The sequence below is a fragment of the Gossypium raimondii genome, chromosome 11, assembly GCF_025698545.1.
Source record: "Gossypium raimondii isolate GPD5lz chromosome 11, ASM2569854v1, whole genome shotgun sequence".
NCBI lineage: Eukaryota > Viridiplantae > Streptophyta > Magnoliopsida > Malvales > Malvaceae > Gossypium > Gossypium raimondii.
Genome location: NC_068575.1, coordinates 44516140 through 44588228, shown reverse-complemented (window position 1 = coordinate 44588228; position 72089 = coordinate 44516140). Strand labels below are relative to the sequence as shown.

The 72089-nt window shown below is 31.5% G+C and overlaps 6 protein-coding genes and 2 long non-coding RNA genes across 13 annotated transcripts in view; 1 reads left to right on the top strand and 7 right to left on the bottom strand.

Annotated features, from left to right (window-relative positions):
* The window catches only part of LOC105803699 (uncharacterized), a 9728-nt gene extending 602 nt beyond the window's left edge, over positions 1–9126 (bottom strand). The window contains exons 1-3 of one of the 2 annotated variants that reach the window (XR_008191148.1): positions 8978–9126; positions 7882–8905; positions 7618–7734 (exon numbers count right to left, since the gene is read on the bottom strand). This is a non-coding gene — a long non-coding RNA (uncharacterized LOC105803699). The remainder of the gene's footprint in view (positions 1–7617; positions 7735–7881; positions 8906–8977) is intronic. The other variant, XR_008191147.1, reaches the window with a different exon arrangement.
* Positions 9127–13737: 4611 nt separating this feature from the next.
* On the bottom strand, positions 13738–15278 carry LOC105803698 (thaumatin-like protein 1). The gene is made up of 3 exons (XM_012636069.2): positions 14926–15278; positions 14138–14807; positions 13738–14043 (listed from the first exon to the last, which is right to left on the bottom strand). The coding sequence occupies exons 1-3, from the start codon at positions 14996–14998 to the stop codon at positions 13857–13859; spliced, it is 930 nt and encodes a 309-aa protein (XP_012491523.1). The 5' UTR covers positions 14999–15278; the 3' UTR covers positions 13738–13856.
* Positions 15279–17104: 1826 nt separating this feature from the next.
* Positions 17105–18976, bottom strand: LOC105803700 (uncharacterized). Its single transcript, XR_001136570.2, has 2 exons — positions 18686–18976; positions 17105–17409 (listed from the first exon to the last, which is right to left on the bottom strand). It is a non-coding gene; the product is annotated as an uncharacterized LOC105803700 (long non-coding RNA).
* Positions 18977–33376: 14400 nt separating this feature from the next.
* Positions 33377–35178, bottom strand: LOC105803701 (pathogenesis-related thaumatin-like protein 3.5). The gene is made up of 3 exons (XM_012636070.2): positions 35026–35178; positions 34243–34927; positions 33377–33915 (listed from the first exon to the last, which is right to left on the bottom strand). Exons 1-3 carry the CDS (start codon positions 35081–35083, stop codon positions 33786–33788), a joined length of 873 nt encoding a protein of 290 aa, XP_012491524.1. The 5' UTR covers positions 35084–35178; the 3' UTR covers positions 33377–33785.
* Positions 35179–38305: 3127 nt separating this feature from the next.
* LOC105803705 (uncharacterized) lies at positions 38306–41322 on the top strand. 5 transcript variants are annotated; one of them, XM_012636073.2, is made up of 8 exons: positions 38306–38549; positions 38620–38821; positions 39038–39116; positions 39635–39715; positions 40234–40291; positions 40390–40415; positions 40586–40700; positions 41095–41322. In XM_012636073.2, exons 1-8 carry the CDS (start codon positions 38494–38496, stop codon positions 41234–41236), a joined length of 759 nt encoding a protein of 252 aa, XP_012491527.2. In that variant the 5' UTR covers positions 38306–38493; the 3' UTR covers positions 41237–41322. The 5 variants fall into 5 exon arrangements, 3 of the variants coding, with proteins under 3 accessions (XP_012491527.2, XP_012491528.2, XP_012491529.1); XM_012636074.2 differs by lacking the exon at positions 39635–39715; XM_012636075.2 differs by lacking the exon at positions 40586–40700.
* A 4037-nt stretch (positions 41323–45359) lies between these two features.
* LOC105803706 (cold shock domain-containing protein 3) lies at positions 45360–46637 on the bottom strand. The gene has a single exon (XM_012636078.2). The coding sequence runs from the start codon at positions 46425–46427 to the stop codon at positions 45729–45731; it is 699 nt and encodes a 232-aa protein (XP_012491532.1). The 5' UTR covers positions 46428–46637; the 3' UTR covers positions 45360–45728.
* A 3480-nt stretch (positions 46638–50117) lies between these two features.
* On the bottom strand, positions 50118–52646 carry LOC105803703 (ferredoxin--NADP reductase, leaf isozyme, chloroplastic). Its single transcript, XM_012636072.2, has 9 exons — positions 52373–52646; positions 52056–52290; positions 51760–51893; positions 51539–51617; positions 51234–51325; positions 51073–51150; positions 50776–50838; positions 50437–50671; positions 50118–50352 (listed from the first exon to the last, which is right to left on the bottom strand). The coding sequence occupies exons 1-9, from the start codon at positions 52472–52474 to the stop codon at positions 50285–50287; spliced, it is 1086 nt and encodes a 361-aa protein (XP_012491526.1). The 5' UTR covers positions 52475–52646; the 3' UTR covers positions 50118–50284.
* A 7109-nt stretch (positions 52647–59755) lies between these two features.
* On the bottom strand, positions 59756–62245 carry LOC105803702 (uncharacterized). Its single transcript, XM_012636071.2, has one exon. It carries the CDS (start codon positions 61959–61961, stop codon positions 60009–60011), a length of 1953 nt encoding a protein of 650 aa, XP_012491525.1. The 5' UTR covers positions 61962–62245; the 3' UTR covers positions 59756–60008.
* Between the last annotated feature and the right edge of the window lie 9844 nt (positions 62246–72089).

Genomic DNA, 72089 nt, shown 5'->3' with positions numbered 1-72089 from the left:
TACAAAACTGTAATCCGTCAATTCATATTCAGGAATGCTCATATGAGCACATAAATGGGAAGCTCTCCCTCGAGCCATATAACAGGAAGCTCATTTGAGCTGTATAGCGGGAAACTTATCTGGGCTGTATAACGAGAAGATCATAAGAGCCATATTCAGGAAGCTTCAGATAGCCATATATCGAGAAGCTCAAGCGAGCCATATCGGGAAGCTCCAGAGAGCCATTAATCAGGAAGCTCAAAAAGAGTCTTTAATCGGGAAGCTCCGAAAAGCCATATAACGGGATGCTCAAAAGAGCTATGATGTGCCCACAACACATACAGGATCACGACCAATCGGGATGCTCTGAAGAGCTATTAACGGGAAGCTTGCACGAACCATATAACGAGAAGCTCGAGAGGGCCATATATCAAGATGCTCATGAGAGCTAATAACGGGACGCTCTTTCAAGCTGAGGTGTGTCCGCAATATATATAAGACCACAACCAATTCAGAAATCCTATATCTATCGAATTTTATTTATTCAAACGGGACTTAATACTTGTTGGGCATTATCAGATATGTGATCAATTTCATATATATGGCATTTATACAATTCACATATACAACATTCAATTCAAACATTTAAATGTACACAATTTAGTTACATGAACTTACCTTGACAAGTGTTCGTGAAGTGTAATCTACTTATCCAATATTTTTTTCTTTTCCTCGATCAAATTCCGTATTCGATTTTTATCGGTTTGTATTGGTTTGCTTATTACCCTGTTTAATAGGGGTGGTTGGATTGTCGGACCTACTGATTCCCAGTTCAATCGATCAATTTGGTTCCAACAACATTGCAATACATTATATGTTGAGGTAGTTATGAGAGTAAGTACAACTATACTTGATGTTCCTCGAGTTTCATGACTTGCATTATTTGGAATTGTTAATCTTTTGAAAAGAAAAAATTGAGCAATGACTTTATTGATTTTGTAGACTTGCATTGGCTATTTTTCAAGATTGATAATTTGAAGCAACAAATTGTTACGTAGTTGATCAAATTGGATCAAGTAAATCGGATCTCTCAAATTAAAGAGAATAGGTCAACTGATTTGAAGACTTATGTTGGATATCTTCATATTGTCTTAGACTTTATTAATATATTCTAAATGTTGATTTAATTGTAGGGATTATGATTATATTTTGATTTACATGTTAGCAAGTCAAAAAATTTCTTATATATGTTCATTAGAAATTGTTATTAAGAATGCCTTTGTGTAAATAAAACGATTGAGTAGTGAGAAAGAGATCTAGATGTTAGGAGTAAAGGTGAAGTTGTTACACTAATGAGTGCTAGAACTTAATTCATTATTTGGACAAGGTTAAAGATAAGAATTTGTCTCTTTAGAGTAAATATAGGTAAAAACCGAAATACGTAGCTAATTTTTTTTAAATTGTTGTTCTTCACTACTTACGCCTATTAGTTATAATTGCTGTTTACAACTGCTCATATTGTTATTGCTAAAATTCACTGTTTTCTACACAATATATGTGCATTGTATACTAAAATTACATATAAATTACCTACATAAATATATATTTTATCTATCTATAATCTAATAATATATAAAACACAAGTTTGAAAAATCTTTTGAATTTGTGAAAATATCCTTTATATTTTTTATCATAAACTAGATTCATATTTAAAAATAATTATAATATTTAATTTAGAATTATTAGATAAAAAGTTGAAATAAAATAGAATTTTTGATAATTATACATTTAAAAATAATTATTATTTAATAGAAGTTATAATAACTACACATTTAGAATTTAAATTACAATTATTAGCTAATTTTAAAATATAGTTATTATTTAAATACAACTATAAACATAAAATATAAGAAAATGTTAATTTTATTGATGTAAAATAAAATTATTATTTTAAAAGAATTCTAAGCATATGAATTATCACTTAATTAATATTAAATTTAATTAGTTATTATTTTAAATAATGTTACTTTTTCTTAATTACATAAAATAAAACTATATTGTATGTTGAATATGTTAAAAATGCTTTAATTATCATTTGAAAATCTTCTATTATAATATTTGAATTGATAAATTAATCTATTCTTTAATTTTATTCAATAATTCAAATTAGAAATATTATTTTACGTGCCGATTGAGTTTTAGCTCGATTGGCATGAGCATTTTTACAACTGCAGGAGGATGTGGGTTCGGATTGTGCTGAAGCATGTTATCCTTCTATTTATGGGTTGGAGAAAGACTATGGGTAGTTCTAGGTATTGTGTTAAAAAGAACATATATAATCAGAACTTATAATGAGATTATTCAAAAAAATATATGTTATTTTATGCTAATTGTTGGAATTAAAAGAAAATTTAAAAACTAATTAAATATTAAACGCCTAAAACCAAAGTTAGTATATATAAAAGCATAATTTCGAAAAAACAATATGCTTTATTGTTAATTATATTACGAAATTGATATTTAAATAAAAATTTAGTAGTGTTATTAGGTGATAATAGTAAAAGTAATATTAATTAATATGATAGTATATTAATTAAAAATTAATTAATTTCGTCATATTTTTAAAAGTTTTACTTAAAAAAACATAATATATTATTAGTTAATAAAATTATAAATCAATAAAATCACTGAATATAATTAGATAAATTAAAAATAATAAAATAAAAATTTTAATTAAATAAATATAATTTTATATATAAATATGATTTCTTTAAATATGATAATATTTAATAATGTTAAAACCAATAATTTATAATTAATAAAATTAAATGTATTAGATTAACATTATATATAAAAAGATAATATTAATATATTAGTAATCAAATTTATAATGTATAAACTAATTAATTTATATTAATAATAGTTATTACCACATAATTAGACTTTAAATCCATATTAAAATACATTTATTATTTTAGATTAATTCACACTTAATTAGTGTTACAATTATAGGCCAATTAAAAGTAATATTTAGCCCTATAAATACATGTATTAGCAAAACATTTTCATTCAAAATAACATATACAGAGTTACACAAGATAAATCATATTTTAATATCATTTAATAGATTTTGTTTCAATCACCAAAAATGTATAATTTTCATTATTGCTTGAAATGTTGAATTATTATTTGATATTCGATAGTTGATTTCAATAATATTAACATAATTGTGAATATTGTTTACCACTGGGTTGTGAAATGTTATGTCAAAGACAATGAAGTATTAACGTAATGGTTCTTTGTAGGTGAAATTTTGACTCATATTCCAATGACATATTATTTTATCTAGTTACTTAATATTGTACTAAATCATTACTTCTAATGTTATTTTATTCTTTCAATCATTTTTCAAAATTAATAGACTTTTATTAAAAATTAGGCCAATTATCATTTAATTAAAATAAATATTTTAAAAATGTTATAAAATATATTATTTAATAAATTTAAAACAAACATATAAAACCATATGTAACGCATGTGACATTAAAACTAATAATATATAAAAAGCACCTTTAGAGAAGTTTTTGAACTAATGAAAATATTTTTATAATAAAAAGTAATATTAATTAATATGATACCATATTAACATGAAATTAATTTGATAATATTTTTAGAAGTTTTACATAAAAATAACATAAAATATTATTAATTAATAAAATTATAAATCTATAAAATAATTGAATAAATTTAAAAATAATAAAAATCCAATTTTTAATCAAATAAGAATTAACATTTTGCGTTATATATTACTATATACATCATTTTATTTTAACTAATTATTTAATATTTTACTATTGGTTCTTTTTAACTTCTTTTTTATTTTTCGTTAGTTTTAGAACATTATTTTATTTTTAATTATTTTCAAATTTAGTTTTACTTCATTTAATCATTATTTAAAATAACAAATAATAAGAAAGAAAGAAAGAGTGCTGAATAACACGTTTTCTCTGTTTGCTGAATTGCTGCAAAATTGGAAGGAAAATGGATAAGCATTAAAACGATGGATGAAGAACTAACAAATTTGAATATATCAGATGGTGAAGACACTATAGAAGGACAACAAATCGAAGAAGAAGAGGATGGGGAATACGAATTATGTTTGGTTGGGAAGGTATTAACAGAAAGTGTGGTACACTTTCAGTCCATGAGACGAAAGCTAGCAGAAATATGGCATCCAGTGGGCAGAATTTCTATTACAGACGTGGTTTTTCAATAGGCACCTAGTTTTGCTTCATCGATTGGAGAAAGCGGAGCATTCGTTGCAAGTTCCATTATTTTTCGCAGAATTTTTGGTACAAATACATAATTTATCGGGAGGTTTTATGTCTAAAGGAATGGCACGTCAACTTGGTGATTTTATTGGAAAATTAGTATGATGCAGTTTCAGTAACTAGGGGAATTAAACAATTTATGAAGGTGAGAGTTAAGTTGGAAGTTCATAAACCACTTAAAAAGAAAGAAGGGGATAACTATTGGTCAAAACGAAACAACTTATGCTAAGTTCCAATTAGAAAAGCTTTCCTTATTTTGGTATCTATGTGGCAAATTGGGGTATGGAGAAGGTTTCTATCTAGTTAGATTAACATTCATAAGAGTGCCAACAAGAATAAAACAAATGGAAGATTGCAAGTGGTTGAGAGAGGATAGATCGAGATCCAAGTCGGTTGTAGGGGGACAATTGGTTGATGATGGGGAAAGATCAGTTGGAGTTAATCCAAACCCTATTTCACATCAAGGAAAGAGAGGAAAAGATACCATTCAGCAAGAAGGGTTGAATTATAGAGGAGAGGAAGCTAGGTATATGGTGCTTGGCTCAGACACGGAGGAAATTCCTATTGGAATAACTGATACTAAGAAAAGACACAGGTTCTCAGCGAGTTCTATTGTTTCCCATATATCCCATATAGAGGATTCAAAGGATTTTAAAAATCCTCATTATATCGACAACTGCTGAAAAGTAGACCGACCAATCACAGTAAAAATACTAAGCTAAAATGTTCTAAAGCGTCTCAAAAACAAAGTGAAAGATATGCAGCCCCAGATTTGGCTTCTCATGGAAACCCTAGTATGCACAAAAAAAGATTGAGCGAATTCGAAGAAAGTGTGGCTTGCAGAATGGCATTGATGTGGATGCCTTAAGTTCTAAAGGAAGACTATCGTTGGTTTGGAAGTAAGTGTATAACATTCAATTACGAAGTTTTTCATCCTCACACATTGATGTTGAAATTACAAAAGAAGATATAAAAGTTTAGAGATTTACAGGGTTTTATGGATCACTGGAGGATAGTTAAATCTACCCTAGCTAGTAGTTGGAGACTTTAATGAAATTCTTCTCTTTTGAAAAGTAGGAAGGGCGTCAACGAGAAGAGAATCAAATGTTGACAGTCCGTCAAGCATTAGACGATTGTAATCTCACAGATATAGGGTTTTCAGGTCAGTGGTTTACATGGGAGACAGGCAGACTTCCGAATAATAACATACGTGAATGGATTCATAGATGAATGGCGAACCTAGAATGGTGGGCAATGTTTTCAAATTTTCGGGTAAGGCATCTTACATATTCTAAATCAGAACACTGTCCAATTCTTGTAAATGCATTAAATAACAGTTCAAAGCAGAAGGGACAATGACAACCAAAATTCTGATTAAATGAAAATTGGGTAATTGAAGGTCTTGAAAGCAAAATTCAAAAGTGGTAGGAAGAACTACTAAACTTGAAGCAATAGGAAATAAATTGAACAATTGGGCTAAGGCGAATCAGTTGGGAAGGCAATGTCAAACGACTTTCTAGAATACGAGATTAGAAGAGTTAAATGCGAATACTGCAAATGAAGAAAATTTAGTAGAGTTAACATAGACTAAGCTTGCACTAAATTTAAAAGTAGACAATGAGCTATTTTGGGAACAACGTGCACCAGCTAATTGGTAACGTTTTGGAGATAAGAACACGCTGTATTTCCATAGCATTGCGTCAACTAAAAAGAAAAGAAATACAATTTGGGAGCTAAAGAACGATAGTGGAGAATGGGTTCGAGATGAAAAGATTATGGCAAACATCGACACTGACTATTTCAAAGAATTGTTTACGACTTCCTTTACAGGAGATAGCACTCGAACTCTAATGGGAATCCAACCAACATTAATGAAGTTAATAACATGGAGCTAACAATGGAGTTTAAGAATAAGGAGGTTGAAAAGGCAATTAAAAGCATGTCGCCAATTAAAGCTTCTAGAGAAGACGATTTCCCAACTTTATTTTTTAAAAAGTACTGGAGTATCGTAAGTAAGGAGACTACGAAATATTGCATTCAAGTAATTAACAGTAAGCAAGGATTGGAAAATAACAACCATACAAATATCGTGCTTATCCCAAAAAATGATTCACCAACAAGTATGACTCAATTCAGACCAATAAGCCTTTGTAATATGTTACATAAAATACTTTCCAAGGTCATTGTTAATGAGTTTATAACAATATTGGACAAGTGTATTGATGAAGCCCAAGGAGCGTTTGTGCCCGGAGGCCGGAAGACAAATAAAAGATAATATTCTTGTTGCTTTTACATTCGTTCAAGAGGAAACATGGACATCAAGGGTGCTTTTACGTTAAAACTAGATATAAGCAAAGCCTACAATAGGGTGGAGTGGAGCTTTCTACAAAAAGTATTGACTAAAATGGATTTTTGTAATGAATGGATTAAATTAGTAATGACGTGTGGCTACAGTGACATATCGGTTATCTTTAATGGTGAACAAGGTGAAATTTTCAATCCTTCAAGAGGGCTATGGCAGGGGGATCCGTTGAGTCTGTATTTATTTCTAATATGTGTTGAAGGCTTCTCAAGTCTACTTATGGAATCTAAGCGATAGGACTTGATAAAAGGGGCAAGAGTTGGTAGCAGTGGTCTTGGGCTCACACATTTGCTTTTCGATGACGACAATATTCTTTTTGGGAGACGCTTCAATGGATGGAGCAAACAAAATGAAAGCTATAGTAAAAAAATATGAAAGTGTCTCGAGTCAATTGGTCAATTTCAACAAGCCCCTCATCTATTTCAGTGCTAATGTGATGGATGAACAGAAGGAACAAATAAGAGGAAATCTGGGAGTTCGAATATCTAATAACTCGAAAAAGTACCTTGGGTTGCCAACAATGTGGGGCAAAAAAAAAAATGCATTCACTAACCTAAAGGAAAGTTTCGTTAAGCGAATAGAGGGCTGGAGCACGAGGCAATTGTCAATGGAAAGAAAAGAGATTCATAAAATCAATTTTATAGTCAATTTCTATTTATGCAATGCAATGTTTCTTATTACCAGGTTCTTTATGCCACGAGTTAAATAGCATGATTGCAAAATTTTGGTGGTGTAATGAAAACACAAAGAAGGGTATACATTGGTGCCAATGGAGAATGGTATGTCGACCTAAAGGGAAAGAGGGATTAAGATTTAAAGACTTGTCCAAAGTTAATATAGCTTAGGGTGGAGATTATGTCAAAGCCAGATTGTTTGTTCGCAAAAATTATGAAAACAAAATACTATTCAAACACAAATTTTATGAATGCAAGTATAGGCTCTTACCCATCATATACCTGGCGTAGCATATGGGCATCTAGAAGGCAATTGGAACAGGGTTGTGGTTGGCATGTGGAAAATGGTGCAAGCATTAATATATGAATGGCAATTGGTTGTTAAAGCCTGGACAAGGAAGAATTCAAGGACACAAAATTAGTACAAGATACAGAAGGGTCGTTGATTTAATTGAAGTAGATTCGGCTTTATGGAAAGAAGAAATTATTGAAAGCCTTTTTGATGAGGAAACTACACGAAGGATACTATCCATACCTTTATCTAGCTGTGATTTGGTCTGGAGGGGCGACAATTTCGAAATCTACTCGATCAAGAGCGGGTAAAGATGGCTCGAAGCAGCAAATACAACCACCAATGATAATCTAGATGAGTTACAAAAATCCCTCTTTACAAAAATATAGAGCCTAAGTCTAGCAAGTAAAATAAAAATTACATGCTGGAAAATTATTAAAAATTACATGCCCATTTTATCGAATTTACAGCAAAGAAATATTGGAGTACAAAGCACATCTTCCGTGAGTGTCGTTTTACCGAACAAGTCCTGCAAAGTATGGGAGTAACATACTCGACCAATATTGAGAACCAGAATTGGATAAATTGGTTAGCTACGGAGTTACCAACAGGAGATATTTTAGGCCCTATGGTACAATCGTAATATGGTCTATCACAATGGAACGGGACAAAACGTTTTTGTAGTAGTTTCTTTCAGAAACGCCTACATATCAGAAATTGATAGCATGGGTATTATATCGAAAGGCATGCAAGAAAAACAGGAGACTGTTTGGCAACCAGCGGAAGGAGATAGTGTCAAAGTAAATTTTGATGCATGTTTTAACAATTACATAAACAGCTCTGTTTCAGGGATTATTGTTAGAAATAGCGAAAGCATTATAATGGCAGCAAGCACTTACCCAAATTTGCATGTGAGAGATGCGACAATTGCATAAGCACGAACATGTCTATAACGAAGAACTAGGTTTTCGGAGAATAGTGGTTGAAGGGGACTCATTTAGCATTATCAAAAAAGTGGTGGATGCAATAGAAGATGAATCGGTTAGTGCTGCTTTGATAAAAGAAAGTAAAGCAAGGATTAAGAATTTTGATTATATAAAGTTTAGATTCGTACCTCGTATGGCGAATCGAGCAGCACACGAAATGGAACAAAAAGGAAAATGGTTCGACTCTTCGATGTTCTGGATCAAGGAAGCACCAGAAAGAGTGGAAAGAATACCAGCTCTGGACAGAGGGAGAATGGGCAGAGAAGAAGTTTCGAGAATATCTAAGTAAAATTGTGAAAAATGTGAGTCTTGATGAGATTAAAACACAGAGAATAAGGAGGAAACAATCTTACCAGAAATGAGATAGATCCACTCCTGCTACAAACACTGATGAAGAGACGAAAGGTAAAAAAGAAGGCGGCTGACCGTTTGGTTACACACCGGAGATGTTTGGTTTTGTTTAGGGGAAACGGGCCTTAATGGCAATTTATTTTGACAGCTTACAGCAGGTGGGATGTAACCCTTTTTTTTTCTTCCATTTAATGCATCAGTAGATCTTCGTAACATCATTTGATTAGCAAATATATATTTTTTAAAAATAAACATATAAAATTACATGTAACACGTGATGTAAATCTGGTAGGATTAAATTGAAAAGTTATTAATAAAAGAAGTGAGGTGGAGTGATGTAGAGTAGTATGTAACGATTATGGATATAACTAATTGTCCATTCAAATGTGGGGATAAGGCAATCCTTACTCTTGTATCGTAACATTAGGGTTGTATTATAATGGAAATTAACCTCATCAACTTCATGCTATAGAGGAACTGCATCGTTATTTGAAATTGGTTATTATCCATGATTTAATTTAATAATTTTAATATGGTATGACTATCTATAATCTTTTTCATTGAAAACTCATAAAAATATATAATTAATAAATTATGATAGTAAAATGTACATAATATAATATTTAAAAAACATGGTGATTTTGGAAGAAAAAAAATCAATTCGCAATGATGATTATATATTACGTATCATCTGCAACATTTGCAGCCGCAACACTCCGACAGTATTGAATAACTGGAAGGATAAATAACTGTGGCTGCTCCCCCATTTGCAGCACTAATAACAAAGAGAAGTGTCATAAAGATAAAACAAAAAAACAAAAACTGCCATCATTTTGATTCCTTCACGGTTCATCATCACTTTAAACAACGGTAACATTTTCAAAATATTTATAATGTTCTAATAGTTATAACTGAAAAGTTACAAGTAGTCCAAAAATAATGTCACTTGATAATTAAGTAATAGTTATCACTATTTATAATAATCAGTTATGTCTCTTGTCATTAAAAGTTATATTACTTAATTAATAAAAAAAAGGGCAATAATTATTCAAGTTGATACCTATTGAATAATTATGTTTGTGGTTAAAAATATGATTATCTGTTTGGGTAGTTATGTCCCTATGAAGAGACATGAGAGCTCCTATAAATATGAGAGGAATTTCATTTGTTGGATACACCTAGGAACATAGAAAAAAAAGTTTCTTTTTGATCTCCCACCATCTTTTGTATTCTTAGATTGTTCTATAAAGAATTATTACAGAAATTCTTTATAGAAATTAATATCCTTGTTATGCTTCGCTCAGTGCTCAGTGGACTGTTTTCATTAGTGCAAAATGTAAACAGTCATTAGGCTTCATTGTATCCTCGAGATTTATTTTCCAGTAACTCTTTTGCACACTATATGTAGCTGGGAGTGAATAGAACCTTAAAGAAAGTGGCATTCTCATAAGTTTATTTTTATCCCCACTTGCCAACACCAAATACCTCTCATTTAATCAATAATTTTCTAAATTTAAAAAAATTTAATTCATTTCACTTAGATTAGTTTTGAAGGATGATTATATATTGCCCTCATCTTTATCATCGTAAACAATTGCAGTAGAGAAACCCCGTTTTGAGTTTTTGAATTTTTTTCTTGTAAGAACAATTGCCTTTGTTTATTAAAGCCACTCTTATCAAGTGAGTTTGGTTGGATCTGAATTCATTTTGAAGCAATAAATAGGCATTCAAATTCATATAAAATACTGCATGAGCAATTTTGTATCTAACATCAACTCAAGTCAAATCATTATCTTCAAGGGCATTTTTTTCAAATGTTAGGGTTATAGAAAAGGCAACTCGACACCAAACTAAAAAGGAGGCTCTTTTATCATCTTTCTGCCATCTCCTTTATTTCTTTCACCGATTTTAATTTTCTAAGTTTCCTTTCTTATCTTAGTAGTTAGTGGCTATTAGTTTCTTTTTCATTTTTATTGTAGCTTTAGTTTTCTTGAATGTGGATACAAAACTTTCTCTTGTTATTTTGAGTTCTCTTTAAAGTATTCAATAAATTTTATTCTTGTTAGCTTTCAAAAGTGCAAAAATATCATCTTTGGTTGTGGTTTCATCATCTTTCTTTTTGCTGTCATTTTCAACAAAGACTCCTTCAAGAGTCACCAAGAACTTCTAAACCTTGTCTTTTTTATGGTTATTTGACGAATTATCTAAGCATGAAATTTACTGATATTTGTATGTTAATGATGAGTAGGCACTAAATCTTATGATAGTTGGTTGATTGAAATATTGCATGGTTAGTTTTTGGTTAGAGACTAAATTGTAAAAATTGGATTAAATTGAATAGACTTCAAAACCTAAAATTGATGCCTTTAGGTGAACATTTGGATAGGCGAGACCGAGAGGAGAACCTATAGTCTAATTAGGTAAAATGGTGACCGAAAGATAAAATTAGACCAATTAGGAGTTTGAGCAATTTAGATACCTAATGTAAGAATTAATTAGCAACATGAATGTCAACTAACCACTTTATCTCATTGCATTGATATTTGTGTACTTTGTGTACTTTTGACTATTATTCAATCTAGTCCTTCTAGGTGTAATTTAGTGTAATTAACCTTGAATGATGACTTGTCGAAATATAGTATTTAGTGATTAGCTAGCTAGACTTCTTAAATGCATGCTTATCATCATTCACCTTATCACCCAATCTCTCTTGTGTTCGATCATTGGAATGCTCTAAGTGTTCCATTATAACACTTTAAAAATATTACAACTAACCTATCACACTTGCCGTCAAACTGCTTTAATTCTTAATATTTTGTGCTAATTCTCTACTTTGTGTAATTAATACACCTTAGTTTAACTAGCATGATAAATTGATTTACCAGTTTAACTAGAGTACAAACCTCATATATATATAAACATGTTCTAGGAGTGGAAAATGTATTTAGGCTTTTCTTTTTGAGATAAAAACCTAAAGTGGAATGCCATAAATCTATGGCATCTTTCTGCATTTCTAGTAATGTTTACTTGCTGGTGTAAGACCTTGCAATAGCTCCCCACTAACATTAAGCTCCAAGTGTCAACTTTTGGCTCTTACACTTGGCTACTCCTTTTGAGTTTGACCTTGACAAACTTGTGATTCACTCACTGATTCTAATCGTAGAATCATAAAACCATGGTCTAACAATATCCAATTGTTTAGTTTTATCAATTGCAATTAGCATACCATAATTAGTGTAAAGCAAAAACTGTAAGTAACAATGACCAGTGCATCATTTTTAGTAAAACTCGTTATTTGTCATTTTCTACATTATTATCAATTATGTGTCCTTTTTCTTCAACGTCCTCTTCTACAAAATGACTAGGATTAGTCATTGCTATTTGTGGAAATAATTACACATTGGCCCATTGCTCTGATACATTAAAATCGTTAACACCTCTCACTCAGTTGCAATTCAAAAATTCTTTTTACCGAGTTAAAAATTCTACGATTATAATTAACTAGTTTGTATACTCGCTCATCGTGATGCACATGCTAATTGTATGTATTAATTAAAATGTAATTAATTATTTTTATGAATCTATTTAAATTTTATAATGCTTCATTAATAATTTGATTACGAAATTAAACTATGTTGATGTGTCAGCATATAATAGATAATAAATGTCTTAGAATTGGTTTAGAACTAATTGTTACTAAAATTATTTCAAAACTCTATTTTATTATATATATATGTGATATATATGATATGATATGTGTATGTATGCTATCACATATACAATACATGTATATATAATAAACAAAAAAATTACTTTTTTCCCATTTCTTGGCTGATGAATTTGATAAACAATAAATTTTATATTTATATTTAATTCCTAAATCAATTTAAATTGAACTATTATATAATGTGATTAAATTAAATTAAATTAAATTAAATTAAAATGTTATATAATGCGATTAAATTAAATTAAAATGTTATATAATGTAATTAAATTAAGTTAATAGTGGGTCTTATAATTATCCTAAAACTCAATGTTTCCATATACATTCTCACGTACCTTCTTTTGTATAATATACTAATTTTTTATCCCGTGCGATGCATGGGTTGATTTTATGTTTATAAATTAAAATATGTTTAGTAGTTTTGATTTTTTAAAATGAAATTCTACATGAAATTTTATTTCCTTAAATTAAAATAAAATATATTTAATTTGTTTACATGTTTAATTAACAAATCGTAATGTGTTTTAACATATTTTACACCCTTTTAAACATTTATGTAAACATTTATAAAATTTGAAAATTTAAAAATTTATTTTAAAATATGCATGTTAAAACGTTTTAAAACTTTTAATTTTTAAAAATAATTACTCAATCTTATAAAAGCATGATATTAGAAATTAAAATGAAAATTACTTATTTAAAGTAATTTATTATTGAAAATATTATTATTAATGACATATTTAAAACTTAATTTAAAAATGAGATTACTTTAAATATAACTAAAAAATAAAATATTTTTAAAAACTCAAAATTTTCATTTTTACTTCCATAATTTATCAAATTCTTTCAATTACAGTGATTGTCTTAAAGTAACTTTCACGAGAAATGATATTTTTCCTTTTGGTACATACGGCAAGGGGCATAACCATTGCGCCCTTATGATGTTGGCGCCAACAACCGATATGAAGACTCACTTTCACGTGTAAAATTAATACCCTTAAAGAAGAAGAAGAAGAAGAAGAAGAAGAAGAAAAGGGGTAATGGCAAAAAAATAATTATTTATATTTATGAAACAAAATGAATTACACATCAATACGTGTATTTCTAACCAAATAAGCACGATTTGGAAGTGAGTGGTCACAGCAAAATTGGAAAGACTACAAGAACAAAAAGATGATCACAGAAAAACCAAATTGGGCAGGGGAATATAGTTGGGTTCTGGTCGAGTCTGCCGTGGCTAAATTCGCTAGCCATTGACTGGCCAGTGCAGCCGCCTGCACGGAGTCCGTATCCGGTCCTGATTCACCGGTTGATTCGGCAGCAGGATCCTTTGAAGATTTCAAACTGCATCAAAAATTAATGCCACATGAAATATAAGCAACTATCAATCTTTCAAGCACCCAAACAATGTTGAAATCTTTCAAGCTTAGGAATTTACCTTGGGGAATTGGGACAGAATGTGATGGTATAATCAGCCCCAGTGCATGTGAAAGTGCTAGTGGCATCATCAAAAGCATAGCTATACGATTTGGGGCAAGCTGATTTGAACACTTCTGAATAAATGGACGGTTTACAAGCAGTTGGACTGCTGTAGGCACCGCTACAGCAGTACTCTGGATTGCCGAAGGCATCGCACGCGCTCTTGCAGGCGTCGCCACCATCGAATTTCAGCTCCGACGGGCACTTTTTATTCAAATCCGTCATGCAACCGGTAGTGGCACACTCCCCTGACCCTCCATTTCCTTCCACAATCATAGGCAAATTATAACCATCAACCAGGCTCACGTCATAGAAGTCCTGCGACCCTGAACCTAGGGTAAACTCGGCTAAGGTAGCCGGAGGTGTGGCGCCAGCTCCATTGCATTCAATTTCACCAGAGTCGCAGTCTCCTGTAGTACATGATCCATGGCCAGAGTCATCGAAACTGCAGCCTGTTCTTCCCCAGAAACGACCGGCCCAGCCGGTAGGGGCTTGGAAGGAACGAGAGCCGCCATTCCTAAGTTCAAAGCCTGTACTTTCCAGGGTTGGACTTCCTGGATTAGCTAGAATTCCTGGCCATACTGTGTAATCGCATTTGTTGACGAATGTGAAGGTTGCAGCCGTAACCCCTGTAAAAAAAGGAAACAGAGGAACACAATGTCATATTGGTTTTATTTTTAAAAAAAGATCAAAATTTGACGAAAATGCGAACAACCCAATTTCTTAAAAAGCATGCATTCTCTGTACCATGAAGAAAAACGACGAGAACGAAGCTCAAGAACGTGATTATAGAAAAGTGATAACAGGAGAACCGAGACATGGGCGTTTCCTCTGCTTTTTGCTGTTAAATCAATGATTCAATTCGCGCTTTTAATTGTTTATCTAAAATGAAATGATGATATTGAAAAAGAAAAAGAAGGGAATTTAATGTTAAAGGTGGTGCAATTCTGGGTATTCAAGGAAATAAGAAGAGAAACAAAGAGAAAGAGATGCAGTGTTTTTTTTTTTGTATATGTTGAAGCCTTTCACTCCTTTCCTTTATGGAGAAAAAGAGTGGTGGTAAGAAGGGAGAGTTGAGTGGTGGTAGTGGTGAGGGAATCTAATCATCTGCTCTTCAGCCTCTATTTATAAAGGAACATCCTTTGAATAAACAAAGCAAAGATGGTAGTATGTAGATAGGCTCAAATGACCAAGCACAGTGTCATTTGTTTGGTTCTTTGGCCCCTTTTACCTACCAACTAAAAAAATGTTACTAAAATGAGAGGATAACATCTGTTGTTAGTGCCGACAAGTTTTTCCTAATCAAATTTTGAAAATGCCAACATTGAGATTTCAGAATGTGAAATAATCAATTCATTGATTATAATAATTAGTTTTAATGATAAATGTTGATATAAGTGCAAATTGTAATACCTTAAAAAATACTAATTTGATTTAAGGTCCTAATTCAATCATTTGCCGACCACTCCTCTCTAATATTATTATAATAATGCTATTATTATGGGCGCTATTGAAGAATATCGCCAGGAATCTCATACCCTAATACGTCAAAGACATAGTGGAAACGATGCCATGGAATAGTTATAGAGTCATTAACAAAAAGAACCTATTCTACTATAGGTAAGGAAATTAAGATATCAATGTGACGACAACTTCTTTTAGGAGTATAAACCATGAAAAAAAAAGCACCTTTCCGAATAAATTCTTGTGTTGATTTGTTACTAGAAATATGAAGCTGAGGAACCATGGGCTACAAGGCCTTGTAATATCAACTTCAATTACTAGCCAAAATCTATTTAAAGCAGATCCTATCTCTTTTTTTTTCCTTGTAGTTTTACCTTATTTAATCATTATCGTCATCGTCATGGCGTGTGAGTATGATGATCTCACCAATTATTAGAAAGCTCCCAAACCACAACCGACCGACCAATGAGGCTCGGAGTTCGGACTTATCAGGAATATAACCCGGCATTCCAAGAAGTCGACGTTGCATGGGAAAGAGGAGGCGAATCACATGGTAATTGAGTGGCGGATGCTATGCCATGCTATGCACCTGGCTTCATCACTAATGGATCATCAAATAGTGTTATTTATTCTAGCCTCATCTTTGCATTTTTCATGGGTCCCTTTTAACAGTAAACCTGATCAGTATGATCTTCTAGTTTTATTTCAGTCAATTTAGATGAATTATTAAGATGGGTTTTTTTTAAGCATATCATATCTCAAGATTTGTCCTCTTTCACCTAACTTGGGAATGCAATTTCTTTCTTCACAGTTCTCATGCATGAAACTGGAAAATTAGTTAAGAAAAAGCAATGTCTATGTCTGGTCAATAACTTGCATTGTCAGAGTCCAACAAATCCACATGCACAACACAAACTCTCACTGCCTACACCATCCTACCTATAACTCTCCCATTCATTCTTGCACATGCAGCTTTACAATTTAATATTTCTTGCTACCTGCAACTTTCAGTTTCTATTGCTCGCCTTGCTTTTATTTAAACCACAACCGTAATGACGAAGATGACATTGCTGGATACAATTTTTATATTTTTAAAAGAATCGTAAAAAAAGTTTGGGTTAAAAAAAATAAAAGAAAAAAAATGGGATCCATAAACTTTTCAGTGGGGATTTCTTTGTCTCCAGCTTTTCAAGAAACTACTGTTTCAGATAAGGGGCCTAACAGTTCGATTGGTGGGTGTTTTTCTTTTCAAAATAAATCCTTTTTTGCCATTTATCTTTTTTATATATTTTTTGGTGAATAAAAATATGGGATAACTATATTAAATTAACCACATTTCCCAACTGAAGATATTTTATTTAAATGATCGACGACTTGATTTCCTTCTCTAGGAACATGCTTAATCACCCAAATCCCTCCACTGAAACATTTGTTGAATTTGTCAAAGCAAAGTTGAGTTCAATGTCCTCAAATAGCCATCTTGAATAGCTTTAACTGCTTCTAAGCAATCTGTTTGAATTAAAGTCTTAACATATCCTTTTTCTTATAAAGAGAGTAAACCATCCTAAATGCTTCAAAGTTCAGCATCAAAGACCAAAACAATCACCCAAAATATGATTAAACTTGACAATCTGGTCTCCAAATTGATCTTGCACCACACCACCAGTGGAAGTGGACCCTGTGCTCACATTCATTGCATCGGTATGTAAATAGACAAAATTACCGGACAAAGATTGAACTTGAACTCCAATGCACCTACTAAGCGTCCTATTCGTATGTACAATAAAAAATTGTCAAGCCCAACATAACAAAACTTTAATTATCTCTAGATCGTTCTAAGATAAACCCTGAAAAATGAATAAATTTATGTTATTTCAAAGGTGCCACGCAATTATACCAAATAGGTAGGATAAATCTTAAAATTATACATGAATTTTGATTTAATGAGCAATTATATACATAAACTTTAATTTAGTGTAATTATACACATGAAACTTTAATTGTGGTCCAAATGTATACTTGAAACTTTAATTTTGATTGAATCATACATATTTAAAGAAATAAATACATCAATTTATTGGATAAATATAATTATTTATGTATGCATTATGCAATCTCTACATAAAATGATGTTATATCAATAATTGTGCTAACAACTTACAAGAATTAGATCAAATTAAAATTTCATATATATAATTACACATTAAACTATAATTTATGTATAACTTTAATATTTATCCCAATAAACAACACCCAACAACATCCACGTATAGCATCCTCGAATGTGAAGATAAGTTATGGGAATGGGGGGGGGGCTTAATGGTTTGAATTAATTATAAGTTGGGATTTAGATTTTCTATTAAATTTATCTCCAAAATCTAATTTAACAATTTGTCACAAAAAGTAGAGGTGGGTTTAAATGGATGTGTGCGTTTACCTGCAGTTAAATTAAATACTATAGTGTGAGACAAAAAGTAAACTAAACACCAAAAATGATAGATATCAAAAACTTGAGAAATGACATATGCAGCAGTATTCGTATAATGATTTTCATGATTTAAAAAAGAAAAAAGAAATACATATGTTTAGAATTGGAATTTCAATTTTGAATTTAGCATTTCTTTTATGATTTTGACTTTCACCAACAATTAACCAAACAAAATGAAGCACTTATGGAGTGGGAGGTCTACTCTAATCTAATTAATCCCCCTCTGGAAGAAGGAATATCACTGCCAGTAATTCAATTCTTGACAATAGGATACAAATAGATACACTAAATTCAAGTAAAGATGGAAGATTATAAAGAGGGCGGCACAATAAGACTTTTTGTTGTTGCTAAGTTTCATTATTGAATAATCATGGCAATCTCTATTTTCTGAGCACAAATTTCTCTACTTATGGATCAGAAAAAGAATAAGGGTATGGTTTTGTGATAAAAACAAAATTGATGATGCAATTGCAGAAGATGATAAGCCGATAAAAAGCTTATCAAATAGTTATAAAAAAATGGAACAAGTGCGTATCAAAACTATAGGAGGATTACCTTTACTTTGATCAACAACATCATGTTGGGAGTGGGACCTCCATAGATGTGCGGGATGTGGTGTGTAGATAAGGCTTTTGTCCCTTTTTATTTTCTTCATAGGCATCGGCTCCGCCCCTTTCCCGGATTCTTCTTTCTGCAGCCAAACCACGGGCATGGTTCTTTTAATAAAGTCATGCTTTTCCACTACGATGGCTTTGATAGTAGAAAAAAAGAAAAAAACATTCCTTCTGATAAGGTTCCTTTCCTTCGAATCTTTGTTTCTTAAGCTTTCCCTTTCTTTTTCTTTTCAACCAGTAATTGCGGAAAGCGGATATCACATGCAAGTTTGTATAATGGATTAGGGCTCTAATTTTGTTATTACTCTTTAATCTTATCATTATTACTTTTAATTTTAAAAAGGACTTCTATTAAATTAAACTATTTGGTATTCTTTTTATTTTAAAAATTGTGTAGAAGCATGTAAGTAAAAGTAAATAGCTGTTTATGAAACAATCTTGAAAGTTTTACAATCCCAATTCAAAATGTACAATCTCATAATATTTAACTTAAGTTCAATTTAACAGAATTTGATTTCAATTGTTAAATGAAAAGAGTAGTGGTATCGGAAGCATAATTAGACATTTTTTATGGCAAAAGATTGCATGGAAATCAGCATAAGTTGAACAGACATACTGTATGCAGAAGAAGAGTGAAATGATGAAGTTGCTTACAAAATGGATTGGCCAAGAAAAGGAAGTGTGAAGGTGATGGAACTTATTTAAGAAATTGAAGGACAAATAGAGAGCAGTCATTCGGGGAGGGAAATATACCCTTTAGTTTAGGGTTATCAAGATAGGTAAAAGGCAATCCCTTATTCACAGGTGAGCATGGGTAATGAGTTAGGATTCTGGAGGGAGAGCCAGTGGATAAGAAAATGAATATCTCAACTACACCTTACTCTTTGTCTTCCTCAAATTTGTTTTTCTAGAAAGCCTCAAGCTCGTTTTTAGCAATTCAACAAACATTGAAATGAAATTTGTTTTAATTTGGTAATTAATCTAAAAGAGGTATTAGATTGAATATAGTTATAATATTGGAGTAAAAAATCATTTAATGCAGCTTATGGAAAATATTTTAGTGACCATAATTGTATAGACAGCTTAGAGTTTTAGATTTTTATAAGTAAATAAATAAGTAAAAAGACTTTTTCAGTCTTTCTCAATTTCGAAATTGAGTAAATTAATCCTCTAAAAATTAGAGCAATTTAATCCCCGTCAACTTTTAAAACGAGCAACTAAGGACAATTAATCATGACATTAATGTCGTCAATTGTATAAAACTTTGATTGGTATAATAATAAATTTAGCCTTCGATGTTTACATATTTTGTCAATTTGGTCTTAATTCTAAAAAACCAACAAATTTAGCCTCGATATTTACACATTTGCATAAATGTTGCAGGCTAAATTTGTTAAATCAAGACAAATTTGTTAGAATGTGTAAACTTTTAAGTGTTAATATATATATATATTTATAATACAAATCAAAATTATTTACAATTGACGAAAAATATTAATGTTAGGATTGATCTCCTTTTCAAAATTAAAAAAATTAAATTGTCTTATATTTTTAAGATTTATTTAATATCTAAATTGAGAACCATCAGTATTTTTTAATTAGTATTGAGAATTAGAAAAAAAAAATGAAGCAGAATGGTCGAACGAATCAGTTGGAGCTTAGAAGCTGTGAGGATCAGAGTCAATTAGCTGTAGTTAAATAGAACAACAAAGGTGAGATAGAAATCAGCTAGAAAAGCCCAATACAGGCAACCCATAGCCATAGGTTGCTAAATTGCTTTGTGCTACTCTATTTAACAACTGTATACAAAATTACCCACTAGTGTTTCAAATTTTATTATTAGTCCCTCTACCATGTGTAAAATATTAATTTATTCTATATTCTAATTTTGTCGTTTTTAGCCCATATACTTTTTGAACTTTGAAATTTTAGTCTTCAATCAAATAGTGATAATTAAATTTGTTAAGTCAAATTCTACCATTCCTTTTGAACTATGCGTAGGTTAGATTTAATCTTTATTCTCTAGTTTGATCATTGTTAATCCCTATACATTTTAATTTTTAAATTTTAGCCCCGGATTAAAATGATACTCGTTAAATCAATAACTAAAATAATATGACTTTTTTGCGAATATTATGTAAAATCAATACTTAACATTACACATATAATAATAAGTTTATTCCAAAAGATTTTAAAAATAGTAAAATTGAATGATTTTAATGACCAAATTAAAATACGAAAACTAAATCCGTAATATAGTGATTGCATTTTTTGAGGGTTTAGGGGTACATAATACATATTCATAGTCGAAAAGGTTGTGATGCATAGTGCTCTATTCATGGTGGTTAAAAGGTCGTGGTCGACATGGTGGTTAGATTGTGATTTTGTTTAATTTAACAATATTTGAAGAGTTAACCACAATTCATTGGTTGATTTGTGTAAATGTAAAACCGATTTGAGTTTTTATATTGTGTGATTATTATTATTATTATTGTAAAAGTAGAACAAATATTTATACCAAACTAAATAAATAAATGTTAATCTGTTTATCATGAAGTGACAAGATTTAGATGATTGATTAAGTTTGAAATCATACATTATCAGCCTCACATTTCTTCGTAAAAGATCCCAAAAAAGTATTCAATTATGTTTCTTTTAAAAAAGAATCCTCTAATAAATCCAAAAAACTATGATATTACTTCCTAGATATTCCTAAATGATTCCAAAATTATAGGAATTACACATTAGAATGACAAGATGCTTGACTTCAAATTTGAATCCCCTCTAAACTTAAATAGATTAAATCTTTGTTGAAGGTAAAATTTAGATGCAAGTGGAGACAAGGGTTTCTCCTAAGATCAAAGAGCTGTATAGAAGGAAGAGGTGTTATTGATTTATTTAAATCCCAAATTGTTTAGAAAGATTCAAAATAAATACTATATAGTAAGTTATTCTTTATAAATAAGCGAATAAGTGATATGTTTATGGTACCTGGTGAGACTTGCACAAGGCGAGGCAAACCTGTTTTTTTCTTTTCCCTATAAGTGTAATAACTTTTTTGAATGAAAGAATTTTCTTTAGTTTGCATTTAATTCATCTACTTCTTACGATTAGTTTAGAGAAGCTTTTAAAAAGCGTCTGGAAAAATACTTTAGAAAAGTTTGGTTTAAGTTTTTAGTATTGCTATCAAAAAATACTTTTAAAAAGTAAAATGTCCATTTTAGACATGGTGTTATAAAGTAACAAATATGCATTTAAATAATGTTCAAATTAGTTAATATTAATATTTTAGTATATAAAATATAAATTTTAAATATTTTAAGCAATTAATATTAATTATTTATAAAATTTAGTTCGAATATATAAACTATATTTTATATATTAAATTATAACAAATAAAATTTAAATATATAATATTATATATTTAAAATAAATTTCAATAGGAAAGTAATTACATACCCAATAAAAATATTATATGAAATACTTATAAGGGTTAAAATTGTCGTTTGTTCTTAAAAATGCTTTTGCCAAAAGCAGAAGCTAGAAAAAATTGCTTTTGCTTGTGGGTTCAAAAGCACTTTTCAAAATTCCTTCTGACTCTAAAAATTGTCTATTTAGTATTGTTTATGATTCTAAAAGCACTTTTGAGAAGTAATGTTAAATTAGCCCTTAGTAGGGGTGAGCAAAATTTGATTCGACTTTAAAAAAGTTCAAATTTCGAATTATTCTAATTTAATTAATTGAATCAACTCGATTTTTTTAATTTCGAGTTCGAATTGAGTTGAACTTTTGAATTCGAATAATTCAAATAAACCAAATATCAACCCCTTTTACTTTCCCACAAAAATTGTACTTCCCCCCAAAACCCTAATTTTTTTCCTTTTACTTTTCCCCTAAAATTTTTACTTCCTCCCAAACCCCAAAAACTTTTTTTTGAATTTATGTCAATTATTTATATTATTGAATTAAATTTCATATTCTGTACTATTTATATTATTGGATTGTTTAATCATGTGAATATTTATCAATTTCTTTAAAATTGAATTATTGATAATCCCATAAAATATTCGGGTTAAATTTTCTATTGGTATCAATTTCACATTTTATTTTTAAAATAATTTTTATTAAATAATTACATTTTTTACATTTAATATATTTTTAATTTTAAAATACATGGTGTCAAGAATTAGAAGATAATTGAAGCAACTAAGCAAACAAAGAAGTTAACCCGTATATAAAATATTAATAAATAAATTATGAGGGGATGAAAGTTAATAACAAATTGATTAAGGTGGGTGGCAGTGGCTACAAGGACCCAAATTTATTTTTTTTAATTTAACTCGAACAAATATATTCAATTCAATTCGAATTTTATCTCACTCGACTCGACTCGAGAAAATTTCAAATCTAGTTAGGATGATAAAATAAGATTCGTCAACTCGATTTAACTCAAAAATTTTTCATTCAATTCGATTTGATCAAACGCTCACCCCTACCTCTTAGTTTATAAAATGACTACTACAAAGGCTACGTACCTTGCTTTGCATCTTTTGGGCATGTATTGAATAGAGTAAAGTAAACTTGATTAAGTTACATTGTTGCCTAAGAAGGCTTGCATTCTTGAAAATGTGAGACTTGCTTGATAAAACTTGAAAGCTAAATAGTATAACAAAACATACTTTCAAGGTTCAGTGTAGTGAAGGCTAAGCTTTTGAGAAGATAAAATATGCCTTGAAGGTTAAATAAAACGAAGCATGCCTTGAAGGCTATACACAACAAAGCGTGCCTTGAAGGACAAACTTCTCAAAATATGAAGTATGTCTTAAGGGCTAAGTGGAGTGAAGCATACCTTAAGAGGATGATTTAACAACATTGATATACGGTGTGCTTGAAAATGTTGGCAAAGCTTATTTGCTTCTACTAGAGAGAAGGCTACCTTTTCCACCTTCGGATAATTAAGTTCGCCATTTTGTAGGGCCTTACTAGCATAATAAATAGGATTCTAGCAAGTTGCTTCTTCCTTGATCAAGATTGCCACCACTATCTCATATGATGTTTCCTGAGTACATGTTTAAAAGGACCTTAAAGGATGGTGAAGTCAGTAAATTAAGGAGGGGAACTCAGATATATTTTCACTTGGTCGAAGGAATTTTATAAGCCTATTTCTATTTGAAAGGTGCTTTGAAGGCCTTGAAGAAAGGTAGACACTTGTCTACCATTTTTGACAAAAAATTATTTGATTTGTGTTCTTAGGGGAAGGGAAATCTAGCATAGCCTAGATTTTCTCTAGGTTCGCCTCCTCTACTGGATATCATGAATCCAATGAACTTTCTAGCACTTACGCTGAAGGCACACTTAGAAGGATTCAATCTCATGTTGTAGGATCTAAGAATGGTAAATACCTTTTGTACACCCCTTACATGTTGCTCCATGGGTGCACTCTTCGCCAACATATCGTCAACATATACTTTCATGTTATGCCCAACAGTAACTGACCATGCCCCAACATGCGTGCACCGGGGCTTATACTACGCAATTGAGTATATATATTAAGTGCGGTATCTGCAAGTGAATAGGTCAAATTGTAATATAGTTTAAGTTTACAACGAGACACTTTGGAAGTATTCTGAAGATCGTACCCTAAGGATTACTAGATTAGAGAGAATTATCACTAAATTAATCATCTGAAAATGATTTCTAGTCTAGTTTAGTCATGAATTAGTAATGTGAATTCCAAATTAAGATAGTAATAAAGATAATAAGATTAAACTAAACCTGAACCTAAGTTAAACTATCGAAACTTCCTATTCCTAATTTCAACAATACAATCTACCTAGCCTAGAATCAATTGAATTACTAATTATTAATTAAGCCTATAACTACCTTTAATTGAGTTATTTACCACTTTTAACTAGGAATATCCTTTCAGTCTCATCTTCACTAAGAGTTATTACCTAAGATACCCTTTCTATCTCACTTAAGCACACAGATACCCATTCGGTCTCACGCTCAACACAAGTCTACTAAAGGTTTACCCAACATGATACCCTTTCGGTCTCACCTGTCTAGATGTTTTACTAGGGTTGTCAATCCTAGTATACTAATTTCTTTTGAAAACTTAAATAAATACTCAATTTTAGATAGTTATTCACTTAATCGATTAATTAGTTAACCAATTGATTCATGTGAGATATATATAAATGTAAAAGTTTATTCTAATATTTGCACAAACATTCAATTAAAAAAATAATGAAAAAAGATATAAATAAAAGAATGACAAAGAGAATGCTTATTGATGAATCGATTTAACAGCACAAATCTGGAACATTCTCCGTTCGCAATTGTCTCAACTTTGGAATAGAAATCTCCTGACTAAGAAAACATAAAAGCAAAACCCTAATTTACTGAAAGCTAAATTGAAATCTATATAAAGAAATCTATAGAAAAAAGTCCTTAATCTATTGTTTTGAGTTGATATATATAGTAGCTGTGTAGCATGACCTAATTAGGTCAATTACAGGCTAACAAGTCAAATATGATTGTGTGGATAAAAAACACCCTTGCATTATTTTTGGGCCTCGTCAAACCGATTTCGCAACATTGAACGCCTAATGCTCCCTCTTGGTTTGAACTTGAATGTTGCGACATGCCCTTGTGGTTGTCACAACATCAATGGCTATGTTTTCCCCCCTCTTGGTTCGAAGTTGGGTGTTGCGACATTCCTTTTGAATGTTGTGACATCTGGGGTAATCCATTGACTCATCGACTTACAATATCGTCATGCACACTAAATCAACATGCTAGTTCCTCCTTAGGTTCAGATCGGCCTAACAAGTCATAAAACAACACTAAAAGCTCAATTTATTAAACTTACATTTAAAAATAACTAAGTTTAAAAAAAATTAAAAGATATAAAATCACCTGAATACAAGCTCATTAAGTGGTGAAAAGAGCTTAATTTACCACAATGAATTGTGATATATCAACAACATTGTATTTTTGTTCGGGAGCATTATGGATTTGAAACATGTGTGCTGATTGGCTTTTGTTTTAGCTAAGCCTCATAGGCGATGGAGGGTCCAAAATTCCTTGATTTTTATCTGGCTGAAAATATAAGTAGGTAAATCAACAATGGGGTATAAATCTCAAACCTATTGGAGGGTTTTCTTTTAGTTTTTCTTCCTTCTTGTTAGCGTTGTCCATCACCTCTTTTCATTCTCTGGTGATGTAACAAGCTACAAAGGTTAGAAAAATGTTGCCTCCCAAATGTATGCTTGTTGGAAAATCAGGTTTAAAAAACGAAGCGAAAAATAAATTTAGGGAAAAACCAAAGTTTTAAAAAGAAACTCCAAAACAAGAACTTGATTGTGATATCTAAAGTAATAAACACTTAATCAAAATTGTACCTTTTCGATTCGTCTAGGATGATGCTTCGACTGAGTAGTCTTCTCCGCTATCCTCAAGTTCACGTCTGCCAAGTGTGAGCTCGTTTCGAATTAGAAAAATTTTCACAAAAATTACCAATGGGGTAATTTCACAAGTTCTCTAAACTTTTGGGTCAAGTTAAAAATAAGAAAAATATTTTTAGAAATTTTTTGAAATAATCTCTTTGGAGAATTTTCTCTCTACAACTCTCTTGAATTCAAGTGTATGAAATAATGACTCAAGGTTCTCTTTATATAGGGAGAGTTTAGAGAGTTCAACTCTGATTAAACTTAACCATGTTAATATTAAATTAATATAATACTTATCAAGATAAATATTAGATTAAATTTAATATTAAATCTTATTAAATTAATAGAATATTTATCTACAAGATAATCTGAAATTAAATTCTCTAATAGAGTCCTAGTAGGAGTGTAATTCTTTTGCTGCTCAACCACCAAAGACTCACTGTCGCCGACCATTTTTTGGCCACTAGAATGCCGCCGACACCTAGAGCTGGTTCGGTTTGGGCCAGTGATAGCCCTACATATTCGGTCTAGCCACCTATTGGACTGTCGGCTCGGTTTCACATACCATGTAACACCCCATACCCGACCCAATCGTTAGACCCGAGTAATAAGATGCTATGACAAAATTTAACAATCGACAAATACTTTACTAAACAAAAACTCAGTAATTTATCATTAAATCATATATATATTTGAACATATTAGAAATTTTGAATTCTACAATGATCTAATTGTGAATTTGGGCATATAGTAGGATTGAATTGTAAAATTTTAAAGTTTAAATGTCAATTTTGAAAACCCACATTTGGTATTGATATCGAATCGATACCTTACTGAAAATCAATACCAAAATTCAATTATGTTTTCTTTGCAAAACAAGGGTATCGATAATTATTTTATGGTATCGATATTTTATGAAAAGTATCGATACTTAAATAAAAATCAATACCATTTTAACATTCTTTTGTTTTAAAATCGCACATAAAACAAGTATCGATATTAATGCCAAAAATATCGATACATGGGTTCAAGAATGGTAAAAACTATATTAAAAGGTTCATTTCATGCTCAAATTCATATAAACTCAAATGGTAAGCTTAGATACATTTATAAATGCATAACTTAGTTCAAAAACATTAATTTCATCTTGAACACACCATTAAAATCAACAACCTAGATCTCTAAACAATGTATCACAATTCAAAACTAATTAATTACATATGTATATACAATTAAATCAATAAATCATTGATACACCTCAACCATTTTTATTATTACCACACAAAACTAGAAGAACATACAAAATGCCAATTCAATTCTCACTCCTTCAACTACCCAAGCATCATATAGTCATACCATGGGGTTATCTCATCTATTTAGACATTAAGCATGGAAATCATTCAACCAAACATGTCATCATCAACAAGGCTACTACCATTACTTTCACACTCAAATATATAAACACATACTTTTATAAATTACCAACCAAAACACAAACTAACCGTTAAATTACAAAATGAGCTTTAAAACTCAAAAGACTTTCTAGGTGCATGCCAAACCAAAATAAGAGCATGGCTAACACTTGAGTTCAGAATTGTCGTTGGATGCTGAATTGATGAGTGAACCGTATAGTACCTAACCTACGTACGAAAAATAAAATCGTACGCTGAGTAACTTAGTGGTATTTCAATAATCCGAACATTAAAACCAAAATATAAATACATTTACATGCTTAAATTAAGACTAGATAATGCTGTGCTAATATCATTTCAAATGTGCAATTTCATATAAACATTATTTTACCTTAAACATTTTACTAATACTAATACATATCAAATTCAACTCATACATATCCATTTCCCATTTCAATTTTTAGTACACATTTCATTTCATATCACTTGCTATTTCAATAACAATTTCATTTCAATAAAACTTGTCACTTCAAAATCGATAACTCAAGTTTACCATTTACTTTCCTTATTAACACGACTTAGACGGATACACGGATCCAACCAACACACTAATTTGACACCCAGTGCCTCATTGGATAGATCCGAAGCAGATAATTGCGCCCCGACGCTATTATAAGTTGACACCCAGTGCCTCATCACTCATAGTCGAAGTAACCCTAAAATTTTCTTATCCTATGGCATGTCATCTATATCCGACTTGATCCGAACAGTTAATAGGTTTTTATTTCATATTTCAATACCAACCAATATTTCAAATTCACATTTATTCTCAACATATATATACACTTATTCAACTTAATAACAAGCATAGTATCGTGACATATATATATTCAATTCATACATTTATAAAAGTACATATATTTCTCAAATATGCACAATTAAGTTCACATAATCATCAATTGATTCAATTAAGCCCAATTGAACAAGAAATCTCACCTCAAATGTTTACCATGAACAAACAAATCAATATGCAACAAATTGTAAATTAGTTTGGATTATAGAAACATAAACCGTAAACTCCGAGCTATTCATCGATGAACTTGTCTTTTCCCTTCTTTTTCAAGGAATCTAGGTCAACGTTAGCTACGTTAATAAATAAACCATACATATCATCAATACACAAACAATTTCACATTTAATTGCTAATTTATATAACTTTTACACTTTATTCAATTTAATCCCTAAAATCGGGACTAGCTTAACTTCCACATTTAACCCAAAATTTTAAAATCAATTTCACTCCAAGCCAAATTTAATTCCTTAATTCTCATTTCTACCCCTAAATATTAAATTTTTCACAATTTGGTCCATATTGCTCAAAATCAATAATTAACTTCACAATTTAGTCATTTTTCACTTCTAACCTAAAAATCTTTCAAATTAGTCTCTAAAAATTTAACTAACTAGTGGTAACATCTTTAATATTAAGCAGTACCAGAAAATAGGACATAGCTCAGCTAATTCGAGATACCAAAATTCCGATAACATAAAAATTACAAAAAAAAAACTAAATTAAATTAACCAATTGAAGTTTGGAATATTTGAGCCTTAAGGCCAAACGTTCTTCTCTTTTTCCCCTTCGGTTCACCCATTTACTACTTTAGTGATTTAATCCCTGTACGCGAAATAAGCCCTAAATCAATAAAATTACCTAACTGAAATTCAATTCGCTTCTAAGGTAACTCTGTAAATACTCAATAAAAATATTTACGAGTCCGGTTTACAAAAACAAGGTTTCAAAACCACACTTTTAAACATTGCTAAGTTTCGGATCGTTACATACTAGGTTCAGTTCGACCAATTTTTGAGTCTTGGTCTCGATTTTGAGCTCCCAGACTCAATTTATGATCTTAGGTCTAACTTTCAAGTTCAATTACACATTGGGCCAATTGTCTGACTTGAAAAATTAGTTTTCAAAAATATCATATTAATTTTAATTAATTTGATTAATTTAATTTTACTTGATCAAAATTAATTTTCTCAAAAACCACTTAGATTTTCCAAATTAATTTTTCAAGAAAATTCTTTAATCAAATTCTCTAGTTGAACAATTCTTACGACCACCCAATTTAATTCCAAACCGAATAAATCGAGTTAATTAAATTATTTCCAAAGTCGTAGAATTTCTATTTGATTCAAATACAATTCGATCGGGCTTTTGTTGAGTTAGCGGAAGGACCAATCAGACATATACAATTAGGCTCTAGTAATTGAAATTATGTCTAGAAGCATCGTTCCGATAATTCACAATTACTTAATCATGGAGTCAGTCCACAAAAAGTACCATGATTAAAAACTCCTTATTATATACTTTTTACGAAAGCAATTCATCCAACTATTTTATCCAATGACCTCGCCATGTGTATGTTACCTTAATATGATATCCTTGATTCTTTTGAGTTAAATCCATTCACTTAATACAATCATATTTTATCTCATTGTCACCATTATGTTTTCTTAATAATTAATATGATCATTGTCAACAAATGATTGTGATAAATTGCTCGTTCGAGAACAACCAACCTATGACCACGTTTCATATTTATCAACCTACACAATGTTAATGAGAGGATATCGTTAACTCTTTAATTGAGCTATAAATTCCATTATTGCTAGTAAAGCCATGCCATACACAAGTCATGTACCCAACATACCGGCTATCGGTTCAATTATTTTTAGAGCATAAGCCTCTACTTATATAAAAAAAAAATGAGTTACATACGTATGGTCAGTGACTAACTAGGATTTAGGTAAATCACACCATGAACGTCACAAGTGAATTAATTCACAAATAGATTCAGAATTAACTCATCTTGGGTCTAGTCCAATGTATCATTCTGCCAATGAATACATCTATGTCTCTACCCATGAAGTCAACTGCTCGATAGCCAAGACTAGTCAACTCCCCAATTGGAATTGTAGACGACATAATAATCCTTCTAAGTAATTGAATAAAATGATCACTTTGATTCTTTTACGAGATTACAGACTCGTTTAGATTATCTACTGAAGTAAGTTGTCTTTCTCGCAATGTAAACATTCTTATAGTTCCACTTATCATCAGCTTGAACTTAGACAATCAATGAACTAATATTTGTTTGTCACAATTTCGCTATGCATGCAAAATATGAAAGCCAGAAATACAAAAGACATATTAGTGAAATGTGAAATTTATTTATTCATTGTTCAAATACATAGAAAACATATACATGTTTACTACAATATTGACACATTTCCCATCATTAAGATTTCACCTTTGGTCCTCTTGTAGGTGTGAGATGTTGGAAAAAGATTGATTTAAAAATAATGTTCTCTCAAAGTAAAGAATTAAAAAATTTTGAAAACTGAGCCGATTTGTGATATTTATAATAATAATTTTTTCCCAAAAAGTACCTGTGCTTTGTGCGAGATAGATCCTAGATGTTTTCAGCTTTCAACTGAACGACCTTCTCCTTTATCATCGTACCGAAAATTGCTTCGACTGTGAGTTCAAACAACCATGAATTAAACACCAAGCCAACAATAATTTTCTTACTTTTAGTAGGAAAATAAATCTCTCTCTATAGAAATTGGTAGAATTGTTATTCCCCAAAAATTAAATTTATACTTAAAAAATAAATTCTAAATATTTTCAGGTAGAACAACAATATCTTAAAATTGTGTGTATTTAGCCCTATCAGTGTCATCTATTTATTTGGAGAGATTGAAGAATCCTCATTGAATTAGTATAATACAAATAATATTTATCTGATAGAAAAACAAATCCCCTAATTTTACTAGAAAAGAGGGGCATCTAATTTGTAACACGCTAGACCCGACCCTAAAATAGGATCCTAGTACGTCATGTCACTACTAAAAATCAAACTAAATTTAAAACATTTTGGTGAAAGCTTTATATAATTCTTACAAAGTTATAAATATAATACATATATTACTTGTTACTTTACCAAGGTTGTAACACTCCCCTATTGGTGCTGCGACATTGAGCTTCTTTTTTTGTAGTCGTGATTCTCCCATACTGAGGTTGCGACAATAAGCCCCCTATCTTCAAGGTCACGATGTTCCTCTACTGAAGTCGCGACGTCATGCTTCTACCCTTAGTGTCGCGACATGCCTCATCATGGTCACGACATTACCTTTGTATTTTGAAATTTTTATGTTTTAGTCCCTCATTTATCACGATATTTCAAAAGAGCTTTCTTAAGCTCGTTTATAACCCGTAATTTGATTAAATAATGTATTTAATTAAGTTTTGGAACCTAATGGCTTGTATGACATGTTTATTAGACATGTAAATAAAATTGTAGTTGCTTCGACAACAAATGTAGCATCTCACATTCGAATTTGGTGATCGAGTCGAGGTGGGGTGTTACAAGCTTACTATTGAGGGTTTTTTATTTGTGGCTAATATGGTGGATTTATTGATGAATTTCTATCTACTATTGGATTCCTTCACCTATTGGGAAAGGACTGGGCAAATTAAATTGGGGATTTTGTTTTTAAGGGTTTCTATTTGCTTTAATCCCTTTGATGATATTTTTGTTTCACACGTTTACTTCTTGCTATTGCAACAAAGAGTCTTCTCTTAAGGAATTCTCATTTTTCTTACATTTTTGTGAACCACTGCAAGCTAGAGTTTGGATTATGTGAAATTTTCTTATCGTGAGTAGTGTAAGGGTGGCTTTAAGGAGGTAGTGGGTGGGGGTGTTGATTTAGGTATTTGAGTTTAATATTTGGGTAATGAGGTCATATGGGTCTATGGGTCGTAATGGTGACTTGGTTGTCATTGTGGTTGAGGAAATGTTTGTCATGCATCGGTTTATGTTGGTCTTGGGTTGTTTAAGGTTATGCTTGACCTATGTTCTTGTTCATTTCTATTTACGAGAGTGCTTGAGTCGGAGTGAGCTACGTTTGTCCATGCTTTGTACCAATATTTAAGGTAAAATGTGGATGATACTAGAGACGACAATTCACCCTAAAGGCAAAGAGCGGTGAAGGGAGAATGAGATGGTAGAGGTACTATAGGGAGTTAAAAAGAGAGTAGAGAAAGGAGAAGATTGGAGAATGAAGGAAAAAGATAAAAATCCTTTGCCATAGGTTAGGAGGGGTATCTAAGGTTAACTTTCCTATGCCACGTGTCCTCATTTGATAAGTGGACTTGTCACTCGATGGTTCCCTTGTTATGTCGGCAATGTGATATGATGTGGCTGGGTTACAAGCTATGTGGCTAACAAGTGACAATCATCTTATCAAAATGATTGGATTGTTAGAGTGGTTGAGTGATGTATCCATGATCCTAGACGAGACTTACAGTAGACAAGGTAGCCTCCTTGTTGGGGTAGACCTTTAGCGAGGTACCTTTGTTGCCATCTCTTCGTCCATTTACGATTCTAATGTGAAACCATCCAGATTTTATCCTCCACAATCTTCCAATCAAATGTTTTATTTCCACAAAGGACTTAATATCAAATTGGACATTTCCTACCGCATTCCCATTTAAAAAAAAAAAAAGGTTCTGATCATTCATGTATAAATTAACATGCTCAGATCCACCTCTTAAGAAATTGATATTTGGACTACATCAAATGTAATCAATTATTTAACAATCATGATTGGTAAAATAATTAAGTTATGAGTTGTGATTGCCAAATCTCAAACAAAAATAATAATTATATAACTGTCATCTGGCATAGGAAACAGGGAAAAGAAAAAAAGAAAATGCACTTCATTATAAACAAATAGTGACAAATGAACTCGTCTCCGTTGGCATTAGGAAAGAAATAGGAGGCACTTGCTAAAAAATTTTTACGTAGCCAACTAATCATTGTCTCTTCCTACAAATTCATTACTAAATCAATCGAAGAATAAGCCCTCAATTTGCCAGCTCTTTTTCCTTCAATAGATTCTGTCTGAAAAAGTAGCCGATGATGTATCATATATGAATATATTTCTATCTTTTGTTCCTATACTAAAGAGATATTTTCTTTCAAGTTGGAGATGGAAATTGCAGGTCCGTGATTAATATTATTGGATGTTTGGACAGTGGCCTGCAAATTGCTGGGACCCATCTTTGCGGAGTGGTCAAGATTACCGAATTAAAAATGGTTGTCATTTCTCAAAAGAGATGCCGCAACTGCCATAATACCGCCAAAGTGGTGGTGATGGCACCACCAATGAAAGCTGATGAAGTAGGCTGGGAACCGGTTGATGAGATGTCAACCGCCATGGGATTGGAGGATTTCACACTGCAAAACAAACGCAAATCAAGTCAGCTGCCAAAATCCAACCAACAAATTTAAAGCCTGTGATGTGATGAAATGGTTGCGTGTAAATACAAATGGCGTTCAGCAGTTGCAGCATGGGACGGTGCTGATTTTTTAGACTTGAAGCATACACATGAAGATATAAATAAAGCATTTAAAATATGAACGTGGAAGCCATATCTGGGACCAATCAATTTGAGGTCCCCCATGTGACTCCCTTAACCGACTTGGAAACTGAAAAACCTTTTGAGAATAAAGAAATTTCAACAATAAGATTTAGGGTGTGACAAATGATTATTAGTTTATTACCTGGTGGAAGGGGAAGGGCAGAAAGTAATAACATAATCTGCACCAGCGCAAGTGAAGGTACTGGTTCCATCGTCATAGGCGTAGCTATAAGCTGTGGGACACGCTGTTTTGAAGAATTGCGAGTAAGTACTGGGCTTGCACGTATTTGGGGTAGCATAAGCTCCACTGCAGCAATATTGGGGGTCCCCAAAAGCATCGCAGGCACTCTTACAAGCAACCCCTTCACTCCCATCGACAACCTTAAGCTCCATAGGACAATCACCGTTCAAATCCGCAGCACATCCAGCTGAGGTACAGTTAGCTCCAGTTCCACCTTGTGGGGATATCATCATTGGTAGATTGTAACCATCAACAAGGCTGACATCAAAGAAATCCATTCCCCCAGCACCATTGAGTGTAAACTCCGCAAGGGTGGCAGGAGGGATTGCACCACCAGAACATTCAAGTGTCGATGAGCCGCAGTCTCCGGTGAGACAAGAGAACTTACCGGATGAATCTTCGGTGCAAAGGGTTCGACCCCATATCCGACCCGACCAAGATGTTGGAACAGGGATGGACGTCGATTGGCCTGGTTGAAGTGCGAAGCCTGTAGGTGAAATTTGTGGGGTTCCAGCACCTGATAGCACCCCTGGCCAAACGGTATAGCTGCATTTGTTTACGATAGAAAACGTCGATGAATGAGCACCTGTAAAACAAGAAAACCAATCTAAAATTAAAACCAACATCAACGAATGAGAAATATAGTTGGGCAAATGGTAAGTGAAGTGTGAGTTCATGAATGACCTGATAACAGTTGAAGGAAGAACATGGCCAACGTAATGGAAAGCTGAAGAGTAGCCATTGAACGAGGAAGAAAGAACAAAGAAGAATACGAAAAAACTAGATTTGGTAGCTCTTGGTGTAAAATTTGATTTGGTATATATAAGATGGGGCATTGGCCGACTATGAGTGTTTATATATATAGTAGGAAAGCATAAAGGTTGAGTATCAAATTGGAAACATTGGAAGCTGGTTACGCTACCCACGTGTCACCGACTTTTTTTTTTTTTTAGTTTTTCTTATTTTTCGATTATTATTCCGAGAAAAGATTATTAAAATGAATGGACGAAGTATGATGAAAGGGAGTAGAAAAGGGGTTTATTTTTATTTCATAATTTCTTTGGATTGATCGAATATTGTTTTCACTCATTATATGACTGTATCTCATGTTTCTTTAATCCATAAATTTTACTATTAATCCTTAACTCGTGATTTGTGAATTTATTTTTTTATTTTAACTCGTGATCGTGATATTAATTAAATTGGTGAGGTCTTATTGATTTAGTTCGTGTTCTTCACTTTGATATTTTTAGTTCCTATACTTTTTGAATTATGAAATTTTAATTCTAAGTTAATAATTATTAAATTTATTAATTAAAATAGCGTCCTTTTTCTATAAATATTTTGTAAAAATAGCAAGTTAAGATGATATCATGCATAATAATATATTTGCCACATAAAATTTTAAAAATAATTTAATAATTTTAATAGTTATATAGTTAGGATTAAAATTTAAAATTTAAAATTTTAAAATATAAAAATTAAATCTGTAACCCACATATAGTATAAGGATTAATAACATGATATGAATTGAGATATGTTGCACTACACCAAAACAGGCTTTTAGCGGCGTTTTTAGCGGCGCATGGATAAAAAACGCCACTAAAAATCGAGCATTAGCTGCGCTTTTATAAAAATGCCGCTAAAGGTAGAGCATTAGCTGCTCTTCTCCGAAAACGCCTCTAAAAATAAGCATTAGCGGCATTTTCTAAAAAGCGCCGCAAAAAGCCTAAGCCAAACGACACTGTTTTCTGAGTTTTTGGGGCCTTTAGCGGCGTTTTTGAAGAAGCGTCGCTAATGCTCTGGCCTTTAGCGGGGTTTTTCAATAAGCGCCGCTAGTGCTCGGGCCTTTAGCGGCGTTTTTGAAGAAGCGTCGTTGGTGCTCGGGCCTTTAGCGGCGTTTTTGAAGAAGCGCCGCTAATGCTCTGGCCGTTTTTGAAGAAGCGCCGCTAATGCTCTGGCCTTTAGCGGCGTTTTTGAAGAAGCGCCGCTAATACTCAGCGGCGTTTTCAAAAAAGCGCCGCTAATGCTCTAGCCTTTAGCAGCATTTTTGAAAAAGCGCCGCTAATAATAATAAAATCTAAAACCATTTCAATTATCTCATTCTTTGATATATTCTCAAGTAATGTTTCAATTATATTTTTTTATTATAAGTTGAAAAAATTGATATTTCGTTGTATTTATTATATATTGGTCAAATTTACATTTAAATGATAACAAATAATATTGTTTAATACAAAATGTTTTTATTAAAGAGAAGTCCTAACTCCTAACTATTTATTATTATTTTTCAATCACAGTTTATTTAAACTACTTTACAAGAAAAATATATTAAATTATGAGTAAAATAAAATATCATAAAACTTAAATTGATAGTTCGATTAAATAAATCAAATAAAGTAAATATAAAACACCAAATATGGTGATAAATAATATTATATATTGATAATTTTATTACCAAAAATAATTTTATATTTAGTTAATCAAACATGAACACAACAATGACCTAATAGTACCTACTCAAGAGTAAGAACTAAAATGAATGAAAAGGGACAAATGAAATTAGAGTATTGATTTTAAGTATTAATTTCAAATATAATTGTAAAAGATACGATAGTATTAATTTTAAAATATTTAATTTAATTATCATTATAGTTTAGGGTTTAATATATATGGTTTAAAGTATATATATGGTTAATTTAGGATTTAGGGTCAGTTTAAAAGTTACAATTTTAAGGTTTATAGATTATGAAATTAGGGATTATGGATTAGGGATTCTAATTTAAGGGTTGTGATTTAAGGTTTAGGGGTTAGGGGTTAGGGGTTAGAGGTTAAGATCAGTTATGGATTTAGGGTTTATGGATTTAAGGGTTAGAGGTTAGGTTTAGATTAATTAGTGTGTTTTAATTTATATATTAAATAATGTTTAGGGGTTAGGGATTCTAGGTTGGGTTGGAGTTTAGGGATTATGGATTCAGGGTCGGGTTAGGATTTAAGGTTTAGGGGTTAGAGTTTAGAGGGTTAGGGGTTAAAAGTTTAGGATTTATAGTTTAGGGTTTCATGGGTCAAGTTAGGGTTTTGGGTTTAGATTAATTTTTTTATTTATATTTTAAATATGTTTTTAAATTTATATATTAAATAATTTCATATATAGTTGAAAAAGATAAGATAGTATTAATTTTAAAATATTTAATTAATTATCATTATAGTTTAGGGTTTATATGGCTTACGGTATATGGTTAATTTAAGATTTAAGGCCAGTTTAGGAGTTACTATTTTAAGGTTTGGAGATTATATATGGATTTAGGGATTATGGTTTAAGGGTTGGGATTTAAGGTTTAGGGGTTAGGAGTTAGGGGGTTAGGGGTTAAGAGCTAGGGATTTATGGTTTCAAGGGTCGGGTTAAGGTTTAGGGTTTAGATTAATTAGTTTTTTATTTATATATTAAATATGTTCTTATATAATTGTAAAAGATATAATAATAAATTTAATATATTGAAATTATGAGTATAGTTTATATTATTTAAGAGATATATAATAGATAGATAGGTAATTATTTAATTTGGATAGGACCAAATTATAAGAAAAAATAAAATACAAAAATAAAAATGAAATAAAAAAATAAAATTTATAATTTTTCTAATTCTTTTAAATATTACTTAAAATTTTAATAATTCTTTATGTAAAATTTATATGAAAGATACAATAATTGAATATAAAAAAATATGCGAGCTTTAGAGACGTTTTCAGCAAAAAACGCCATTACTATGTATTAAAATTTCCCAAAACGGCGCCGTTTGGGTAGAAAAATTTAAATTTTTTAGTGGCGTTTTCAGCAAAAACGCCTCAAAAGGTAGACATTACCGGCGTTTTGATAAAAAACGTCGCAAATATGTATTGCAATTTTTCAATAGGGTCAGTTTAGGTAGTGGCGTTTTTTCTTTAAAACGCCACAAATGTGGAAGAAAATAAAAGATAATCAAAATCCCGCTTACTTCTAAAAAAAATTTTTGGTTACCCGCTCATTACTCTCACTTCCTCTCATCTCTGTCGTGCGCCCTAAATCCCCCAAATAAAAGTTTGTTTTTCTTCAGCTGAAATCCCCCAAATTTCCCATTTCCAACAACAAACTTGAAGGAAGAAAACCAGAAGATGGAATGGAATCACCCAGACATATCGCTGGAAGAAATGATGAAACTGATAGAAGGGTTTGTTGATATCCTGGTTTTTTGTTTTGTTTTATTTTTTTAATTTTATTTACTTTTGGGACTTTTTAAGGAATGACAAGAAAAAAGAATCTGGCGATGACAAGTTCGACAAACCCATATCAGAGACTAGGGTTTCAAGGGAAGAATGTGGTTCAAATGGGAGAAATCTAAATAAGAAGAGAAGTTATGCACAGTTTCATTTAGAGTTAGGTCAATCTAATTTTCTTCTCCTTGCCTGTCAGTCGACTAAGCGGAGCGGCACATTCCAGCCCGTAAGTCTAAGGATTCCTCATCATCTTATCTGACGTGCTGGCTATCTTATCCTTCCTCCCATCCAGGGTGTCTTACTTTATCGCGTCTTTACAGTCTTTTAAGATTATCTGCTAATTAAGAACTTTTACCTGCTTTGAAAGATCGAGGTTTTTGTGGTGGCATCCGTTGGTTTCTAATACTGCTCGACTCATCTGTTTTTCCATGTTCGGCACCAGAAAATCTCCCCCTGGCATAAACGATCAGTCAAATGGAAGCAGATTCCTAAAGATTTCAAAATCTTATACACAGTGAATAGTAAGTTCCCTGAACATATATAGTTTTAATTTTCTTTTACACAACAAGTTCATCAGCCACAACTAATTTTTTTTCTTGGTTTCTGCATTTATTATGGATTAAGTTCTATAGAAGAAAATTAGTGCAATGCCTACATTCCTATATCTGAAACGAACAGAACAGTGGAATTTAATAAGCCGTTTAGGATTTATGATGAATTCTCCACTTGTTTATGAAATTAAAAACTCTATTTTCCATGTATGATAATCAAACCATCGAAAAGAAAATAGAATTTCCCTTCTGGTGTTGGCATTATCAGATATTGACAGCAAAATTGGAAATATCATTTCTTCTTCAATTTCAATCACACTCACCGAGTTGCAATTATGCATGTTAGATTTCAAATTTTAGACAGTGCAGAAACTAGCATCTATTGGGGCCTGAAATCCAAAAAGATTGAAATATATATGTTCCCTAATGGTATCCAAAATCCTTTTTCACATTACCTGAATGAAAGAGTTGTGTGTGGTGTTGTGTAGGTCATGTGGAGCAAGTGGAGTTGAGGGGGAATACCTGTGAGTATCAGTCCTCCCATGATACCATGCTCGCCGAATTTCAACGTAACGAAAAGCCTATTTTGATTCTTCCGTCGTCAGTAGCCTTAAACATACCTTATGATGATGACCCGTAGCTGACATTAGTGGCTATGTTTAGGGTTGAGATCATAAGTTTTTTAGTGCTTAGTTCAAATGCTTAGGAAAGTGATTTTCTATTCTATTTTGTATATATATAACTTTAGTAATAATCTAAAAGATTTATCAAATATTTTATTGGCAAGAAAGATAAAATATTTTATTTATCAAATAATCTAAAAGATTTGGAATTCTTATGCTTTAGGTAGATAAGAGTTGTTTTTCAGTTGTTTTCTTAAATTATTTATGATTATATTAGTTGCAATAATGAAAAATAATTTCATTTATGTACTAGTAGGTTAAATGGTAAATTCTTTTATATGTTGCTTTGGCTCGTAAGCTTACCTGGTTTTATATTTGCCATCTAAGCATTCTTGTATTTCATCTAATTTGTTTGCTGTTTATACTAAAGAACTGTGGCCTTTTTTATCATTTATTTTATGCAGGAATTAGTGGTGCACCTCAAGATAACAACGTTATGCTTTGGAATGCTGTTATATTTGGGTATATTATGAAATAAGACTAGAGAATCTTTTTGTACTTGCTTTTTAGATGAAAGTTCTATTAAATTGTGCTAATGTCTTTACTTGATGGATTTGCAGACTTGATGACACCCCATGGGATGGAGGTAAAGTAAATTCTGGTGTTTTGGTTTGAAGCATCAATTTTTCTATGTTCGTTTAGTTGATTTGTTTGATTTTCTCTTTAGAAGGTTGCTATGCTCAATATATGTTGATGTAATCTATTTAAAATTTTTGAGCGGTTTTAAAATTTATTTTGATTATTATGTGAGGTTAGGCAACAAGGTGAATAATATCGATGGTTATTACTTTGATTATTTATGGTGCAAAGATTATAAGTATATCAAGGTGATCTTTTCTGATTGTCGTGAAACTTCTGCATCTCAGCCGAGGTTAGTCTCAATTGATCTCAATTTTCTCCTTGTTCCACTATTAGCTAAAACAATAAGCTCGTTGATTTTCTAACTTGCTTAATAGATTAGTTGTTTCATGTTTGGAAACTTTTGATGCTCTTGGTCTTATGTCCTGTAGTCATTGAAAAAAAATTGGTTCTCATTCTTCACTTAACAAGTCCAGTGGCACATACATATGTAAACTAGGAATTCATTGGTTTCATTGCTGTAATCTCTCTTATTCAATATCTAATTCATTTCCATGGTTGAGATAGCTAAGTTGTCAATTTCCTCGAGTATTAATTTTTGCATTCATGTTATTTCCCATTCATATTTAACTTGTCAATAACAATTTTTGTTTTAATGCACTATAATTATTTTCCCAATTCTGCAGGGTACATGAAGATTGGATAACCAGGAATGTAGCAGATGTAGTTTGCATTGTATTTTTTATTACCAAGATTTACTTGATTAAGAAAATGCATTGTATTTTTTATTACCTTGCAATGTGTATAGTCATAGGCAAGTTCAACTAGTCAGTCTATTTCTCATATGTATTATTTATTTTAGTTTTGATTCTAAATTTTTATTTTTACTTTAATATTTACGACAACTTTTCTAACTTTTGGATTTTAATTGTGTTATTAATTTATTATTTTAAATTCTAAAATTAAATTCATTAATTTTTATATTTAGTTTTAAAGTTAAAATTTTCATAAAAATTTAATTTAAATAATATTTTTATCCTTAAAGTATATTTAAAGTTCAAATTTAAAAATAAAACATAATATAATATTTATCATAAAAATAAATATTATTTGATTAAAATAATTTTTTTAAATGTTATATTTTTAGTGGCGTTTTTGTGAGAAGCGCTGCTAAAGGTATCGAATTATAGCAGCGTTTGTGGTAAAAGCGCCGCTAAAGCTATAGCGGCGTTTTTTGGAAAGCGCCGCTAAAGGTCAATGTCTTTAGCGGCGATTTCTAGAAAAGCGCCGCTAAAAGCCTAAAAAAGCGCCGCTAAAAGCCTATTTTGGTGTAGTGTTGGATTGACTGGCTAACTGAAATTTCATGTTAAGTCCTATAAAAACTTTTAACATTTATTTAAAGGTTGGATCCAACTTAATTTAGATAAAAGTTTAGGGTGACCGGAATCTCAAGTAAAAAATTGTGTATGAAGATGTGGCTATCATGTGAAGTGATAGAGAAGAGAGATATGGGTGCAAGGCGCATATGTGTTGCTGAGGCAGTGGCAGTGTCACATGCTGAACCTGCAAATGGTTAAAGTCGGCCGCCATAAGCAAACACAAAATGATTATATTATAAGATAGGGTTTTGGAAGTATTTATGAAGCCACATAGAGATTCTGTTGCTGCTGTCCTCTGAATTGACTCTCCCCCTTAAGCCTACACAAAGGACGGCTCCAAACTTACATACAAATCAAACAACATGAACATGGAACGAGGAAACAAAGCACAAACCCCCCACCAGCCTTGCAGTTTCAGACCATGTACGGTTTATTTAAAAAATTTTGAACGAATCAAGGAATCTCGAGATGTGCAGTGCACTGAAACACAAGTTCACAACCAGGGGTCATCTGATGTGCAAGTTGTTAGTAGTGCCACCAAGCAAGTTATCCAGGGTTAGGCAGGGTAAGACAATTGCGCAACTTGTTTCTCGTCCTGACCTCACTCAATTCATCTCGTGATACATAATTTAAAATTGTTTCCTTTAAGTATTCACGTATACGTGATATGATATCAGTCTAAATGGGGCTCCAATATGTTGGAGTGAAAAGGGAGTACTATGGAGCTGATACTAATAGGAATGGGTCTACTTTGGGAATATTATCATTAAAGCGAATAAAGAGAAGGATAATATATATATATATATGGTAAGCTTTAGATTTTCCTCTTCATACATATAAAGTGAGCATCAGGAAATGCGGCCTTTAAAGGAGGGGAAAAGGCTTCCATCAAATATTAAACCTTTGCAGACACTGCTAGTTTACTACTATTCTATTCGTCAAACTGCGATCAGATTGGGATTAATCATTAATCCATGAATATAAACAGTTGACAGAGGTCAATGTGTATTTTCAAACTCTCAACTAGTTTCAGCATTTTCAATGTGGTTTTGGGGTAGACGCTGGGGTGCCCCCTTCACACTATAAATTCTTAATTTTTTATGCACAATTCCATTGATTTTGATAAGGGGTCAAAAATATTATACCTAAATTAATATTATAAAAATTAAAATAAATTAATTTTAACATTTAATTTGAATATATAAATCATATTTTCAATATTAAAATAAAATAAATAAGTTCATAAGTGATGAGTAATTGTCTTAAATGAATGTAAAGTATATTTTTTCTCCAACTCTTTATTATTATTACCATAATCTCATTATTTTGAATTTAATAGATATTCAATTTAGATTATAATACAATATATTAAATGATTTTAGGGCACATCGTTGTTATTATGATGTAAATGTGAGTTTTAAACAATTTCTAAACAATTAATATAAATTATTTTTAAAATTTAATCCGAATATATAAATCATATGTATAATTTATAGTTAATATAAATGAGGGGTAAATTTATAAGGGTAAATCATATCCATGGTTACTCTAAAATAGGGTTTGTCATGTTTTGGTTGTTCCAGTTTTTCTCAGTTTAGTAACTTTAAATGAAATAATTGCGCAAATTAGTCACTACTGTTAAAATTTTCATTTTCTTTTATCGGATTGCTGATGTGGCACATTAGTCCATTGAGTAGTTGACATGTGGCATTTTTCATTGACTTTTGACTAAAGTTTAAGGACTTCCTTATAATTAGTCAAAAATAACGGAAAAATGCCACATGTCAACCACTCAATGGACAAATGTGCCACATCAACAATTCAATAAGAGAAAACGAAAATTTTAATGGCAGTGACTAATTTGCACAACTATCTTATTTAGAGTGACTAAATTAAAAAAAATTAAAATGACCAAAATAGGACAAACCCTACTTTAGAATAACAGTTTACCCAATTTATAATTTGATACTTAAAAAATTGGTTTGACTTGAGAAGTAAAAATACACCATCAGATACTTCTTAAACCCAATTAGAGTTTCATTTAGTTTCAAAAACAAGGATTGTTTTCGGTATTTTAGAAAATAGGAAATATTGAAGAAAATATATTTGATTAAAATTTTAAAATATAAAAATATGTGAAAATTAGGAAACAATGAAAATAAAAAAAATTTTCATTGTTTTCATTAAAATACTTTATAAAAGTGAAAATGATGAAAAATAATAATTTTAATTTTAAATAAATTGGTCATGGTTCGAATCCATATAATCTCAAATATATTCATTTTCTTTCAACAACTTTCAAATATAAAACTTTTGATTTTATTTCTCATGTTTTCACTATTTTTATTAATGAAAAAAATTTTAATTATATTCTCCCAACTTATTTTCCAATTTTCAAACAATAAAAATGAAATCTGTTTTTGATTTCTCATGTTTTTATTATAAAAATTTGATTTTGCTCATTACACAAATTTTTAGTTAGATAATATTTTAACAATAAAAATATCAAAATAAATAAATAAAATTAACAATAAAAAACAAAATTTTATATTCAAAATATTATAAACAATAAAATATTTATAATGAATTCTTTAAAAAACTAAATAACAATATATTTTTCTTAAATTCAAAAGGTTTTACCTTTTATAATTTCATATATTATAGGTTATTAATTATATTTATAATAATTTTTTATATTTTCTTTCAAAATTATTTTGACAATTATTAATTTTATAATAAATTTAAATCAATTAAATAAGAACTAAATGCTTAAATTGGGGTTTAACCTTTTAAGGGTTGTTCACATCATAGTTAAACATTTTAAAATAGTCATATAAAGGGCTTAACTTTTACACAAGTGTTCAAATGAAGGCCAAACCTTTCAAAATGGTCAGATAAGAACCATTTCTTTTTTAAAGTACTCAAATAAAGGTCAAATAAGAGCTTTTCAATCGCCGCATATTGGGTCTCAAATTTTGTTTTTATTATTTTCTTTTCTTTTCAAGCATTATCTGATTCATCTATCATTATTTTATGCTAAATACATTAGCATTCACCTAACTTTTTATTCAAGCTAGATTGAAGTGTGTGAGAAACCCTCATTTGAACACTTTTGTAAAAGTTACTTTTATATGACAAGTTTAAAGGTTTAATACTTATGTAAGCAATGTCTAAACAGTTGAGTCCTAATTTAAGGATTTAGCCTTTAATTTTATTTTAAAATTAAGAAATTTAACTTTATGTACTTCAGCATTACTCACATACATAAATTACCGGCTTATTTAGCAAACACTGATCACAATACTCTCCACCATCTAGTAACTACACAAGTAACACAATACAGGCATAAAGGTCGTTCATGTTCATGCATGGATCTCTAGCATCGACATCAACAATTCAACAGCTATTAAGATTTATCAGTCATTGCCGAACAAGAGGCAGGATGAAGCCCTGTTAAATCCTAAAAAGCCTCAATCAGATTGAGAACTATCAAGACTATATCCGAGCCCCTAAACAAGGGCTTAACATCAAAGGAAAAACAAGATATAAGCGACTAATATGCAACAATAATGTAGGGTGCATCAAACCAAGTGCCAATAATATTATTGCAGAAAAGGAGCCTGAAATTCCACCAAGTTTAGACTACAACGTATTGCAGAACATAAATGATGAATGAAAGACAATTTGGATTATAGATATGAACATAGAAAACGTAATTCATTCACACTTGAAAATAGAAGCTGCTCAAATCACAGAACCACTAAATTCTTATCAGAACCAGCTCATCTATGTACCAAAACTGTCTCCAGGAAAAAGGGGGAAAAAAGAAGCTGGATAATTCAGAACAAACATATGTATAACCTCCCAAAAAAAGATCTAGAACCCCAAAACATAGAAGAGGAATATTTACTTTTTTTTTTCTTTTGTCTTTTCGTTTCCAATTAAGACAAAGCCTTCAGGTTTGGACACTCCCTCGCATAATGCCCTGCCTCACCGCATTTAAAACATTCCGTTCCCCTGTTGCTGTTACAATCCCTCGCCAAATGCCCAAACGCTCCACACGTAAAACAGCATCCCCCACTGTTTCTGTTACAGTCTCTAGCAAAGTGCCCAAATTTTCCACAGTTGTAACACTTCCCACTTCCACCACCGGCAGCGCCGCCGCTATCTCTCCTACACTCCCTCGCAAAATGCCCTGGCTCGCCGCATTTATAACAAGAAGAGCCACCGCCATTGCCTTTAGGGGAATGATTGTAATCATCGTTAACGTTGTTACTACAATCTCTGGCAAGATGATTCAAATCCCCGCAGTTATAGCAACCGCCGGTGCCATTCCTCCGATCGTTTCCGCCTCTCCAACCGCCACCACTGCGACGGTCCTTCTTACTGATGGCAGAGCCACCTACGGCGATGACATCAACAGCCTGAGTCTTGCCACCGTTGCCTTGGGAGATAGTGAACTCAACGGATTCGCCCTCAGCAAGACTACGATAGCCTATGGATTTGATTGAAGAATGATGGACGAAGAGATCCTCGCCTCCATCGCCAGTTCGAATAAATCCGAAGCCTTTTTGGTCATTGAACCAGAGAACCTTTCCGGCGGATCTGTGTTGCAGTTGATCTTGTTGTTGCTCAGCCATTAGCGATAAAGTTGGGACGTTAAAGGAAGAAACTTTGGAGTTGTAATTAGGGTTTTGATGGTAAAAGAAAGAAGTGGGGGAATTTATATGAGGAAAAGAAGCCCAATGTCCGAATTCTACGTTTCCCTCTTCGACTCTCTCAGTTCTCCTCACTTACGGTTACAGGTTATTAACTGATTATGGTCGGGCTGGCCGGTTCTAGGCGTATGAATAATATCAATATAATCTATTTTTATATTTTTTTTATTATTGTGTATATATTTTTAAATTTTTATAATTAAGCATAATTATTAAGAGTTAAATTTGTCGAATTTTAAAATCAAGACTAAATTAATAAAATGGGTAAATATTGAAGACTAAATTTGTTAAGGTAAACTGCACAAATGGTCACCTAGTTTTAAAATTTTTCAATTTAGACACTAATGTTTAAATTCGTTGCTGTTTTCAAAAGGTTTTTCTTTTCTAATTGGCATAATAACACATTTAATCCTCAATACTTATAAATTTTATCAATTTAATCATAATTCTAAATAGTAAAAAGTTTAGTAAAAAGTAATTTGCTTTTCACTTAAAATAGTATAAAGTTCAAAATTTGTGTTTTTTGTTCAGTGCTGTTTAGCTTCATTTACTATTGGCCTTCTTATTTTGATGTTTTCATGATAAGTATGATAGTTCTTTCAAGGTACATAGAATTATGATTAGGTTGATAAAATTTGAAAATGTGAAGGGTTAAATTGATTTAAATATTAATAATTAGGATCAAATTGATAGAATATGTAAATATTAAGGATGAAATATTATTATACCAGGTAGAAAAAGGCTTTTCGTTATCAATTTAACGGCGGGTGACCAAAATAGGAATGAATTTAAACGATAATGTCTAAATTGAAAATTTTAAAGTTGGGTGACCAAAACAGGAACGTGGGCATAGTTGGGTAACCATTTGAATAATTTACCCAATTTGTTATTATATTAGGCCATGTCAACATTCCATTTGGTGACCAAATGCATTTTAATAGTAGAGTGACTAAATTAACAAAATAAAAAAATTGGTGACCAAAATAAAAACGAGTTAAAACTTGAATGACTATTTAAATAGTTAACCCTATAATTTATACTATATGGATTTCTAATTGAGTTGATGTTATTTACTATATATTAAATTTTTATTAAGTTGATGTCACAATTAAAGTATTAATATTTTTAAAAAAATAAATTATGTTATTATAAGAGTATTTTTATTATTATTTTACAATCTATATAAAATTAATAAAACTCATAAATAATAATAATAATAATAAGAATAGGATTTCATCTTAGTACATTATGATTTTTTACCAATTGAGCTAAAGTTTTTATATAATTTTTGTCTATTCACTCTCTATATAAGGGATTAGAGATCCACACATAGAAATTATACTTTTTTTTTGGTACAGTGTCAAATGTATGACAATATCATGGATATGCAAGGCTTCTCACAGTTTCCTTGGAAGTCCATTTAAGTGCAACATGGCTTTGATTACCAATATAATGAAATGGTTTCCTGAGAATTAAGATGCCATCCGATATTGGCTTGGCTTCAAGTTCACCTTCTTCAACTTACCATCCAGGACTCCACTCAGTACTTATTTATCTTTCGTTCATATTACAGCCAAGGTTATACCGTGTTGAGTGATGGGTGTCGGATGAATCGGACTAAAAGTAACTTATAAATAATGTCGTGACTATGGTTAAATCTTTCGTGCATAATTTTCATCGTTTTAAAGTCTTGTGTCATTATAAAAATATCAATACTTACCAAAGAGTTCATTTTGCACCAACCGATGAAAACGTCGTGACATGAATCTGATCTAGCTTCTGACAATGTTGGTGTTGCTCTCCTTTTTTCCTCTTCTAGGGGGTTCTTGCTCAAGAATGCCCTAATGGTGCCATGTGTTGCCTTTCCATAGGGTTATGGTCATAGTTGTGAACGTCATTGATTCTCCTTCCGTTCCCTTCCACATGATTTCTATGCTCATGCTTATTCATTCTTAGATTGGCCTTGAATTCAGATAGCATGCTCGCAATCCTAAAGGGGATCCAAAACAAATTGCCCTCGCAAAAGTGCAGTTACAAAATAAGTGATCCGCATCCTCTCTTTCTATATCGCACAAGGGGCATTATGGGTCCATTGTTTCGATCCTTTTGTGGATTTTCGCCTTGCATGATAGTGTATTGTTGAGAATCTTTCACAAGAAAATTATTATTTTGATTTTTGAATAGTAGTTTGGTAGCGAATAACGAATTTTAAATTTCTCTTGGTATTTACACAGTGATGTGATTTAGAGTTATTCCATGCTTATTGTTAAATTATTCTAAATAGGTTGATTTTATTGAAAAATTTTATTTTGACATGTAGATTGCTTCAAAGAAAGATCTCAAGTCATTCTTTCTATTGTTGATGAAACTTTGGATCTCTCTTCGTAGTTCTTCTTTTTGCCTCCATCATATCTCGTAAGATCTATTCTCTCTTTGCTATGTTAGGTCCTGTTGTGCTAACTCCTTAGCTTCGAGGACGCTTCTCCAAACCCATGAGTTCCTCGGTTTGGCTTGGCACTGGAGGAAGCCATCTCTCATGCAATATTTCTTGACTAAAGTTTTCTCAATCGGCCAAATTTGCTTATTGATGATCCTCCACACATGTTTTGTGAGTGGCGCTCCATTTATGACAATATCCATTCTTCTAATCCCTAATCCACTTGTTACTTTATCCTTGCACAAGTGGTCTCAATTAAGGAAGTGAACTTTCCTCCTTTGTTTGTCCTATCCCCATTAGAATTGACTTGAGCTACAATATAAACTTTATAGTATATCATATTTAATTCTCAAACGATATAAATTTTATAGTAAAAGAAAATTACATTATAAACTTGAAAATGGGTTTAATTAAGCTAGACTTGAAAGCATGGTAGTCAATACTATTCCTATACCAACTTGATCAGTTGGCATGTATCATTTCGAGCTAAAACAAATATAAAATAGTTTAGGTTTTGTTTCTGTCAAAAATTCAATGTGTTTAGCTGTTTCAATCTGTTTTTGTTCGTTTCGATTAATACTAGCGTATACCTGTACATATCGGTCTTGACTAATTGGAACAAAATTTTAATATTTTTTATTATTACACATAAAAGTAAAATATAATTACTAATCAAGTTAATAAACCTAATTATTACTTTTTAAAAATTGAGAAAGGATTATGAAACTATGATACCACGTCATCCAATAGGAGAATAACAAATCAGATTTTTAACTTTTTCCTCCTGAAAAAATTCAAATCTAACTAAAATGCTAAAAATTAGGAGGAAAAAAAATCTGATTTGTCATCCTCTTATTGAGGAGGAATAACGTGGAATCAGAGTTTCATAGGATCCTCTCTCTTAAAAATTTTGCATATAAATATATTTATAAATATTTAGATGAAGTATATTTGTATCTATATACAATATATAGATAAAAACACACCACTATCTATACAAAGTAACAAAACCAAAATGGTACATCTACTATAATATGTTATTGTTATTTTTTTTAATTGAAAATCGTTTTTTAATTTAATATTTTCAACTTAAACCTTACCCTTAAGTAAGACTTACCGCTTATATCAATGCTAAAAAGGTACCAGGGACAAATTTATTTGTTGAAGAAATAAGGTTGGCTATAAAATACCGATAGTTCTCATTATATGGGCTCAGAAAAAACAAAGGCAGTCCCCCTCTCTACACAATGCATTGGAAATTCTCATAGGTCGGGGCGGGTGCTAAAAAAGGAAAATGAAAAGGGAGATGATTAATTTGTACAAGCGATCCATATGTATATATTTAGTAGACTTCCACATTCCACTGCTCAGCTTTCTTCAATTGCTTTTTGTACTCGGCCCAGTCGATACCTGCAAAAACACATGATTAAATTTACCGGCTAGGCTAGCTTTTGAGGAAATCAATGGGGTCATTTTGTCTTTTTAGTTTGTTACCATCAGCTGCAGCGAGTGAGACCATTATGTCATCAATTCCCTTCTCCATTCCCCTCAACCCACACATGTAGACGAAGGTGTTGTCTTTCTTCAGCAACTCCCATAGCTCTTTCGCGTATTCAGCCATTCGTGTCTGAATGTACATCTTTTCTCCTTTCTCGTTTGTTTGTTCCCTGCTCACTGCAAAGTCCAGCCTGAAGTTTTCTGGGTTCTTCTCCTTCATTTTCTCGAATTCCTGCAATTAACACCACATCAAGCATTTCACGTTTTCACACAAAATCTCAATTACCAACAGAAACCAGCATTTGCTTCCTAGAAAGTTAAACATTTGCTAATTACCTCCTTGTATAGCAATGAACTACTCGTGGGAACACCAAGGAAGAGCCATGCCAAACCGTTGAACTTCATAGCAAGTAAGATGTTAAGTCAGTCAGTCACATGTTCAAATATCACGGATTACTTACTTTATTCTTGTCGAGTTAATGCCATAGGTTATAATTTATATAACAGGTTTCATTGCCTGCAACAGCTTGAAACGGATGTTTTGGTAGATTGAGCGTGATTGTTTTCAGTGTTCACTCAGGTTGCATAGTTAGCAATGCTAAACTGTCGTAAATGATGTACATATACATATACCTTGTAGTCGTCATGCTTCTCGAAGAACATTTTCCACAGAAATGATCGAAAGGGAGCGATTCCAGTTCCAGTAGCGAGCTGCAATGGAGTAGCTGAAGGTGAAGATATTGTATGGGAGCAGCACTTATTAGTACACTTGAGAGCTTGGTTAGTATACATACCATGATGATTGTGGCATTGGGATCCTTTGGCATAAGCATTTCTTTTCCAACAGGTCCAGTTATTTTAACTTCCGCCCCAGGTTTCAAGTCACCTGAAGATATATATTTAAGATGAAAACATAAAACATCAATAGGGTAAATTATATCAGGGATCATATTCCACCAGAAAGCTATCTCTGCCCTTTTGATCATTACTATTTCAGTTTGATGATGCTTATAACTATAATGGGAGGTTAAATTCTGAAATAAGTTGTTCAAAACAATAGTGCATATTATGATGAACCGTAAAAATTCTGAAATCTTACACAAGAAATTGGAGCAGACTCCTTTGACAAGCTCTCCTTTCTCGTTGGTGTATACCAGTCGTTTCACACATAGGGATACCTGCAAAAATACGATGAGATGTATGCAGAACATGCTAATGAGATGACTTGTAGACTCGGATAGCTCAAAGCTTAATCTATATATCCAACAGCTTAAGAAATGAATATGAATGATGATGTGATAATAGAAGGGCAAACTCAACCGTTTTGGAGTCCCCAAAATCACCAAGAGCACTGCTAGCAATAGAGTACAATCTCAGCTTGTGTGGTTTTCCGTTCTTGTCAACGCCATCTGGAATCACCCCAATGGATTGCCCTTCTCTGTAGGGGACCTCTCCTGAACCAATCCAACCAACCAGTCAGCTATGCCTAGGAAGAGACTGTTTCTTGTTTTAAGTAAATAATTATATCAAGAATTTAGCAAACTTTGATTACTTTATCATTAAAATTGAACATAAAAGTAGGGAAATGAGGTTACTATTAGAGCTTGCATGCATACCTTCGGTGCTGAAGACCATGTGCCAAGTCTCTCCAGGAGCATCATCGCCAGTGATCTTAGTGTTTAGAAGGCATCTACCAATGTAAGGGTTGATAGGCCTGAACTTGTTAACCACAACACCTTCATCATTTTTCTTGGATTCCTTTACAACTTTGGCAGGAGCTTCAGTTGTAACCTGGGCCCTGACAGAAACCACTCTCCCCCCACTGCAAACATCTCTGTAGTAAACAGGCACCTGGAAAACAAAACAAAAAAAGCAGCTGATGAACATCAACTTTCAGTATTACCATATCATCACAAGCATGGCAAATATATACCTTCTTGAAGGTGATCCTATCAGGAGAGGCAATAGAGGTTCTAGCAGGGAGAGAGGTGGACTTGGTAGAAGGAAAAGAGACTGCAGCAGTAACAGCAGCCATGTCTTTTCTTTTCTTTTTTTATAACGAAGAAATAAGGAGGAGGAGAAAATGTTATATCTGATGGGGGTGGTTGCTGCAGAAGAAGTAAAAGTGGTGAAGGAAACAAAATGAAGGATGGGATATTGTTTTCAATGTTTATTGATTATGAAGTGGGTGGAGGAGATTTTGAAAGCCAATGCAGTGGCCTGAGTGTGGATAAGTCCATGTGTAAATGTATGACTCTCATAGCACCATATATACCAGTAGTACAACTTCATTGATTCTTTGCTCACCATTTAGTGCTAAATCTACAATTTCTTTGGAATTTGGGATCCAAAATCTCCTCTTATTTCAGTCCACTAAAAGACAATCCATGGGCAAGTTTGCAAGTCCAAATAGTTTGATTGGAAGAAAAGGTTTCGGCCTATTCGTTTTACTAGCCTATTCAATCCAAGGCCGAATTGGACAAGTGCAGTAGGTTTGATTAAGCCCAACATTACCCTTTTGATGCCTTGTAGTTATTATGGATACCTGATTTTGCTATTTGAATTATTAATAATGCGAAATAACGGATTAATAGTCCCATCTTTATATTTGTTGATAATGCGTTGAATTCTTAGCCATCTAATTATACGATTTGGATCTGATTACTTGTAATTACATGAATGTGACATGTTTGGGTAACTATTATAAGTGTAGTTGGAGCATCAACAATTACACTTTTCAATTCTCACCGGGTGATAATTTGATTAATTATGTAAATTCAAATTCTGATGATGATGAACTCAATCAAGGACTAACAAATAATGATAAGAAGCATATATAACCCAACAAATATGCATTAGAACAATTAGATAAAATTATATATGATATTTATTAGTAATCGTATTATCAACTAATTTTTAAACTAACATAATACATATGATGATTTGATTTTAATTTTTAAAAAATATATTTTATCATTCTAATAATTTTTATAGTATTTAATATTTTAAAAAATATAAATTATGTAACTGTAATTACAATTTGTATTACCAAACATGACATAAAAATTTATATGTAATTATACTCTATCAATCAAACACGTCTAGAGAGCTACAATTCTTTGTAACTACAAAAGAATGCAATTACTAACCTAATAATTACACTTTTTAGAGATATGAAAATTTTAAAGAGTAAAAAAAGTAGAAAGATTCAAAATGTTATTTATTATTTCCATTAGTTTATTACTTTTTAGGAAAGATGAAAAAATGGAATGCAAAACTAGTTTCTTTAGAAAAATAATAGAATTTTTTTGGTAAATATTATAAATTTAAAATTTAATGATTGTATCTTTTAAAAAAATTAGTCCTTTTATTTTTCATTTTTAAAATCTAAGTTCTTCTGTTTGTATTATTAAACTTATTTTATTAAATTTAGGTTTATTATAATATTATTTTTGTAGCTACATAACTATTAAGTGAGTATATTTTTATTTCAAAATGTCACATAAAAATTTAACAAAAAAAAGAAGAGACAATAGTATTAACCATTTGAATTTGAATTTTGAAATCTGAAAAATAAAAAAATTTAAATTTTAGAAATAAAAGTATAATGACTAAATTCTAAAATTGTGGAGAGTAGAGGGACCCATGACCTATTTTAACTAATAAACTTTCTTTTCATTATCTCTCCTTCTGTCATTTCAATTTAAAATGATTTATTTTTATAGATTAAAATGGAAAATGATATCTTCCACACACATTCAAAATCATTTTTCTTTTGACTTTTTCTAGAAAGGACTAATAGACAATTTTCGTGTTTAACCAGGGGGGAAGCAATGTCGTCACCCCACCTTGGTTAAATGAAAATTTTATTCATCTAAGATAAAATTCCTAACTTCATTAGTATAAGTAGGTTGTTTTAATAAATGAGTAGTTGATCCGTTGCATATTACATGATTAAGGCGTGTATGCTTCTTCTAATCCGGTTTTGTTCCCTAAATCTAATTGACTGCATTACCAAAAAATCAACAACGACATTTCCTGTGTCAACCACAGCTTGAATCCTTATCCTTCAGCTAGTGATGCTACCCTTTCAAAACATCCCGGCTGAAGCTGCTAAGTTGTTCTTTTTTTATAAAGCCACCAAAGATTGATCAATAAAATCAAGTCATTTTTACATTTTATCAAACTGATATGCCATACCAACATGGGTGTCTTTCACAGTTTATGATGTTTAGGAGGAGCATGCACTCAGTTGAAGAGGAAGCAATAAAGGGCTGCTTAGATTTTTATTTTTTATTTTTTGCAGTAAACACGGACATGCGTCGAGCTCTATTAATTGAAGTTCCAATCATCAAAAACCAAACAAGGAAGAAGAGACTTCCCGGGGGGGGGGGGTTTATATATAAATGTGAAAGCTCAATTGTTTAATGATATGTGAAGGAGGACATTTGCATGTGAATCCTATAATGGAAAGTGGTAGGTTTTGTTCATGTGAATATCTGGGTTACTCTGCACTCACCATTTTTCTCAAACTCAATTACCAAAACCATAAAAAAGGAAAAATAGTGTCATCACAAAGGAGTCAAAAATAGCAGGGACAGATTGCATGGAGACAAAGAATCGTGCAATGCACTTTCAACCATGAAAAATGCCTCTCACGCCCTCACTGATTTCCCATGTTATTATTTTAATGGAATATGATGTTTTTTAATGTGATTATGAGGAAGTTATTTTATAATGCTTAGTGTATATAGAAAGATACTGAATAAGATGTCAAGAAAGTTAATTACCATCTTTGATTTATTAAGTACTTTCTTAACCATAATTTATGAATTTACGAGAAAATATTCATGTATTTAATTTAAACTTTATTCTTAAAAGATATTTAGATTAAATATTTAATAATAAAATTTGATTCATAATTTTTAATTTATAATTTTAATTAAAAACAATATTATTTTAAATTTGTCTTGTTTATACTTTCTATGTATAATAATGCATATAAAATCATGATAACTTGTTTTAGAAATTTAAAAAAGACGCTTGAAATAACGTTTCTTTAACTAAAGCTTAACCCATAGGAATATAAAAAAAATAGTTGATTCTGGATATTACTCTAAACAAAACTAGAAATAATTAAATCATAGGAACGTAAAACCATAGGCGGTCTACCCTACAATTCCTATGCATCTTAAATGGAACAATTCTACCCATATTCTACCAAAAGAAAAAGTATTTCATACAAATACACGTGCTAAATCAAATTTGTAGCTGAGAAAAAAAGTAAAATTAGGAAAAAGAAACTTACTTGCGAAGAATCTATTAAGTAATAGAGAAAATCAAGTAGTATAAAAGAGGAAATAGCTTTTGTCTAAAGAATTGAGAAAATCTGTTTAGTAGGAAGGAGAAAACAAGAGGAAAATAAAAATAAAAATAAAAGGAGGAAGGAGAAATGAAAGTTAAAAAAGAAAAAAGAATTAAATTGCTCAAAAGAAAATAAATAGGGATTAAATGTGCAATTTGACCTAAACTTTTGTCTAAAATGATGATTTAATATGGTAGTTAACGGCTTAATGATAAAAATGTTACAAATCGATAACATTAGTGACCATTTTGTAATAAATTAAAGTTCGATGACCAAAAGTAATTTAAAACATACAAAAGTGATTAATTTTATAGTTTACCCTAAATAAAATTATAATATTTTAGCCAACACTCAAATTTTTTAGTGTGAGTAAGGTACCTTTTATATCAATTTTACTGTCCATTAAAACTATTTTTTAAGATTCATGGCTACTCCTCTCAAACACTAGATCGTTTATCTAGTAATAAATTCAATTTAGTCCAAGGCAATAATTAAAATTCTTTAAATTTGGTGTTTTATTTTCCATAATTTTTATATTCATAATTTTTAATTTAATTTATTTTTGCATTTCTACTTTTTATTTAAATTATGTAAAAAATATTAATATTTTATTTAATTTTGAAGAGTTTTTCTTTCATAGTTTTGAGAATTATAAGTTTTATTTGTGATTTTTTAAATAATTATTGATGTGACATATATATATATATATATATATATGGCAAAATAGTGTCAAGGTAAGAATGAAAAGTTAAGGGCCAATTTATTTCAAATGAATAAGTAGTGGCCAAATTAAATAAGGGTGTAAAGTTTATTGGCAAAATTGACATTACGCCTTGTATATAAATAACTAAGAATAAGCATTTAACGGCACCAATTTATCCATTCTTTCAAGAAAGAAGCCTATGATACTTTTTACTTAAATATGTATTTTCTCTTCTCTTCCCATTCTACTTTCAAATGATTTGTTTTTACTCAAAGAATATTTTCTCTCAACACTTTATTCTTATTTTCTTTTTCATTGCATTTTTATTCAACAAATCATACATTTAATATGGAAATGCGAATGCATATCCAGAAAACACCAGAAATACATCATAATTTTTTGGAAAAATTATATTTTGAGAGATACATGTTATTTTACTAATTTTATTGTAAATTCATGAAATACTTATTTACGTATAAATGTTTTTAAAAATTATAACAAAGATAATTTAGTAAAATATATTTTTAGATAATATTACTTACATTACAGTCAAATATACCAAACATTCCCAATAATGTGTTAAAATAATGTTGCATTCCGATAATCTTATTATTAGAAATAATCTAATATCCTGGGAACCAAATCCTCCTGGAAAAAATTAGAGGCCTACAATCTAATACTAATCCTATGATATAAAAAGTATTTAAACAATGATTTTTTAAAAAAATAACTATTGATAGTAAAAAATGTAAATTTTCTTATCAATGAAGTTATGGTTGTCTAGCAAGGTTATGACTCTATGAGATTAGGTTCAAGTATATAATAATTTTGGAGTGTGATTTTTCATTTTACTTTTAAATAATTTATATAATTCTATTAATATATTCTTTTGTTTTATAATTTTAATTTATTTGTATTTTTTCAACTAAGTTTATATTTGGGTAATTGGAGACATTGATCCACTCAGAGATTTAAATATATCTAGATATTATCACACCCACAATTAAAAATATTTTCTTTTAAGATTTATTCAATAATGAATTTAGGTGGGGATGATAATTAATTTGTATTTTAAATGCTATCAAATAAGTGTTTGATCCTTAGATTTATAATTTATAATTGTTTTATTTAAAGATGATATAAAAGTATGAGAAGATAAAAGTGTTATCATAATAATATTAATTATAATTTAAAAGAATAGGTATTTTGTATTTCCATAATTTTATAATTTTATAATTGATAGAGGTAATAAAATGTGCATAATAAAATTAAAATGTAAAAGTCATTTTAGATAAAGCATCGGTTGAATGGTAAAACTAAAGCTTTATCGATTCAAATATTTTATTCAAATCCAACCACATGTAAATTATTTATTTTAAAAAAATAAAATAAAATATCCTACAACAATATAAATTATTTTAAATAATTCAATCAAATGTTTAAATAATAGTAATTATAATAGTATAGGCATTTGACAGAGGTAATGGAGTGTGAATAATAAAATTAAAATGTACAAGACATTTTATGATAAAGGATTGGTTGAGTGGTAAAATTAAAATTTTATTGACCTAAATGTCATAAGTTCAAAATTTACCGTATGTGAAATTAATTATTAATTTTTTGTTTAAAATAAAAAGGTTGATACTTTAAAACAATATAATTTATTTTAAATATCAAAATTTATTTTTATATCGAGTTGATGCACAATTAATTTGTGATATTACTCAATCAAAAGTTTAAATAATAGAGGGGATGCATGTGTAATTTTTTTTCGGCGAACGTAGCTTGAAATCCTTCACCATTAGCTTGTGACTCTAGGCATCCCTTTGAAAAGACCCCGGCTCCCGTCCTAGCTGCCAACTTCTATTAATTTTCCATGGATCCCCAAAACTTGAATCATTCATAACTTTGAAATTCAATACGACAAAAATAGTAAATTAAGGCAAATAAATGTAAGTTTGGTGATATATGTGGTGTTGAGGTGCTAGAAGCTGCACCGTGACTCAATTACGGTTGGCTAGGACTTTGATTGGACGTAGAGTCAATTCATCATTTTCACTATATTTATGAAAGATGTTAACATTAAACTGCTGTAAAAATACCAACTCTTTTCCCCTTTTCAACATTTCATCAGTGTTTCATGAAGCACAGCCTTTATATTAGTCTTCCCAGTGCTACTAATTTCATGTTTTGGGGCTAATCAAGAAGGGGTTTTCCTTTTGACATCTCAGATCTGCCATGAATTGTTTTTTGACATTCATATATAATGATTGCAAGGCATGGGATTCAAAGCTCAATTATCTTATGATATGTGAAGTAGTACATTTGATTGTGAATCCTACAATGGAATATCTGGGTTACTGCACTATTTTCTTCAGACTCAAACACTCCCAACTTAAAAAAAAATCAATCTCAACCACCAGAACCTTAAAAAGAAAGACCATGGAAAATGCCCCTCACACCTAATGTTTCAGCACATAACCCAAACTTTATCATCTCTAAAAAATTTGCCTACATATCATTTAAAGCTTGTGGAAATGGATATCTGCTTGCTTTTCTCTGTTTTCGAATTTACAAGCTTTTCGAATGGATGGTGAACTGAAATCGACTAACCCCTAATTTGGGGCATACAATAAGTTTTCTCTAGTGGGTGGATTTTGACAAGCATATGGGTGTTTCTCCTTTTAAAGTAGTCGTTAGTTTAATCAAACTTGGGGACAGAAATTTGGGCCAAGCGTTTATTAGGTCATTTTGATAAGTTTATGAGACATTGCTTTCAGTCTATCAATGAGTGGTTTAGCTTATCGTTGATCTCATGTGAGGACATGTAAAATGTTCCTATTGAGGTATAAATGCTAGCGCTAAGTCTAGTTTGCAAGTAATATCAGGTTTGCTGATGGAAGCAAATGAAACAAGACCAAGAAAAATAGTAGTGGTCGTAGTAAGTCAGGCCAGTTGGCTTGAAACTGTCCAAGCGCCTCAAATAATTTGAGGTCCTAAGGTTGAATGATTTCATTTTATGGTGGTTAGAAAACACAACAGAAGTTTTAGGTCAATTTAACTTATAAAAGACTGCCAAATGATTAGGTCACCTTCGAATCAATGCCCCCCACTTTCTTTTTTTCCAGGTAATATGCAAAAAATCTTATTCAGACAACTTTCCCCCTACCATACCTCATTTCTAGCTGTTCCAACCAAGATGTATGTCACCAACTTATCAAGTATCAATAATGCAAAAACTAAACCCCTTTTGGAAAATATGAATAAATTTATTTAATTTATAATTTAAAAACCAACATACAGTTGTGATTCGCAAGGGGTAAGATAACTCCGAGAGGAACAAAACAAAAAACCAACTCTTTCCTGGTCTTAAAACCAGCAATGCAACTCTGCAAATGGCTGAAAAATACTTATGATCACCTATGGAAGACTGATAACTGTATGTACACTCCATTAAAATGATTGGATATTAAGGGATTCCAATGGAAAAAGGTGATTGAATCAATGAAATCCCCTTGAACCTCTTGACTGATACAGCTCCAGTCTACTTTTGGCCTCTTGTAAAAGAGTGTCTATTGTTTCATCCTGGGTCATGTAGGATTGTTTGGATGCCCATTCGAGCACCGTAAGCACCTCAGCTTGGGCCAGTTCTTCGCTATCCGGTACATGGAGGGCAATGTAGCATAGGAGAACCAATGCCCGGAGTTGAACGATTTGTTCTCCGAAATACACTAGTTGAATCAAATGCTTCGCACCTCCAGCAGTAATGATTGCCTTGGAGTGATCAAGGTGGAGGTAGTTGTCAGTGCAAGCAAACTTGGTGAGTGCAATGGCAGCCTCCTTGGAAACTTCAGCTTCCCTCTCATCAAGAAGTTTAACCAATGGGGCAATCATCCTTGTTTCAGTTGCTCTAAACGTCCTTGCCAAATTACCAATAGCCTTGATACAAGGAATCAGCAACTCCGAATCGGCCTTCTCGATGATCTTCAATAACTGATCGACGACAAGCTTACAAGCATGAGAATTTGGCTTAAATGCAGACCTTCTCAAATCAGTGTCCCGCTCTGCCACAGCTGTAATCTCCATTAATGCCATAGCCGAATTAAACTGCACATCGTCACTTCCTTTTTCTAACAAAACTGCAAAACATAGCAATGCTCTAGACTCGGTGATACTCCGACATATAGATGAATTCCCCTTGGCAAGATGCCATAAAGCTCTAGCTGCCATTGCCTTCATATAAGCCTTGGTAGCAGGATCTTCCAATTCCCTTCCCTTCATATTCACCCCTGACATCGAACCATTTTGCTGAGGTTGATAATAAATATGATGAAATTGCTTGACATTACCCTGACTGTTACTCCTAACATGATTATTACCCAGCTTTTGTGGCAATTTCACCCCTCCATTCATTGCCATAGTACTGGTAACCACATTATGCATCTGGTTCGGGGTTTGGTTCCCCATGGGATGCGAAATCTGACTCTGATGGTCTTCGTCAACGGCGACTTTCACAGTCGAATTATTACTGCTGGCCATAACCACCGCGTGGATCGACGTAGCCTTGTGACTAGCAATCGCATACTTGCTATGTTCTTGAATTGTTTCGAACGCTAAATGGCTGACGAGTAATCGGATTATATTGTGCTGGGCGAATAAATCTTGACATTTTGGGTAATTAGCCGCCAACTCAGACACCGCCCACGCCGTCACGGCTTGAACTTTCATAGGACCTTCTTTGAGGATTTTCGCAAACACCGTGCAAACGCCGGCGTGGATCATGTGCTCCACGCTTTCCGGGTCCCGACCCAGAAGTCCAATTGCTTTGGCTGCGTTTTCTTGACCTTCCATTTTCCCTTCTTTGAGTAATTTCAATAACGGTCCAACCCCTCCTTCTTCTATAATCAGTTTCCCGTAACGGTCATTGTCTCTGGCTAGCGAAACGAGCGAAGCGGCGGCGTCGGACCGGTTTTCGAGTGAGCCGGTGTAAAGAATCGCGATTTGTTCCCATATTAGGCATAGAATGGGCTCGTTCGCAGCGATCGGAGGAAGGCCTAAATACTCATCGTCGCGATCGTCACCCGAAGCCGATACGCGGAGAAGCCAAGAAACATCGCCGATTGAGTTCTCGAGCTGAGAAGACATTTTGCGAAACGCGGCAGCAGGGATGATTGTAAAGACGCGCTTCATAAGGCCATTGGCACGGCATTTCAGGACCAAAGACAAGGCTTTATCGAGGACTTGTTCGGTGTCATCAATTATGCGGCACGTGGGACGCTCGTAAAGATCGGAACTCGCACGCGCCGCCTGTCGGAGCAAGCCAACGAGTTTCTCCGTCTTGGACTTAAGCTCCGCACACTCTTGCTTAAACGAACTCGCTTCATCCGCCGCTTTCGTCACTTGGTCTGCTAACTGAATTGGCTTCGCCAAGATTTGTTTCACTATATCCGCCATCACAACCAAAGAAAAAAAGCTAAACTTTATCAGATCAAAAATAAATGAATAAATAAATAAATCGAAGAGAAAAGGGCTGAGCTTTTTTGGGTTTTTGGACTTTGGGAAGTTTCTGCCTTGTAGAGGCTTGATAAGCGGAGGAAATGGAGGGGGGGGGGGGGGAATGGGAGTAATTGAAGGTGTTTAAAGTTGTTTCGTTAGAAAAGTGAAGAGAAAGATTGATGAAAGAAGAAAAGGGTCATTCATGGCGGACGAATTTTACAAGGTCAAATGCTTCTTTATAGCATTTTGTAAAAGGAAATAGCTTTTACTAATATTTGTGGACTTTCCATAAAATAACTCTGGGGAAAATTAGGTATATACACCGTTTCGGAAAATAATTTAATTTTTCAAAATTTAGAGAAATAAATCAAAGACGTTAATTTTGTAGTAGTTGGAGCAACTTTTTCTTATATAAGCCCTTACACTTATCATTTTTTCATAGAATCCCATTCATCTCTTCTCTCAACTATTTTTTTATCTTAATTTTCTATCTTAATCTCTCAAATTCTTCTTCTTTCAATTTTCTATCCTAACCGTTTATAATTTTTAGATCTTATGCGATTTTCATCATCTCAAATATTTCAAATAAAATGAGATAATCTATTTTTTCTTAAATTTGTTTACTTTTTAAATAGGTTTAACAATACTTTTATATTAAATAAATTGTTAATTTAGTGGTAATTTAATAATATTATAATTTTTAGCTTATTTCATTGCCTAAATTAATTAAATCTTATTTAATTTGATCAACGTTACATATTTTAAAAATGTCAACGCCTCTAATTTGTTTAGATCATAAACACATTTCAAGCGTCCCATTACAAATGAAAAGAAAATATTATTATATTTTTTATTTTAATTAATATCATTATTAAGTTGATAATAATAATATTATTTTTTACCTTTTATGTTTATATAATCAGGACGAAAATCGAATTATTGAAGCATATATACACAATTTAAGTGTGAAAGCATTACGTGTTATTGAATTGTACTTAGAAGAGGCGGGATTCTTACATGTGGCACGTATACTCGGCAGGACTAAATTGGAGTTCACACTTATCAATGCTTTACTAGAAACATGGAGTGTAACACCTTATACCCAACCTGTTCGCCAGGTCCGAGTATCGGATGCTGTACTAACCCAAATGACTTAACAAAATTTCTGCTCTGGTTAAATTACATGCTTAAACAACCTAGATTCAAAAATTCTAACTAAATTTACAATTTGTATTAAAACTAGAAATAAAACTTTAAGGTTTCATTCCATTGGTCGATTGCAAATTTTTGGACAAAGACTCAATAACATAAAACGACGCTTAACCCTAAGGTGGAGCCTCTATGGGTGCCCTCTATAAACTTGCATAGTTTTCGCGTTTCACCTTGCCCCTAGCGATGTCTAGCTTGGTCCCTTTCGATTTCTGAATCTTTAACTAACCTGCACTCAAGCGGAAAACTTATAAGTTCGGAAGAACTTAATGAAATCCGCATACAAAATTTTACAAGCAATATGAGACATCCAACTCAGAATTAAACTCCCTGACAAATGCAATCATTAATCCTGGCTGGCGATGCTTAGCGGCTGCCCAAATAATTTCTACATTTGCGGTCTTTTTTAGTCTTCAATGTCTTTACTGCCTTAAATTACTAGAGCTCACTAACGACACCAAAACCCTTACTCTACCGATATTTTTCCAATGGAGGCTTTTTAGGTTATATAGTTCCTACCTTTGGAAACTAAACAAGATTTCTGCCATTCTCCATGACTGTGTCTGACCTCCACTTTCCACCACCTTTTAACGGACATCATTGTCCATTCAACCTTGGACATGTAATTTCTTTCAGGGAAAATTTGATCAGCCTATCAAACCTTTCGACTAACATTTTCGTCAACTTACAATATGTGACTACATACTATTGCAAACTAATCGGTGCCTATTTGAATCATATGGAATCTACAGCTTCCCTAGCGAACTAGTGTATGCATATACAATGAATACCTCCATACCTAAGGAGCTTTGTTTTCTAGTTACCCTATCCGGGGGTGATACATAACTTTGGCACTATTCATTATTCTGGTGGTCTATATTCCTTCGACACACGAAACCTAATTCTTTTTGTAACTTATCGCTCTCGTCACACCGCGATTTCTACTCTCACCATTGACATCCTTCATAACCCACAGACTTTTATGTTTTGCATCCTAGCAGAATTCCCGTGTTTTCTCCCGATGGACTACCCCGTGTTTACTATCCCGACTAACTAAACTAGTTGCCATACCTGAGCTATTCTTTCATGCCTTATACCTCTTTGAGGTGTTGCCTTGAAGGATCTTATCGTTGTCGTGGTGTCACCCCATAGAACCTATTAACCGCCATTGCGGTGATGCTTTATGGAACCTAAATATCGTCATTATGGTGTCATCCCAAAGAATCATTTTCACATTTTACCTTGATGCTCGAACACTAAAGTGTCCCCCCGCAAGGCTTAGAGCTTCACACATTGCAGTTTGCTCCCAGCAATCTCGGATGGCGAAATCTTAACGGAATTTCAATTTTTCTTTTTCTCTATTCCTTCGCCCATTCCTCCATTTGTCGTCCTAACCTTGATGCTCGAACATCGTAGTGTCCCCTCCGCAAGGCCTAGAGCTTCGCACATCATAGGTGCACACAGTAACACCATATCTGGTATCTAACAGAATCACTCATTCTCAATCCTAACTTCATCTAACCCATCTATGTTTCCCTTAATGTTTACTATACAAATTATCTTTATGCATGCATATCGTTGGATGACCAATCAACTACTATCGATTATTAAATTATCAATAAATAGCTGGAATTTCACACAAAAACATGCATCAACCAGGAAGCAAATTGTAGAAACTCACTTTGCTTTCTTAATCTTGTCAGTTTAGCTTGTCTAAATCGCCAGAGCCCATTCTGTCTTGGCAGTTATGCATGACAGTCATTCATCGATTAATTTTAATGGTGATCAATCCTTAAAAACTTAGAACCTTAAATTATACAAACGCTTTGAGAATCTTACTCTACTCCTTTCCTCAACCCATAAGCTCAAAGAGATAATGAAGTTTACTAGTTCCTCAATTTCTCCACCACCAAACTTAGATTCACACCCTGACTACAACATGCTGAACTTTCTTCATCTGCTCTCATTCTTCTTCAAAACGACTGAAGAAGATGATGTTACGGGGAGAAGAAGATTTATAAACAAAATCAATAAAATTCTATCTCCATTTATGCCCTTATACACACTCATTAGGCACGATCCTCATTGACGTTTCCCGTTGTCCATTCTTAATCATTTTGTCTTCCACTTTAGAACCAATTAGTTACAATCTAACTGAACTAGAATTGAATTACAACTATTCACAATTCAACCACTAAAATTTCCTAATCTCCCAATAGAGTCTGACAATTTACTAGTCCTTCCAATTTAATCCTAGCTTTTCCAAATTCCAAGTCAATTAGAGTAACCGAGTGTTACATAAAGACCAGAAACACACATGTTCCAACTTTCGTACGGTGAGTGTATGATTACACTCAATGATATGACATTACAACTCAATCTACCAATTTATGGGCCAATCGATATAGGGGCCACCAACTATTAGAAAATGTGCCGGACAATTTTAGTGGTAACCGAATAGATATGAAATGGTTAAAAGATAATTTCTCACATTTCGACATAACTTCTAGTGCGGTTGAAAGACAACAATTTGCTTGAGCATTTATACTGAGGTTGATCGACCTAAAAGAAGCCAGACAACTCAATTGAGGATTAGATGTTTTGGCTACATTGTATCGAGAGATGTGTTAGAGAATTGAAGCACAGAAAATTAAAATCAGTGGTTGTATACTCCTTCAGTCATGGACATGGTACCACTTACCATTTTTATGTCCCGAGTAAACTTCCTTTATCAATTCCTAGTCGTAATAAGGTAATATTCATTTAATAATATAGTTATCATATTTTTTTCATTATTATATTTTTGAAATAACATATTATTTGAACAGGTGGAACAATGACGCAAGTCATGTAGATATACCGAATGAGCTTGAAGATATCTAGTTATTATTAGATCAATGGTTAGAAGCAGAGGTTAGTTTTTAAAATTTTCAATTAAATATTAACTACATAAGGATTTGAAATTTAATATTAGATAGGTAATAAATTTTATAATTTCGTACTGCAGTTTGAATGAATGTCATACTTTGATCCGAGAATTCAAGAATGCATCTCGTTTAAGTTATTAACAAATCGCAATATCTGCACATCAAAGTGCTATTGATAGTTTTTGTAATGGTTGAGATGCATGAATCTGATAAAGTGATGTGCCAGTTTGACTTTGTGGAAAATATTCTGCCCTCATCTTAGAACCTCGATGAAGTTCACAAGATTGACTTGCCGAGGAGAACCGATGAAGATTGGCCTAAATTTCATGCCAAGTATATCTACTTGTGGGAACATAGATACAATTTCATACCTATGCACAAAAAAATTGTCAAACCTGGTTTGGCAACATATTCAGATTACATGACATAGTTTAGACTTCATGGTAAGCCATATCTATTACCGGAAGAGGAAAGAAGTAGACAAATTTGTCGTAAAAGGCCAACACAACCGCATATGAGGCCACGACTGGAAGTATATGGATCGAGTTCATCATCATCAGCTCCAACCCCAAATTCTGTACCAATAAGTACACCTTCTGGTCAATATTGTTCATATTTTTCTAGTGCATTTACTAACGTCATGTTTTTCACACAAACACCAAATTATGTGCCATCATACCATGCATCAGGACCTTCTTTAGGAACACTTTTTGCATCACCTCCATCCGCAAGAGCATATTACACATCATTGTGAATGTAATCACCATTGCCTACAATTCCAACATTCTATGTACAACTTGGTTGTTCGATATCATATATTTCTTCGTCGATAGTGTCGCAATCACCACCTACTAGTACAACTGACGATATACGATAACAACCTAGGATGCAAATGCAGCCTAGCACAAAAGAACAAGATGAATATAACATTGGAGATGAAGGTGTAGGTGGAGATGGAGATAAAGATGATGTGCCATAACCCTCCAACCACGATGAAATCCTCCTTGTAACTGACACCTACCAAGTTGTGGCACACATTTCCCCCAACGATAGAGATAAATTTTTTATTTTAAATTTTTGTCATGTAAATCATCATTTAGTTTGTTGACTTTTGATTTATATATTTAATGCTTCCATTAATATTTGTATTGTATTTTTACATCATTAATCTACTTATTTACATTTGATCAAAAAAAGTATTTGTTTATTTTTGTATGTTTAATTCGACTTTGAATTATCCACTAGTTTTAAAATTAGTCAACATAATATTAGAGTAGATTACATAATTAATGAGTTTGTTTGTTATTCTTTTGTTAAAAAATGTAGCTTATTTAACTAATTTTTAATTCAATCCTCGCCTCAATGTTGCCCCCAATGTGGTCATGTTTTCATACTATGCCTCAAGTTCTTACAAAAACTAAATGTGATGACCCGATTTCCAGTGGTGTTAAAAAATAAGATTTCAAGACCCCGTTTACGTAAATCGAGTCTGTAAATATTAAATTGAGATATTTACGGAGTTAATATTTAAATAAATTGAAATTTGAATAGTTAATTAATTAAAGGAGTTATTAATTAAAAATATTTTTAATATAATGATATATATAATATATACTTTTATTATAAAATTACATATTTATTATTTTATTTATATAAATAAAAGAGTTATTAATTAAAAATATGAAATAAAAATAAAATAATTTGAAAACAATACATTTATTAATAAAAAACACTAACTAAAAAAACTTAAAACAACACGAAATAAAAGGTACAAATATGATTTCGTAAAGAGGCATCAATTTAGAACTCAAAAATGAAATCAATATTATTTAATTAACTAACCAGAAGAGCTCATGTGTCGAAAGAAAACGCGTTCATAGAGAGTGTTTTTCAGAAAATGATTTTCGATTTCTCTCAATAAAATTGACATATTTCTCTAAATTTCGAAAAAATCAACCTAATTTATTAATTAACTTTTAAAACGACCTTTTATTTATTAAGTAACCCGTATCTGTCTGTATATTTTGATGAAAGTAATCTATTATTCAAATACATATCCAATCTGGCAGTTAGTTCGAATTTTTAATCTTAGTAAAAAAAAGAAAATCTAAAGTGGACCTTTTTTATGCTTTCTTCCATCTAATTTATGAGCAATTCCTATATTTTATAGGAAAAAAGGATCGTTCTTATGCATTATATGCTAATATATTATTATCTTGGATGGAAGAATATTGACCAAAAAACAATATTAAGCTTAGAGCACCCAAAATTATTAGTTTAACTCTTTCTATCATATCGACTATAGATGGGATTTCATTAAATTTCCATTTCAATTCCACTTCTACTCATTCTTTATCCTTTCTTTTAACTTAATTTCCTCAATTTCTTGTTGGGAAGAGAAGGTGAGTTGTATATGTGATTATATTATTAGATGACAACATAGATAATATGGTAGGTTGCATTTCGATTTTGTTATTGAAAAAATGAGTAAATTAATCTTTATACATTTTAAAATGTGAAAATTAGCTCTCCATTAAAATTTTCTATTAAATGACGACATGGAGCGTCAATTTAAATGGTTAATTACTAATTTCGTCCCTAATTATAGTTAAAATATCATTTTGATTTTTAAATCATTTTTCTTAACAATAATTCTTAAAAAATCTTAAAATAAATATGAATTATTAAAATTATGTAAAAATATTTTTAAAAATAAAATTATGAATAAAAATTTCTACAAGTTCAAAATATATATGTAAAAAATTACAAAAAATCTTTAAAATTTTTATTAAACTTTTGAGTCGAAACCCAAAAATCATCATCTTTTACAAGACTTTCTTCCCTATTTTACAAAACCCATAGAAAAAAGATTTCTCATGCTTGATTGAAGCTAAACATAAATAAATAAACAAACAAAAACTTGATTGAAGCAAAAAAAAAAAAAAAATTCAACTAAAATTTTGATTACTCACTTTCAAATTTCTCATGTTTCGTTAATGTATAGTTTCATCTTCATCGCCGAGGCTTTCAACTAAAAGGTACATTTTTTTTTAATTTTTACTTTCTTCTAATTTAGTGAATACTTATTTTCGTATCTCTTATGCTTTCGTATCTATTGATGGTGAGCAATCACCGGTATAAAATTTCGGTTACACATTTTTGCATCCCCTTAGCTATTACAAACTTTCTCATTTGAAGATCTTATTATTTAATACCCTAAGGAGCTTTAATCTTTAAGTTACTAGGCTTACCAATTTTTGGGTTATGAAATAATTAATTAAAGATCTTATTCATTATAAAAAAATCCTATAAAGAAAAGACTAACACATAATATTTCTTTAATTTTTAAAAATTAAGTGTAGCCTTTAATTTTATATTGTTAGTAAAAAGAGTAAGCAATCCCACATTGTCTAGGAATAAGCTGCAAATGGATTATGAGTCTATATATACACATATCCCACATCCCTTAAGAAAATAAGGGAAATGAGACTTGGGGTCTATATAAAGACCTGTTTTGTAAGTTTTATTTTCACATTAATGGGTGGCACCAAAAAATAAAAAAATATTGGTGCTGCCACTTTTAGTGCTGGTGTGGCAAAAAACTTTTCCAGGTGAAAGCGTTTTCTTGTAAATTAGCTACAATATGACAGCAATGAAAAATCGAGATTTTGTCCTCGATAAAGTGAAATCAAGAAAAAATAAATAAGGAAATAAAAGTGATAAAAAAGGGGGAGAAGTTGAGTTATATCAATTAAAAATTTTGATTAAGAAGCATATTATGATGTATTGATTTAAGTAAGTACTAAATCATAAATGTGAGAAAAGTTTTGTCGCCCAAGAGTAAATACTAAAAAATTGAGGGGTTAAAGTGTAAATATGGAAATTTTGAAAGGCTAATGGTGAAAATATTTAAAGGGTGGAAGGATCTAGAAACTAAGGAAAATGGATGAATTAGGACCAAATTGAATATGTGGAAAAGTATGAGGGGTTAAATCACAATTTTACTAAAATGAATGATGATTCAATGGAGGAATTTTGATGAATCATAAGGAGCAGAATGGTCATTAGTAAAAAAGATAAGAGTAATGATGATATCGGTGATATTTTGGTGACATCTTTAATAAATTAACTAAATAAATGTTATTTGATTAATATTTGATTAAGATTTTTAGTAATATTTTATTATTAAATGATTAATATAAAATGGAGGATTCCATGCTTTCAACGTGAGTGGGAAAGGAAGAAGAGATAATTTTTATTTCATTACAAATTGGTCATTCCAACAAAAATCCACCATTTTTACCTAGAAAACAAAAGAATTTTCATAGCCACTAAGAGAGAAAAATGATAAGGAGAATATGAGAAGCTAGAATATCAAGTTAGATTCAAGAAAATAGAAGTTGGAGGAGAGAGAAAGTCAAGTGAAAGTTTGGTTTCAAGAGAACAATGTATGGATGTTAAGCCTTTATGTTGTTTTTAAGTGTAGTAGTAATAGAAAAATACAAAAATGATATTAAAGTCAAAATTTCTTATGGAAAGTATTATGTTTTTGACACGTTAATGAAGGAAGAAATGAGGAAGTGAATTAAGTGATAAAGTGAAGAGAAGAACAAGTGATTTTGGATAGAAAAGAGATAAGTACCCATGAATTTCCTTGTTATTTAAGGATTAAAATGTGATCTTTGTAAACTAAGTGGTAATTAAGTAAAATATAGTGTGAAATAATTTAGTATGTGAAGTAGGAAATTATAATAAAAGTATAATAGTTGGGTTATGTGATAGTGAAAAATATACAAAGTATTGAATAAGTGAAATTATGGAAAAAAATGAAATTTTATGGAAACAATGACTAAATTGAAAGATTTGTGAAATACATGTATGGAAATAATACAAGTGAAATACATAAAAATTTTATTTGGAAAATGAGATAGTGGAATTAATTATGTGAAATAAGTGAGATGTGAAAGAAAATTTATTTAATAGTGAATAGAGAACTTTTATGTTAAAAGGTGATTAAATTGGAAATTTATAAAAGTTTACAAGAAAATATTGATAAATAAAACATATAGTGAAAAATACAATAATATATGAATTTTGTAATCCAAACTACAATTATTTTCTAAGTTGTGGAAATAAAGAGATGAATTATATATTTGAGAAATTTTATATTAGAAATAAAAAGTGAAGTGCATAACACTTAAAATGAGAAGATTGATATTGTGGTGAATTTTGGAATATTAATAAGTATTGAATTTTGTTACATGTGTTATTGAAAGTAAAAGATATTGCTATAAAAAATATTGCGCTAAGGACTAAATTGTAAAATATATAAAATGATATGTGAAATGCATGATAAGAATTATTAGTGAATTATAGATGAATTTTGAGTTTAGAGACATATTACATGTATTAAAGATAGTGGAAGATATAAGTATATGTATTATTATTACAATGACTGCATTGTAAAGTATGTAAAAGTGTTATGTGAAAGTGTAAAAGTGATATTTGTGCATGATATAATTTGCCCAAGTAGACAAGATTAGAACTATTAGGATATAGATGGCATGTCATTAAGGAAATTTTAGTGCGCTTATCGTCTTGCGCTTTAGTGCTCACTGTTTCGCACTTTGGTGCTTATCGTTTTGCAGTTTGGTGCCTACTGTTTTGCACTTCGATGCTTAGTGATTTGCACTTTGGTGCCTACTGTTCTTTTAGTGCACTTTAGTGTCAGTTTCGTATATCCTAAGTGTTTTGTTTAGTCTATTGGGCCTTCAACCCCCATGAAAAGTTTCCAGAACCTAGAAATCCCGATCCTCATTTTTCAAATATCTTGAGAATCCTAGGATATATTCAACTTAACCAAGGCACAATGTTGTTATCTTTTACACTCGTTGCTCACCCGATTGCCTATATAAAAAGGGGGTTTGCTTCCCCTACTCTATCAACTCAC

Bases quoted from the DNA above. Each gene is read 5' to 3' on its own strand.
- LOC105803701 (XM_012636070.2), bottom strand. From the start codon at position 35,083: ATGGCTACTCTTCAGCTTTCCATTACGTTGGCCATGTTCTTCCTTCAA. The intron at 34,928-35,025 runs GTCATTCATGAA...CTTGTTTTACAG, and splicing joins CTTCCTTCAACTGTTATCAG to GTGCTCATTCATCGACGTTT. The intron at 33,916-34,242 runs GTAATAAACTAA...TTTGTTTTGCAG, and splicing joins TGCCCTTCCCCTTCCACCAG to TGTGAAATCCTCCAATCCCA.
- LOC105803698 (XM_012636069.2), bottom strand. From the start codon at position 14,998: ATGTCTCGGTTCTCCTGTTATCACTTTTCTATAATCACGTTCTTGAGC. The intron at 14,808-14,925 runs GTACAGAGAATG...CTTTTTTTACAG, and splicing joins TCTCGTCGTTTTTCTTCATG to GGGTTACGGCTGCAACCTTC. The intron at 14,044-14,137 runs GTAAATTCCTAA...TTTTTGATGCAG, and splicing joins TTCTGTCCCAATTCCCCAAG to TTTGAAATCTTCAAAGGATC.
- LOC105803703 (XM_012636072.2), bottom strand. From the start codon at position 52,474: ATGGCTGCTGTTACTGCTGCAGTCTCTTTTCCTTCTACCAAGTCCACC. The intron at 51,894-52,055 runs GTATGCATGCAA...GGATTGGTTCAG, and splicing joins CATGGTCTTCAGCACCGAAG to GAGAGGTCCCCTACAGAGAA. The intron at 51,326-51,538 runs GTAAGATTTCAG...ATATATCTTCAG, and splicing joins AGTCTGCTCCAATTTCTTGT to GTGACTTGAAACCTGGGGCG.
- LOC105803706 (XM_012636078.2), bottom strand. From the start codon at position 46,427: ATGGCTGAGCAACAACAAGATCAACTGCAACACAGATCCGCCGGAAAG.
- LOC105803702 (XM_012636071.2), bottom strand. From the start codon at position 61,961: ATGGCGGATATAGTGAAACAAATCTTGGCGAAGCCAATTCAGTTAGCA.
- LOC105803705 (XM_012636073.2), top strand. From the start codon at position 38,494: ATGGAATGGAATCACCCAGACATATCGCTGGAAGAAATGATGAAACTG. The intron at 38,822-39,037 runs GTAAGTCTAAGG...GTTCGGCACCAG, and splicing joins GGAGCGGCACATTCCAGCCC to AAAATCTCCCCCTGGCATAA. The intron at 40,292-40,389 runs GTATATTATGAA...ATGGATTTGCAG, and splicing joins TGGAATGCTGTTATATTTGG to ACTTGATGACACCCCATGGG.